Genomic DNA, 65,041 nt, shown 5'->3' with positions numbered 1-65,041 from the left:
TAACCCTAACCCTAACCCTAACCCTAACCCTAACCCTAACCCTAACCCTAACCCTAACCCTAACCCTAACCCTAACCCTAACCCTAACCCTAACCCTAACCCTAACCCTAACCCTAACCCTAACCCTAACCTTTTCCTGCAGTACCGAATTTGACTCTGTTCATCGGGATAGTTCATCGGCTCGTCCTGGAATTTATCCCTGATCAGCATAATCCAATTGGTAACAGTAGGGTCTATGCCATTTTTCAAAATGACGACGTCAGCTCCTTTCCTATTCCCGTCCGTACTGCCACGTATCTGCGGACCCTCTACAGATGGTAGTATTGTAGTTGGTCTACTACAGTTTGCGATTTGTTGCGCTTGCTGGATGATCGTGCGATCTTTCGCATCGATTGTTTCCTTGAGACTGTTGATCATCCGCTCCTGTTCCCGAACTCGCGCATTGTAGTTTTGCAGCTCCGCATCTAACTCCTGCACTTGTTCCTCTAAGTCAGCGATCCTCTGATTCGAATCGATATCCTCCTCCGTCGGGCTCCGCGTTCGTGGTTCGACTTGTGCTTCTGGCTCCTTAGACGTTGCGAGCGGGGGGTTTTTCCTTGGTGCCATCGTTTTGGGGGAGGGGTTTTGTTAGCAAGATCAAGTCCGTCGGTATACTGTCGGGCTTGATTTACGGTCGAGAATAATGTCACGGTGAGCATAATTGAAGAGTCAAAACACTCTAATGCACTGTATTGACTTAACAATTCTCGACAAGGAAAGAAAGAGAAACTAAAACAGGCTGGCTCACATCTGAGGATCTTCAATCCCGCCTTCAGATAGCCAGTGCTCCTACAGGTCCACAGCTAGTGGGTTTTGTGGCATCGTGACACCGGCCGTCACAGGAGAGAGGAGAGAGGGAGAAAAAAAGAAAGAAAGAAAGAAAGAAGGAAAGAGAGAGGGCGAGAAAGAGAAACAAAGATAGAGAGAAAGTAAGAGAGCGAAAGCAATAAGAGAGCACGGGCCCCGTACAACCCTAACCCTCATAACCCTAGGGTAAAACGGCCGATAGGGGGTGTACGCCGTGTCCGGCGTCGTACGTGTTACGAATCTACGATTCTAACCAATGCAACAGGCCCGATGGCAGGCCCAGTGGATACAGGACAAAGAAGGAGGGGAAAGTCACACAGGAGTGGCTAGCTGCAGGAGGTGTGGATCTGAGTGTGGCTTGCCCTAAGCCCCACAAAAGTGGAAATAAAGCCAACGCTGTTACTGCGTTACATAGAAACCTAGACTTATCATCAATCAATCCACGAATCAACAGATCTGACCACACAGCTGACTTGGCACGAATTCAATGAACTTGACATTCGTGACATGAGTCCAGTGCGGTAGATCGACCAGGATACACACAGCATGGAAGCGAAAAATGGTGAGCATTACCAGTGATATCTGTATCTGGTATTTACGTTAATTTGAATCGACCTTTCTACGTCACAGGAAACCAGATTCTCCAATCCATCGAAACGAACGACGTAACTTACGATTTTACCGCTACAACCTTTACCAAGACCTCACGGCTGGCCTTCACGGATAAGCGACTTGATGGCACCGACTTCACATGGTTTAGATCGTGGTAAGAAATGTCTTTCCCCACTCCCCAGAAAAAGAAGTCTGCGTCTTTGCCTGTCAACAATGCCCATCTCGCAGAACTCGTATCATGTTCACATACCTCGATCTTACAGGAATCATGAACGCATTACGAATGAGGCCGAAGCTCTGAAAATAGTTTCACATAATACTACAATCCCCGTGCCACAACTACTGGACTACGGAAGCTACCAGGATGGTCGGCGATACCTAGTCACAGAATTCATCGAGGGCATCCGATTAGACCAAATTCGGCATCGAGGCTGCCTAATGCCAGATGAGCAAAAACATACAGACGACACAACATGCGAACCATGCTCGGCGCAAGCATACTCCAATGCCCTAGAATTTATCCAGAGAACCGTTTTGCCTCAGCTTGCAAACTTGAAGTCCAGATCCCGAGAAATTCTTGGATTTGTCATGCCGCCCTCGTGGATGAGTCCTGACATGGAGCCTCCGTGGAAAGGTAAGGTGAAATGGGAGACCCTTCCCTTGAAAGAGCCGGGATACACATTCCAACATGGTGATCTTGCAGCACATAACATCATAATAGACCGGAAAACCCTTGAAGTCAAAGCCTTGATTGATTGGGAGCATGCCGGATATTTCCCACCAGGAATGGAAAGATGGCCTGGAACGCTGGATAAAGATGCCTATATTAAGCGTGGTAATCATCTCGCCCCTGCAATAGCACAATTTCTTGCTATAGAATATCTGGAATGCTATGAGAAATGGAAGGACAAGGAAGAGTTGAAGGCATTAATAGAGCGTGGCGAACTTCCAGATCCTGATCAAGCAAGGCAGGTTCTGAAGGTTGTCAAAGAAAAATGAGCACTCATTTTCCGGCTGGGGCATGGTTATCCACTGCGAACTTCAAAATCTATCCGAACTATATCATATATATTAATTTCAGTGCTTTTGTTTCCTTTTCGAAAGAATCGTGTCCATGTGTTATATCAACTATGAACGGCGCAAACAAGTCTGCCCAGGCAAACAAATCATTGTGTGAGAGGGCAAAATCTTTGGCTCCGTATCCGCATAAATGCATTCACGAAGCAGGGAAAGCGGCCGCCCATGCTGTTGCGAAATTCTCATTCGAGGATTACTTAAAAATGCTGTGACCAGTACGAAGACGAAGTGCGACGACTGACATCGTTTGTTGATCATCCCGTATGCGCTGTAACAGGCGCTTTGCATAGTTCAACCATAAAATTACTTTTGACAGTCAACTACGAATATTCCCGTCCTCGCTTTTTGTATTGCCGGGAAGCCGATGGTGATGGAGGACTACGTGCAAATTTAGCTGCGCGGGGAGGGGGCGTATGCACGCTTGATAACGGGACACTTGATGCAAAACTGGTTGCAAAGCTTTGCGAGTCCTCAGCTTCGTGTCGGACCTTCAAGGCTACTCCGTCAAGACTGCTAAGTCAAAGGAGAAAAGTAAAGCCGCAAACCATACGAAGTATGGGTCAATATGACCTCTACCCATTGAACCACACAAGTCCTGGCTGTGGGACAGGCATCAGTCATTTCTACCTATATAAGGCCCCTATGGCCGCCCTTCACTTCTCTCAGGACTCTCCAGAGATCATGACACTTTCAATACAAGACAATTTGCCCACAATCCAATAGTTATGAGCCCGGAATAACTGCACCGGCTCTATCTTGACCATCATCTACGGATTGAGCAATTCTGACGCCGCTGCCACTACAGCAGTCAGCCATTTTGAAGCCATCGACAATTATGGCCTTTCAAACCCCCGAAACCACCGTCACGCGCGAAGCGGTGTTTCTGAAGTCCAAGAAGGACTGGCATCTATGGATTCCAATAGCCGAAGTCAAGGCTGGCCGCCAGCTATGGGAAATAATCAACCCATCCAACCCTACGGACATGCCAGAGAAGCCAATCTATCCACATCCGAATACTGTCAACAAGGACTCTACAGCTCTCTCTGACCTCACAGACCTCGAGCGCACTCTGTTGAAGCAGTGCCTATCCAGATATAACGAGGAAATAGCTGAATTCAAAGCCCTTGAAGAGAAAGCCGATAAATTCACCGCCTGGTTGTTCAAAACCATCAGCCCTGAGCGGTACTCTATCTTCCGCACCAGGAAGACGCTGACTGACAAGATGAAGGCCATCCAAGGCTACTTCAAGCCAGGATCTCAAGCCCACAAGATGGACATGGAAGCCGCTTACTTGAGGGCCTGTAGGCCAGCCCAGAAGCAGAATGCAGCCAAATGGGCTGATGCCTGGTGGACAGCCTACATCAACGCCTCCAAGGCGCGCTGCGAGATAGTCCAAGGCCATCATCCTCAATACAGCTTCGTCAGAGGAATAAAACCAGCCGCACCAGAGTTCAGCTCTATGTGGGAGTATCAGCTGATTACCAGAGAAGAGGAGGTACTTACGGCAGACGCTTTACGAATCCCTCCAACGACACTTGGACCTCAACAGATATGATACCAGCAGCGTATCCAGGGCCACTTTTGATGCTACCTTTAGGGACGAAGCGACGCCAGAGGAACTCCAACAGAGAGGAAGTGTGGATTCGAAACCCAAATACCTCTGCGGAAAGAAATACTCGTGGCAGAATTGCTACTATCTTATCCCAATAAAACCGGCTAACTGGACCGCTAGGAAAAGCGTCCAGAAGATTGTGGATGCCAACTACGCCAAGTTGCCACAGAATCTCAAGGCCAAAGTGGATGCTATTCGCGACGGGACCTTCGGTCAAGATAGACCTAACCACCAGAGGTTAGCGTTAGCTGGCGCCTCGACGATCTACAACCCAGCCGCTCTCAACAATACGTTGACCGCCGGCTGTATCTCGGCGGATACGAACTATCCGTTGAAGAATTCGGTCATTTACGACACTGGAGCTAACGTCTATGTAGTCAATAATGACGCAAATCTCACAAATCCGCGGCCGGCTACAGAGTCTGACGTACTACTGGCCGGTGGGACGAAGTTGGATATCGCGCTCTGGGGAGATGCCAGAATTCGAATCCATGGCCCAGATGGCCACAGAGACTTCATACTCTACAACGCCGCGTATGTACCATCTATGCACTCCAATCTGGCCTCAGCCAGTCTATTCAAGAAGGCAGGTGTGTACTACGACATGGAGGGCTCCAGACTGTACTATGGGCCCCAGAAAGAAACGTTAGCCTACCTCTCAGAGCACGAGGGACAGCCAGTACTCGATTTCCGACCTATACAGGATTCGGCCAGTGTGGCCAAGTCTACGGCCCATAAAGCCAAGAGCACGCGCCAACAAGTGGACGGTTCAGCAGTAACCCCACAGGCCGTAGCCAACCTCGTGGAAGTAACCCACTCCATCACGAGCATCTCAGACCAATCTGACGACTCAGACAACGTGGTACAAGAATCCGCTGATACGGACGAATCCGACGAGGAAATCTTCGCATCCGAAGACGAAGATCCAGAACCACAGCGATCGAGCCTGAGGGTCCGGGCTGTAGGTGGATCCAATACCCCCGGAATACTCCACCCTCTTCCTATACGAGGACACTTGACCACGATCGACGAAGAAGTGCGCCAAAGAGGCCGCAAATACGATAATATACACGGTAATGACTCCCGGAAAGTCCACAAGGAACTCGCAGGCGATGCCACCACCTGGCATCGTCGCCTTGGCCACCTAAACGCTAGAGTCCTCGAGAAAGCGGTATCAGCGACTACTGGGGCCAAGATTACCGCACCATAGTCAATCCAATGTAAGGATTGTGCCCTAGCCAAGGGAAGGAAGGTCGTCTCTCGAAGGCCACGATCCAAGAGACATGGACCATTCGAGCACATAGCAGTGGACCTCTTCGAGTACCTCCCTGCCTATGACCAGCGTACTAGAGCCCTGATCGGGACATGTACGCTCTTCGGAGTGAAATTCGCCTACACCTTCCGTCGTAAAAAAGAGGCTATGAACGCTCTGATCAGCCTAATAGGATTCATTGAGACACAACTAGAGGTCAAGGTCAAGGTTATCACATCAGACAACGAGGCCGCTTTTGGGAATAGCCTGAAAGAGCTTGCATTACGCAAGGGAATTATCTGGGAACACACGCCGCCGTACACCAAGGAACCCAATGGGGCTGTAGAAAGAGCTGGAGGCGTCCTGAACGCAAGGGCTAGAGCCATGATCATAGGCGCCGGCCTACCAGCCAGTCTACACCCAGAGGCCGTAGAGACAGCCACGTACTTGTTCAATCGCTCCCCATCAAAAGCCCTAGGATGGAGGACCCCTCTGGAAGCGACGAATCGCTGGCTGGCACAGAGGAAAGGCCGTCAAGAAGAAGACTACAGGCCAGAAATCAGCCACCTGAGGGCATTCGGATGTCTCTGCTACTCCCTTACAAAGCAGTACGCCAAGGGGTCCAATCGGCTCGATAAGATGGCTCCACGGACACAAGTAGGCTACCTTGTGGGTTACGCCGCGTCCAACATCTACAAGGTGTGGGTACCTCACCTAGGCAAGGTCATAATGACCAGAGACGTCAAATTCGACGAGGATGTCTTTTACAAGCCACAGGACGCACTAGTACCGATCACACAGGTGGAGTCCATAGGCCAGGCCATTCAAGGACTCCAGATTCCTGAGCCCGTGACCGGCTTCGCTGAGGGGGTGAGAGAAAGGCCTGGAGAAGAGGATGAAGTCATCCTGGACGAAATCATCGTGGCCACAACTCCAGAGGCCGAAAGTCCACCTCAGCCGGCATCCCAAATATCCAGTCTCTCTAGCAAGGAGGACCAATGGGCCCCAATTACACCAGAACAGACCCCTCAATCGCTAATCACTCCAGCCGACGTACAGATCCCTCATGCTACCGGTCGAGGATCCAGGGACCTGAACGCCTTAGATCCAGGATCGATCCTCCCTGGTACGGGAATTGGATCGAGAGAGCTTCTCAATGCCAGATATTATGCCTACCAGCTATCTTGCCTTTTCTGTCGCCCATCACCATAAGAGTCTACATCGCAGGGACGTCCCCCCTCCCCCAAAGAATTGGGAGGAGATGATGAGACATCCTCTAAGGGTTAACTGTCTGGAAGCGGTCAACACCGAATTCCACAGCGTCAACGAAGTATCCTGGGAAAGAAAACCAATTGCCGAAGCGGCAGGACACTTCATTATCCCTCTGATGTGGGTATTCACGTATAAATTTGATAAGCACGGATACGTAGTACGATACAAGGCTCGCCTAGTTGTAAGAGGTGACTTACAGCCAAGCTCGTCTCTCAGCACATACGCCAGCACACTAGCCGGACGATCTTTCCGTACGCTTATGGCAATCGCAGCTAAATTCGACTTGGATATGCGCCAATTGGACGCAATAAACGCGTTTACGCACGCAGAATTAGACGAGATTGTGTACGTCCGATTCCCTGACGGCTTTAAGCAGCCAGGATACTGCCTACGATTGAAGAGAGCGCTCTACGGCCTACGCCGCTCCCCATTGCTGTGGCAAAGAGACCTGGGAGCAGGACTGACCGATCTGGGGCTCAAGGCCGTGCCGGAGGACGGCTGTATCTACTCTAACGCCTGGCTCATCTTATTCTTCTATGTCGACGACATCTGCCTCCTCTTCCGACCCCAAGATAGGCCCAGGGCCGACGAACTTGTCACCAAGATAAGCGGGCGATTCCGGATGAAGGATTTAGGGGACCTAAAATGGTTCCTTGGCATACAAGTGGCTAGGGACAGGGCCACTCGGCGCCTATGGCTGTCACAGAGGTCGTATATTGACAAATTGGTTCGACAGTACCAAATTCAGACGGTTGGCAACTATCCAGAAGTGCCTAGAAACCCCTACCATGAGCTGAAGCGTTTCGACGGCCAGGCTGACGAAGATACCAAACGACTGTATCAGAGGAAGGTCGGTAGCGTACTGTACGCAGCGATAACCTCACGACCGGACGTCGCAGAGGCCGTCTCCAGACTGGCTCAATACAGCCAGAATCCTGGCCCACATCACCAAGCCGCCATCGACCAAGTCATACAGTACCTATCCGGCACGAAAGATCTAGTACTCGAATACGGATGGTCCTGTGCTACAATTCCAAAGGGCACGGAGGAACAGGATGGCCAGCAGCCCCGTAATCTCGTAGTGTCAAGTGATGCGTCCTTTGGGGACCACACTGACCGAAAGTCCACTATGGGATATGTTATCAAGCTCTTCGGCAGACCGATAGCTTGGCGATCCAGTAAGCAAGATACGGTAGTCACCTCGAGTACGGAGGCCGAGCTCAAGGGGGTGGCAGCCACCGTCAAGGAAGTTATAGCCCTTGAAAGGCAACTACACCAATTGAGCGTCGATCTGGATGAACAGTTAACTATCGAAGTTGACAACAACCAGACGATTTGGCTTATTGTAGAAGAAAACGCCAAATTACAGACGAAGCTAAGGCACATCGATATTCACAACCACTGGCTACGCCAGGAATACCAGAGAGGCACTATGGACTTGACTTACTAGAAGTCAGCCAACGTCGCCGCGGATGGACTTACCAAGGCCTTAAGGCCCCAGCAGCACCAACGATTCCTTCAGAAGCTGAATCTAGTGCCGTCACCACCAGAGATGCGGCTAGAAGGCCAGGATCCAGCCACAACTACGGCTATAGCTACAAGCCTCTGATCACTTGAAGAATAGCAGAGGGACACTATCGCCAAGTCCCTGACATATTCCTTTCCAAATTGTTTGCCCAAATTTCCTTACATTTCATAGATAGACAGTCTCTACTTCAGTGATCAATCTAAGCATCAATCTAACCCATTGGTGAGGCAAACTGCCTTAACGACTCTATTCCCGATTACCCTACTTGAATACTTCAGTTACCCAAAGCACTCTACTCCATACGTCAAACCCCGATATTATTGCTTGAGGACTCCGCAGAGGACTTACTTACTAGCACAAACCCTTACAGACTCTTTAGTGGTTTACGCAGCTAGACTATTAGAGGTTTCTTTACACTTAAGCGAATATGAAATAAGTGGGGTGTGGCACGGGTAGTTAAGATTGCTATATAGCATATGAACCCTGGGTGGTGCAGACGATGTTCCACTCGTAAGCCAATCCATAAATCTCCACACCACAAGTGCTCACGTCAGCAGTAGATCGCCTAGCCGTCGAGGGTTAGACGCGGACAATATCCGGGTGTACTTATCCTTGCATGACAAAGTACTCCACTCTGACGCTTGTATGTACCACCATAGACCTATATAGTCCGTTACTTTCCCTCAGTCCTATGTGCTAATTTCAGTCCCGTGCCGCTACCAGACTTCTATATCTACTACGCCGGATCCTCTACACGGTATATTTACTTTGACTATCGCACAGCCAATGTGGCAGTTATTACACCGAAGATGACGACCCCAAATCTCGATAATTCGTTTGATTACATTATTGTTGGCGGAGGAACGGCAGGTTCAACTGTAGCTTCGCGTCTCAGCGAAGATGCACACGTCCGTGTGTTAGTGGTCGAGGCAGGCCCCGACCACAGCGACGACCCTCTTGTATTGACACCTGGTCTTATGGCAGGTCAATATGGCCGCAAGGAATATGATTGGAATTTCTCGTCGATTCCTCAAGTGAGTTTTCTGATTTCCCTAGACATTTTTAGAATGAGAAACTGATGCTAGCAGCCAACTTTGGACAACCGCCAGGTTAATCAGGCCAGAGGACGCCAACTTGGTGGTTCGTCGGCGCTCAACTTTCTGGTGATGCTCTACCCTTCGCGTGCCAACATTGACGCCTGGGGCAAGCTCGGTAACGCTGGCTGGTCCTACGACATGCTTGCACCGTATTTCAGCAAGGCCAGCACCGTTCACACCCCAAGCGAGTCTGCCAGGCAAATCACCGGCCTGGATCGGTACCATGACCAGACTCTTTCTAGCAACGGACCGCTGCAAATTTCTTTCGGAGATGGTTACACTGCTACTATGAACGGGGCGTGGATGGAAACTTTCTCGAAACTTGGCCTGGAAATGACGACAGACCCGCGAAGTGGTAAGGCTATCGGGGCATTTCAAAATCCGGCCACTATCGACCCAAGTACAAAGACCAGGAGCTTTGCTGCAACGGCCTATCTTGGACCAGTTGTGCGCGAGAGGTCGAACTTGGTTGTGCTGACTGAGGCGGTTGTTAAAAGGATTCTGACGGAGAAGGAGGAAGGCGCAGTTGTCGCGAAAGCCGTCGTTATACAGACTAAGGATGGGGAGAAGACAATATCTGCTCGCTTAGAGGTCATTCTTGCCGCCGGAGCATTCCAGTCTCCACAGATCTTAGAGCTTTCCGGTATTGGCGGTCGAAACTTGCTTGAGAGCCACGGAATCCCCGTCGTCGTCGATAACCCAAATGTCGGGGAGAACCTACAGGACCATCCAATTGTGTGCCAAAGTTTCGAGGTCAACAACGCCGTTCCATCGGGGGATGTGCTTAGAGACGCAAATGTTCTTAATACGCTCATGGAAATGTATAACACGTCGGCAGGTGCTGGACCTCTAGGACAGAGTACCATCAGCGCTGCCTACGTTCCATTATCGGACAACTCGGGTCCTGTTTCCGCCGAAGCCAAGAAAAAGCTTCTGGATACCTGTTTGCAACAGTCAAACCCTCAGTTTGACCTCCTTCGTTCCATACTAGAGGAACCCGACGAGCCCGCCGTGGAGTACCTACTCTTTCCTTCTCAGGTCTCCATATCGGACAAGCCGAAGAGCATGGCTGAAATAATCATCCCAGCCGAGCCGGAAAATTATACAACCCTCATGACGGTCCTGAATCATCCTTTCTCGCGCGGCTCGGTCCACATTACATCCCCCGATGTGAACGTCAAGCCCGTCTGGGACCCGAAGTACAACTCCCACCCCCTTGACATAGAAATCCTGGCCCGCGGTGTCCAGTTTGTGGAGAAAATCGTCAGCACTGAGCCCTTCAAGTCAGCGGTACTGAAGCTTGGTGGCAAGCGGCATCCCAACATCGTCGCTAACGATCTGGAACAAGCTAAAAAGATCGTTCGTCAGCGCCAGATCTCTATGTTCCACGTGGCCGGCAGCTGTGCCATGCTGCCTAAAAACCAGGGTGGCGTTGTGAATCAGCGCTTGGTTGTATACGGAACAAGCAATATTCGTGTTGTTGATGCTAGTATTTTTCCTATCCAGCCGCTGGGAAATATTCAGTCAACGGTATATGCAGTTGCTGAGAAGGCAGCTGAATTGATTAAGGATGACAGGAGAAATTAGGAGCAATGTATACAATACACGCCCTGCAGTAGGTCATACAATAAAGTAGAAAGTAGATAGGAAACATAAATAGCGAGGTTTTCTTTTCACAAGGTCCTAATCTTTTACGCCGCGCTAGGTGCTGTAATTGTTCTTTTACACGTGTATCTGACTAACAAATAGGGCTTCTACTAATTGTTTAATATATCTAGTTATCCTCTATTATAGTCGATTAACTGCTAGTATAATTTTACATAGGAATAGGTAATCGTTCCTCCAGGGTTAGCCATCGATTGAGCGCTCGCCGAGGGGATCGGCGAGCCTTGGCGCCAAGAACGAGCGTATCGCCGAGTGGGTCTGGCATACTCAAGATCTCGACGAGTGATAATGGCTTTGCAAATTCTCGCGGCGAGAGGTCTTGACCTGGATCGCTCGCTAAGTCTCGGCGAGAGTAGGGTGCCCCTGGAAGTTACTAGGGGTCGGGCCCTGTTGACAGGGGTTGAAGCTAAGAAAGTGGAGCTAGAGTGGTATCGTGACCCTATTTTGGTGTTTAGGACCGTTAGAGTCCCCTAACTAATTGCCAATAAAGCCAATGCCTCGCAATCTCCAATTCCGACCGATTTACAGGATGACGTTGACCTGTTCTTCGATGACAATGTTAGCCTGATTAGATCCTCAAGTATGGCCTTACTACCAATGATTGGCGCGTGATCCGGGCTGTTCAGCTCGTATTAAGGGACTTCACAGTTATCTCAAAAAGCCTGCAATCGCGCGCTGTTGTCAACGATGACGAGGAGGGCAAGGCCGGCGGCATGTGGGATTACTTCCCTTCATTCGAGATCTTGCTTGACCATCTCGAGCGCTCTGCCAATGAGGGCGTTGTCTATATAGAAAAGAGGTCTCACAATGGTCAGCTAAATGGTGAAGATATCCCAATCTTTGAAGGTATGGCGCTTAACTTTTCCCTTAACTAGTACTAATACGCGATTTCTTTACAGGACTTGACCTTAAAACGCGCCGCACACTCCAGGTTTTTTTGCGTCTTGGTTGGAAAAAGCTCGACGAGTTCTATACCAAGATGACGGGGCTCGCGTACTATGCTGCCGTAATCTTCCATCCTTGCCGAAAGATGAAGCATCTCGACGACGCCTGGTCGTCGATACCTTGTCGGCAGCAAGATACGTGGAGGGCTGACGTAATGGGCAAGCTAAGGATGGAGTGGGTTAATAACTATAGTACCAAGTAAGTTAGCGTGCTCTTGTGCGATAATGACTAATTAGAGATGTGCCATAGGGACGTAATTACCAGCGAGCGTCCAACTGAGCAGAGCGTGGCCTCGATGAGCTTTGCTCAAAGACGTCTATTCTTTAGGCAACGTAGTAACAACTCCACGATACCCGACCCCGGTACGCAAAGCATACAGAATACCCAGGCGACAAGAAGGACGAAGATATACAAGTCTAGGGCGAAGCGTCCGGCCCAAGTTACCCAACCGCTGCCGCTAATCGAAGATGAGCTCGATCTATACCTCGCCGAGCCAGTCTGCGACATCGCAGTATACAAGGATAACCCAATACGATGGTGGAGGGATGTTGGTCAGCGACGTTTTCCTCGGCTTAGCTATATGGCTATAGATTACCTTACTATACCTCCGTCAACATGCGAGACTGAGCGTCAATTCAACAGCGCAGGGCGTATGTTGAGTCCGTTGAGGAATTGCCTAAGCCGATGGATCGTATCACAGGCCCAGAGCATACGGTCTTGGAGTCTGAATGGCGTGCACACATCACAAATTCCCCTCCATTTGGTGGATAATAATGATTGGCGGCTTGTTGTAAGAGCAGCTGGCCTCTCAGGGCTGGACGACGAGGTTATGTAGTAATACCAAAACACCAAAAACTATCACCATTCTCGCCGAGCTCGCCGATCCTCTCGCTGAGTTCGGCGAGCAGCTTTGAATCCTCTCGCCGAGCGACCCACCTAGCGATACGTCAACGCTCGACGAGCGTCCTTAAGGCCGCTCGCTGGTCAGCGAGCGAGAGTGGGTCAAAATGCCAGCGATACGATCGATGGCTAACCCTGCGTTCCTCCGAGGTAGTGAAACAGGGTTAGGCGGTTAGTAGGGTATACCCACTACCTAACACACTGACAAGATGGATCCAGCACCGAAAAATTCCGTCTGACGTTCTGGTCAGACGAAGATCGTAGTCCTGGTCGTAGAAGCTCCGCTCCTGCAGGTCTTGTGCGCAAATTGGTCGGATATGTCTCTATAATCAACGACGGGACAATTCTCAGAATAGGACGCCTGACTCTGGAAGTCGAATTGAAGCTGTTAATAGCACTGGATTGGTCTTATCAGGACAAGATGAAGCCTCCTGTAGTCGTCAAGGCTAAGACAAGGAAAAAATGATAGATTGTTGAAAGCTACGTCTAAATGTAACGTCACCCACAGGTCAATGCCCCACACGGGTCTTTGCCCAACTTTTCACGACCTCCCAACCTTTCATCTTAGATAGATCAACAACAACCTGTATTCATGCAAGAAATTAATCAGAATTCTTTTCATTATCTGTTTCTACATCTGCCTGACAAGTTCGCGCATTATGCCCAGTTCCTCCACAAATGCCACAGCGCCTAGCACCCGTTGCCCTCCTCCTTGTAGGACGACTACTTTCACCCTCTTCCTCACTTTCCAAACCCGTATCACCCCTAATAGCCCGTAGAAATTGTGCATCTTCTATATTAAGTGGCCCACCATACTGGATTTGCTTGTTTTTGGTTCTGCGACGTTTGCGTAGCACATGGTTAGTCTCACGAAGCTCTTCGTTCTCGCGACGCAAGATAACATTCTCTTGCATCATTGCATGCGTAGCCTTTGCAATCGAGTCAATTGAATGAAGAATATGCGTCGGAGAGCCGTCTTGATGCCTCTGAACGCTATTCTTAATCAACGTTGACTGCGATTCGGCTTCAAGGGTGGTAGTAGGTGTCTTAGAAGTCCAAATAGGGGGTAGGAGTTCTGGGTCGGCAGAGGGTGTACGCGCGACTTCTGCAACATCCAGGGCAGATATAACCCTGTCGGGGTCAAAAGGGACAATCCCAGCTGCTTCGAAACCAGATCTGATGTTTTGTTCAGTAAAAGCAGCGCCAAACGCCTCCAAAAAACCGGCAAGGAAATCCTCCTTCGCAATGTGGGTATGATGCCGTCGCATCAAACCCTCAACACACCGTACGTCCGTTTCAAAACACTAAAAGGCACCAAGTCGAGAGGCTGGAGCTTATGGGACGAATGGGCAGGCATAGGAAGGGTAATGATGCCATGGTCCTTGCAGTATTGTTCGAAATCCATCGAGTGATGGCTTTCGTGACCGTCAAGGATCAGGAGGCGTTTGACACCCTTCGTACGATCGCGTGTGTGCAGATCGAAGTGAGCTGCCCAGCTGAGACCAATATCATTCGTTGTCCATCCGTTGTGGGATAGATCAACGACCCAATTGCCCGGTAATGTGGTGTCGCGATACCACGAAGCGAGGTGAACTTTGGCCGCGAAGATGATGTACGGCGGCACCGCCCAGCCTTGGGAATTGGCCGCCTGAATGACAGTAACCCATTCCCTATTGCCTTGCTGGGCTTGCCTAGGCCTTCCACGTCTTTCGGTACTCGTAACGACCATGCCGGTTGAGATCATGCCCATTAAAAAGCCCGTCTCGTCAAAGTTGTAGATATCCTCCGGCTGGATGCCGTGCTTCGCTATTGTGTCCGCAACACGCTTAAAATAACCGCGATACGCGACAGGATGTTCCCCAGAATGCCCGCTGGTAATCGATTCGACGATTTAAACGCGTCCGGAGGTCTGGTTGTCGCCGTACGAAGCTCGAGGCCCAGTTCTTGCCGACGGGTGACGCGTCGCGGTCGCGTCGGAGGATATTCGCCATTTCTTCAACGTATCGAAGCCGGGGAGGAAAAGTTCGCGAATCTAGCTCAATTACGCGTCGGGTAATCGTATTCTCTTCGGTTTCGGTCATTTTCCGTTTGGACATGTTAGTAATGTGTAATGGTTGTACGCCTTCGTAACGGCGCTTCAATGTCTTATGGTCGACTTTGAAGATTTTACCAAGCTTGTTCCAACTTAGGTGAGGATCGCGTCGTTTAGTTTGGATGACTAATTGAAGATTAGCTTCACTAGATTTGCGTGCCATGTTGTGGAAGGGAAGAATTGTATAAGTAAAGATGGAAAGTCAAAATTTGTTGAAAAGTTGGGCAAAGACCCGTGTGGGGCAATGACCTGTGGGTGACGTTATACATAACGTGAACGTACACCGAGCTGGCCACCCTTACATAACCTCGCATAGAAATTTTACGATAGTAAAACCACAACGCCGTAAATCAGTTGAAACTATTCTGAATCTTCCTCTCCAGAAGATGGCAATGCGATCTTACAAGTTCGCGCATTATGCCCAGTCCCGTTGCAAATACCACAGCGCCTCGGGCGCGTTTCAACACGCTTTGCGCGACCACCATTTCGGCGCTCTTCTTGCTGTATCTGCGTCGCCAACTCCCTAGAGTCCCGTAGGTCCTGTCCTTGTTGGAAAATAAGTGATTCTACTTCCCGTAATTGCATTGTTTTAGTCCTCCGGCGCCGGCTTAGCATCTTATTTGCCTCTCGAAGCTCAGCGCACTCGGCCCGTACGAGGGCGAGCTCGTGCATTATCATTTTTGCTCCCTTCGCAAACTGGTCGACAGCTGAGAAAATATTCGTCGGAGAGCTATTCTGATGCTCGGAGATGCGCTTTTTCAAAAAAGTAGACTGTGCATGAACCTCTATCGGGTTCTGTGGCGTCTTTGATACCCACGGTCGGGTTGCGATTTCTGGGGACCGGCGTATCAATTTCTCTACCATCTGGCCGTACACCCGCTTTAATGGACCGAAACAGGCCACGTCAAGTGGCTGGAGGATGTGAGATGAGTGCGGAGGCATACACAAAGTTACAATTTTGTGTTCTTTGCAATATAGCTCGAAATCGCCGGAAACGTGGCTCTCGTGACCGTCCAACACTAACAATCGATATATCCCGGACTTTCCATCTTTCGTACAATTATCGAAGTGTTTAATAAATTCCATACCGATCTCATTAGTCGTCCATCCTTTTGGACTAGGTCTAATTCTCCAATCTTTCGGAATGTTGTCGTCTTCGTACCAAGAAGAGAGGTGGTATCGGCCCGCAACAACGATACCGTATTTCGCGATAACATTCGCAACAAGCCGAAACCAATCTGCAATAAGCTTTGGATCTTCGCATTGGGCCCTTTGGTAATCGTAAGGACGGTTCCAACGAGTTTTCAACTCTTTGCGACGTGCGACGAACCTCGAGGCCCAGCGCGTTCCAATGGGCCCTGCGTTACGTGTCGCGCGGATAGAATTTGCCATTGCTTCCACATCAGCAATCCGGGGCGGAAACGCTCGTGCATCTAAGTCCAGTATATGCTTGATAATTACCTCCTCTTCTAATTCTATCATAGTTCGTGAATTGGGCAAACTATCGCGTCGGAAAGGTACGCCGTTTTTACGCGTTTGGAGGGTGCTTCGGGGGACTTGGTACGTTTTTGCCGCTTGTCGGAGACTAAGTTTTTGGTCATTTTTGAGAGCTTGAAGGGCTAGCATTAAGTCTGCTTCGTTGTATGACTTTGCCATAATTGGTTGTTGAGAAAATCAAACATTAAGTTGGCCGGTCGCGTTGGCGCATGAAAATGGCCAGCTCGGTGTCATGGCCAGCTCGGTGTACATTCACGTTATTATTTAAGGTTTTAAAAAGTATTTCGCTAGACCGTAGGGGACGTTAAACAGATAAAGATAGTTTTAATTGCCGCTATGCCGCTGTTGCGACGCCCCTGAGACGGCAGAGCACGTAATCCTCTTTGGCGGGCTGTTGGAAGGACCGAGGGAACGATTACGGGCCGCCATCGCACCACGGCCACTATACTCTCGCAGAGACCTCGCAACGGCAACAGGAGGACCAGTAGTTAGTGGGACTATTGTAAGGTGGCTGCTAGGGACGGGTCGGACAGCTTCAAGGCCCAGATAGCATCAATCTTCTCAGGGGGGACTTTGTTGGTAGGTTGAGAACCAACGTAGTATGGTAGTGGACGTAACGCAGTCGCCAATAGGGCGAACCGACGACGCAGCGTATGTATTTAGTCCAGCCATTAGGGCACGGTTTGACATACGGGAGTACTAGTAGAGGTACCGGGGGCTTCGAGCCTACGGCGTATTTAATAATAATAATAATAATAGTTTTAATTCTATAGATTCCTATAGCTTAGGTAGTAGTACCTAGTTATCTAAGCTACAAGATTAACCTACTGGAGACAAACCAACCCCAGGGTCCGATAATAGAATCAGGGTGTTTCCATTCCGGAGCTTTGGCTGCGTATCACAAATGCGATCTTCATGAATACCCTTCAGAGACATACGGGAAGCCTTGGAGGAGATGGGAAGGTACGGCCAAGTACAGGGCTACAAAACCCCGCCTCAAACCAGAAGTAACCATCATAGAAAAAGAAAAGGAAACATCCTTTTTTGGCCTTCATATAAATCTGGAGGTAGCCTTGAACTAGTAGTTGAAATGGTACATCGCCACCGGTCTGAGCACATGCGTGCTAGTCATATTGACTAGTCCTTAAGTAAAGTCATTCTCACATCCATAGGCACAGTTTCCCACTTCCGGTGCCACCTGCAACCCAGTTATGCGTGGGGTGAAATTCCGCAACGGCCGGCACAGCTGTAATGCCTTGTCCATCCAGCTGTGCAAGCTGTTTCCCGTTGCTATCGTACACATCCACAAACCGATTCATATTCGCGATGGCGAACTTTTCAATTCCATCGGTCGGATTCGCCTGCCACTTTGGTTTCAATATGGTCACCCATCGGCCGGTTTGGTTGTTATGGCGAATAGAGTGCGTGGGCCCCATATCATCTTCAACGATGCCGTGGCCGGGTTTCCACTTCATTGCCTCGGAAAAGTCGTAGATCTTGATGGTGTCGTCATAGGATGACGTGGCGATATGACCACCACGACTCCACGAAGCGTGCGAGACGGACAGGCGCGAGGTATGTTCGCCCAAGAGGGATGGATGGCGCATGTCGCCTTCGCCCTTGAACATGCGCAGGTCCCAGAGTTTGAGGGTCCGGTCGAGGGAAGCAGTGGCAAAGAGGTGGGGTATGAGAGGATGCAGGGCAAATCCTCCAATCTTGTTGTCGGTCAAACTCCATATCTCGGCTTTGTCTTTGGCTCGTCGGTCGAACCGCCCGACGGAGCCATTCATGGTGGAGAAGACAAAGACATCCTTTTGCTCGGGAGACACATCGACACATGTGATGGGTAGTTCTTCGCTGTCGTCATCGGGTGCCCAGAGCTGAGTGCTGACTTGTGTGGAAAGATCCAGACAGCGGATGGACGAGTCATATGAGGACGTGATGATGGAGTTTTGGTCATATTGGGGCGTGATGATGGCTGAGATGGTCCTGGAGTGCATCTGAAATGCCGAGACGATGGGGATGGGAATATCTGCATCGTCGACGTAGTTTGGCTTTTCCTGGGAGGCATCAAATACTCCCAGAATGCCATTTTTGTCGCCGGCTATGACAACAGGCTTGTCCTTAATAGGGTGAAAGGCCAGCGCATAAACTCGCTCGGGTGTGAGCTTGATATCTGCGTTGGGTTTGGTCAGCCAACAATGCCCAAAGCATATTTGATGTAGCATCGCGGTGAAGACTGACCGTTGACTTGCCACCCGTCGTAGAGCTCGAGCTCGCTCATGCCTTTCCTGACATCCTTTAACTTTTCATCTGACATGTCCTTGACATCTTCCTCTGTAAACGTCCTTACTCCCGGCTGAGCTCCTTGCGCAAAACTAGCCAAAGCCTCAGTGCCATTAGCCCATCGCGCATCAAGCACCAGTCCTGACAGGTTCATATCACCTCCCTTGCGGATGCGTTTGGTAGGAGCCTCAGCGGCCTTCACTTCATACTCTGATTTAATGGACTCAAATTGAGTGTCTGTGGCACCAGAGACACGCGCACTCCGACGTGTAGGCATGACCCGCGTGGGAACAGCTGGCTCCAGTGCCTTCCTCTTGCGCGGTGCTGCGGGCCTTGGAGCTGGTCTCGCAGCCTTTGCCATTTTGGCACCCGTCTCGTTAGTTTCCTTGAGTAGTTTGGCATTGTTGGCCAAGTTGGCTCGCCTTCGTGCCTCAAAGGCACTGACGGCTTCGGGAGCCATGGCTGAATATGGGAAGATCCGAGACCTAAAGCAGCTCGAGGTGAGGGTTGCTGGGGAAGGGATTGTTGGGTATGATTGGTTATGATTGATCGTCGCAAAGATAACTTGTAATACAATAGACAACCATTGCAATGCACCCTGAATGACTAAGGAGATTGAGATGAGAATCTATCAGCCTGGCGTTACGAGTACGTACAAATTTTGAGTGCGTGGGTAAAATGATCTTCAAATTAGAAATATTAGAAATGCAAAGTGAAGCTGGATCTAAATGATGCGATGAAGGCAAATTAAATTAAAGATACGCGACACGGAGTCAGTAGGCAGCGCGTCAGGGTAGACACACTAACGACACCAAATCTGACGCTAGACCCGTAGTTTCATAGCACTTCTTGGCAGTACACTATTCTCCCTTGGAGCTTTTATCGATAAGGAGCACGCATGTAACTGTTACTGTTAGAATTGCAATTGTTGAACTTTGCTATGAAGGCGCAAACTTCGCTCAAGTGCAAAAAGCAACAATATGTCTACAACACTTTTACCATTCCTATACCAAACCCGGACAATGCTCCGTCCTCGTCAAGTGCCAGTCGCGGCCCTCCGACGTTCATTTCATTCAGCCCGACCCTGCCTTGCTCCAAAAAAACGCAAAGACCCGGGCACCGACATCCCCTTCGCCGACGACAACCTGCGAGAATATATCCCAGTCGAAAATGTCGATGGGGAGGAGACTCCATTGCGCGGCACCATCACTCCCACCGAGCGCGGCATCTTCGATCGCATCTTCGCCGATATTGCCGCCCGTGGCCTCCGTCCCCGGCAACAACACCAAAATCCACCTTCCCAACCGCCCACCGCCAAAGCCCAGCGATCTATCAACATGATTCTCGAGTCCGCCGCTGCCGACATCGACTTTTCCAAACGACCTAGCTCCATCGTCTCGCCTGCTGTCGAGGCCGGCGCTGCCAAGGATCGCATCAAGGCCCTTCAACGTTTCCCGCCTTCTCTACGCGCCGCTGCCCGCAAGTCCCTCGACCTCATGGAGCCAATGCAATCTGGCGCCCGCATGCCTGGTGCCCCCTCCGTATACTCCTTAGCAGAAGGCGGGGGAAACGGCACCCATGCCGCGGAATGGATGATTAAGGACAAGATGCGTCAGGCCGAGCTCGACGCCCAAAGGGAGCCCGAGCGGAGAAGGGTCGAGGATTTGATGTACGCGGCGAAGTCCGACTTTGAGCTTTGGCAAATTATGGAGAGGGAGGTTTTTACCCTCCCCGAGAAGCTCGGCATTCGAAGCCCCCAGCCCGATGCTCGCTCGACCGGTGACAATCGTACTAAGGCTTCCAAAATCAGCAACAAGGAGCAGAAGCAACAACAGCAGGGACTGAAAGAAGACGAGGAAATTTCATGGAAACGGTCGGCTGAGGCAGTGGATGGTACCGAGCATAGGCTCAACCTCTACGTCTACGGTCCGCTGTATCCCCAATTCCTCCTCCTCGGCCTTCGACTCCTCGACACCTCTTTTACCGCATCGTCGCCCCTCGCCCTTTCCGTCCTGCCGCGCATTAAGGAGCTCGGCCTCGAGTCTTTCATCTTAGGCGTCTCAACCCCCTTCTACAACGAACTCCTCGAGATTTTCTACGGGCGTCATGGGGACCTGTCGAAGATGCTGGATCTGATGGAGGAGATGCGCCATGCTGGTCTGTACTTCGACCAGGGCACTCTGTCCATTCTCAATCGCGTGCAGGAGCAGACGAGCATGCTGGCCCGGGGCGCCTTTGGCACGCTGGCCAAGGCCGTCATGACCATGCCCGAGTACGAGAAGTCGGTCCGCGATCGCATGTCGTACTGGCATGCTCATGTGGATGAATCCGTGAAACAACGGGAAATCGATCTGGACCATAGTAAACTCGCTACCAGTGGAATTGCTGTGGATATTTAGTCACATTTCGGTATTGAATCAAAGCTCGGTCTACTCGTACATGATCCCTGGACTTGTTGAATTATATATGCCAGTCCAATGGGATGAAAAGAGCGGTGGCATGGGCTGCACACGCGGTATTCGTCAAATTAAGCATGCAATATCCTCGCAGAGCATCAAAATCTTCGCGATGTGGGGAGTCTTTGGTGTTGAATCTCATATCCTCTACGTATGGCACTTGCATCGAGCGCCGGAAAGCGTGGGCGCATGGGTTACAACACCTTTTATGGGAAGCCCACATTCTTTGCCGTTGCTCGCCGTAGTAATTAAAATATTAGGTTTTAGCGGGAGCATAAATGAATCACTAAATGAATCACTATCATGGGATGCGCTCAGTTCCTGGCGCAGAAATTTCTCCTGAAGTTAGAACATTGAGGTCTCCTTGGGCAGATATACCTGCAGTCCTAGAGTAATTCACCCGATGATGCGGGACTACTGTTATTTATCGAGGGAGGATTCGCCCATTGGCCGTCCGGCCGCCTGGCCGCCTCGCTGCGCATTGTGTGACATAACACAGCTTCACGACGTAGCTATAATGGCTTAGCAGCCAGCCAGGGCACACATGTAAAACCATCTCTAAAAGATGGATTCCTCCATAGTGAATTCATTCTATCCCATTGACTGCAAGGGGTTGATGGGATCGCCCCAACCCTAAAGTCATGAGTAAAATACTTCATTGTTCTTCCACGGTATAAATACTTTGTTCTAGGCTCTGGCACCATGATGAAACCCTTCGATCGCATATACACCAACCATGTCCAACTCTCTCATTGTTTTCAGCACCGCCGATGATATTTATTGGGCCGATGTCGGCACTGAAAAAAAAAGGCAAAGGGAGATCAAATCCGACTAAGATGGAAAGAGGCAAGAGGCGCTTTTAGACCACAGCTTCAATCCCCAAAAAGCGGTAGTGCCGCCGCCACAAAAGTCAGCGATTAAGCTCTTGCCTTACGAGAAGCTCAGACGGAAGGGTCAACTGAAGGACCTTGCCCACATCAACACTGTGAAAGGTGATTAGATCAGGAAGCCTTGGTAATGTCGTCTATGGTTCATATAACGTATTTCACCCCCATTCCGACGCCCTATAAAACAAAACACCACGAATAACACTGCAATTTCAAACAACCACCACAAATTCAATTCTGAACAACTATACAATCGCTTTCGACAGTAGATACATTAGATATTTCTGAACCCGAATCATCAACAAGAGCTTCATTAGATACTTCTCTCATCCGCCGTACGTCCTCAATCCTTGCGAATTTCGCGTTTGGACTTATTTGCACCTTCTTTTTTTTCCGTGGCTTCATAAGCTCCAATCGCTGTTTCAAGCCCTCAATTTGTAATTCTGCGCTTACTAATAGATAATCCTTCTCATCAAACCCTTTTTTCATCTTTCTAAATAGCTGGCGTTGTGTAGTCATGTTAGTTTGTTGAAGTCGATTGAACTCCCTAAACTGGCGCTCTATATCTACGCTCTTCTTTGGCGTTGACCATACAACATTGCCCTCTGAAGGCGTCTGGAGCGTTTTCTGGACTTGCTGGGTTGTAATAAGAATATCTGGACCTTCGTGACGTGTGCGGTTGCTATTTTCAAGCAGAAGAGGGCTAGTAAGGGGCCTAGCGACATTTAGGGGCCATAGACCACTTGTACGCCAACCAGACTTGATATTTTGAGCCGTTAGGGCCCTCTGGCGTGCTCTGGCGTGACAGCGCATAAAATTCCGCTTGCCAAAAGGTGCTGAATCAGTTAATAGGGTTAAAAACCCGACCTCCTTGCGATATACTGTTTTCATAGCTGAGAACACCCCAACATCGAGGGGCTGAAGGACATGAGATGAGTGTGGGGGTAAAAATAATAAGTATATGTTGTTTTGATAGCAAAGAGACATAAAAGTACCAGTTGTGTGACTACCGTGACCATCCAAAATAAGTAAACGAGTGTCTGAAGGGTCCTGAGGAAGCGCAAGGGGTATAAAAACGTCTTCAAGCCATTTGATAGCTATCGTATCGTCTGTCCAGCCCTTGGGGGATGCCTTGAAGCGTCAGTCCTTGAAGTCCTGAAGATTTTTATCAGGGAACCACTGCTCTTGGATGTCCTTGCCCTTGAAAATAACCAGGGGGGGGGTAAGGTATTGCCGAGGGCATCCACACATTCCAAAATTGACGTCCACGCCCTCGAACCAGGCTGTTTCTGGTGTATTGCGCGTAAGGTAGCGCTCCCGACAACTAGCCCAGAGCCCCCTTGACCCTCCATAAGGCCATGCTAATCCATACTATACCTCCATTGCGGCTTAATCGCTTGAATTGCACGAATACGTAATTTTGAAGCAAACCAGGCTTGGATTACCTCGGTAGACGCGCCATTGATACGCTGAGAGTCGATACGGCGTTGCTTTTTAGTCTTTAGTGCTGGGTGACGCTTTAGAAAGGCTTCCAGCCAATTCTTGCCGAGTGGTTGGTGGTCACCTTTGAGGGCTAGGACGCGCTGCGCGAGCTCCTTGATTTGCGCGTGCGTTGGGGCTAGTCCAAGGGCTTCCTGGACCAAAACCCAGTCTGCTAAGTGTTTTTCTTGCACTGGAGATAGCCTCTGCTGGCTAACAGAGGCCTCGCGACTTGATTCAGCGCCTTGAAGTCTGTCGATAAGTGTAGTCCTTGGTATACCCCAATCCAGGCCAGCGCGTCGCACAGATTTACCATTTGCGACGTCTAGAACGGCGGCAGCGAGGTCTTCTTCCGTATATGAAGGCATTGATAGCAGATCAGATCGAATACTTGGAATAAAGTCAATTGAAGCAAAAGTAGTTGAGAAATAAAAGGATAATGTAAATAGCGGTGTAGTTATTGTTGGGGTTTACAGGGGTGTCGGAATGGGGGTGAAATACGTTATAGTCTACCTGTATGCGTCCCCCGCACCTGTAAGTGCTACCATCAGCTATTTTGAGCCATATAGGAACCAGAAGAACTCTGGGGCTGGATGCAGATTTAATTGCCACGGGGACAAAGACGCGCATGCCAAGGCAATGAGAGAATCAAACTGGTGCAATTGTTTTGGAGCAAAAGAGTCATTTCACATGACCTTGGGGTTATGAAAAGTTACCTTTTTTTCCGAGCTCGATATCACTCTGGTTGAGTCGCAGACATGCAGGACACCTAAATGTAACTATGGCTTTGTGAATCAAGGTCAGGGTCACACTTCTCCTTTCAATCAGATAATCAGATCTCTAGTGTTTCAGACTTCTTCACTGAGACTTTCCTTCACCACCTCCTGGGTGGTCATAATGTGCTGCGATGTCTATTTATCTTGCTCCGGGGCAATCTGAACGTACCATCGAGGCAGTACTAATGTAAGTTCTCTGTTCTCTTGTTATGATCCAAACACCTCCGTCCATATTTGTTTGATTCCCCGAGCCTTCCCATCTGCCAAGTCTAGGTCTCGATGAAGTCATCAGGCGGGGCAGTATATGCGCCGAATAGAAATTAGATTCCCATGGCAAGACTCATTTGATCACAATTTGGGCGCTGCAGTTCTTAAGTACAGACAGAAGCCCGTTGGGCTTGAAGTAACCCTGCAGGCTTATAGCTTTCTGAGGTCCATAGCCATTTCTGTGTCAACGTTGTTTTTATCACCGATTCGCATTTGTAGAAGCTGTGTAGTTGTGACACAGCAGTGAAGCTAGTCCCTATATTGTGTAAGCGCACTCAGATGAGTAACAGCGTCACACATATATATATGCACAGCAGCTGATGCATTATAATATGATTTTACAAAGTTCTCTCATTGAGGACACACTATGCGGGAAGGTATGTCGCGATCTCACCTATGGTTAGATGATGGCGTCATTGCTCATTGAGGTATACTTCAAGCGCAACACACACATACAGTAACCACAGCTTTGCCACAGACTCTTAAATCTGCCGGCCTCAAGCTAGAATAGATGAATTTCTGTGCAGTCCAGAATAAAGCGAAGGTCTTTTAGTGCTCTGCATCACCCAGCATCGAACATTATGCCAAGGAGTCAAGGACAAGTTCTCCACGGCCAAGATCCGTATCTAGCTTTAAACAGATGCTTTCCAGCTCGGAACGAGAAATGCTGTGTGGCACGTATGGTTCGGTCTCTGCTCAGAGCAAGACACTCCAATTGGACAGCTTGACAGCACGGTAATCTGGGTAGTTCGGTGACAAGCGAGCCGTGATATATTGATCCCGGACACGGAGTTGCGGCTCCGACTTCCCCGCCTACTTGATAACTTATTATAATGATAAGACCGTGGTTCAAGTCTTACCTTTTAACAGGCAGTCTTTCTAGCGGTTTATCTTTATTAGGCTATTTGTATTAAGCCATCGGAGCCGCCTCAAAGCCAGAGATAGAAACTATTGAATCCAACCATAATAAACGGCAGATGTCGACATCAGACGAGATGGTTCTAATATATACCTAAGTTGTTGCATAGGGCCACATGTAGACAGTGTAGCCAGGTAGTGCCAGAAGCAATACCTTTCTCCATTTAACAACTTTTGAAAACATTAGTACAAAAATTCCAACGCAATGAGAGTTTCAGGGGTCGTCGTCCTCGGCTTCGGGTCTCTTACGGTTGGCCAAGAAGTAGCGTCAACTCCATCAGCTTGCGCTCCAGTTGCGACCAATGCAGCCTACCCGTCGAACTCCAAGCTGCCAGACCCTTTTCTTCAGTCGAGTGGCACGCGCCTGGGAACCAACGATGCATGGGCATGCAAGCGAGCTGAGATCCGCGCCGAGATCCAGCAGTACGAGCTGGGACCCAAACCTCCCAATCCGACGGTCACGGCTACGTATTCGGGTGGAAACATTGCCATCACCTGCTCCGAAGGCGGCAAGTCGGTCTCCTTCTCGGTCTCGGTCGAGCTGCCAACGAGCGGCAAGGGACCATTCCCAGCCATCATTGGTCTGGGCGCGCCATCCATCCCCGTTCCTGCGGGTGTCGCTGTCATCAACTACAACAATCAAGACATTGCTGCCGACCTGCCACGAGCCTCAGGAAAATTCTACACACTATATGGCTCTTCACACAGAGCTGGGGGCCTTATCGCCTGGGCTTGGGGAGTAAGCCGCCTCATTGATGCGCTAGAAGCGCTCGGGTCAGCCGCCACTTCCATCGACACGTCCCGTCTGGCTGTGACGGGATGCTCGCGCAACGGCAAGGGAGCTCTCATATCCGGGGCCTTTGACGACCGCATCGCCCTGACCATCCCCCAAGAAGGCGGCTCGGGTGGGCCAGGATGTTGGCGCATCGCGGCGGATATGAAGAAGAACGGTACAAAGGTCGAGGATGCGCCGCAGATAGTGACGGGTGATGGCTGGTTTGCCACCTCCTTTTCCGACTACGTGAATAAGGTTGATACGCTTCCCTACGATCATCACATGCTCGAGGCGCTCGTGGCACCGCGCGCTCTCCTCGTAATTGAAAATTCGGGAATTGACTACCTGGGTCCCATCAGTACATACGGATGTTCGGTAGCAGGGAGTATGGTCTTTGACGCCCTGGGAGTGAAAGACCACATGGGGTTTTCACAGGCATCCCACGGGACTTCGCATTGTCAAATGCCCAGTTCGCAAAATCCCGAGGTGGCCGCTTTCTTCAACCGCTTTCTGCTTAACCAAACCTCGACGGCTACTGATGTGTTGAAGACAGATGGCAAGTTCAACTTTGTTGCTGGGCAGTGGATTGATTGGACGGCGGCGGCGCTAACTTGATGCTATAACAGTTGTTATTTCTTCAACTTCAACAATCACATTCTGTGTACACAGTCTTTGTAAAATAAAGTGCCAGCTTCGTATTGACTTTTGAGTTTTCGCAAGGTACGTACTCTCGAAATGGTAATGTGGCAAATGTACAACTCATCTATACCAACCTGTCTGTGTAACTTCTCTACTCCTGATATCCTCCTTCTAAGGCCGACACTTAATTGACATTATGAAGTCGTGCGACTCAAGCAGTGGTAAAAGTGCGGCGCTGTAACCATTTTGCAGTGCATGATACTATTGAAGTCTGTGTCGGCCTTCAAGGCTACTCCGTCAAGACTGCTAAGTCAAAGGAGAAAAGTAAAGCCGTAAACCGTACAAGGTATGGGTCAATATGACCTCTACCCATTGAACCACACAAGTCCTGGCTGTGGGGCAGGCATCAGTCATTTCTACCTATATAAGGCCTCTATGGCCGCCCTTCACTTCTCTCAGGACTCTCCAGAGATCATGACACTTTCAATACAAGACCATTTGCCCACAATCCAATAGTCTGGCTTAACTGGGCAGCAGCAGCTTACCACGGCCCAGCCTACTTGTCGTGTCTCAGTTTCTCCTGGCATGGCCTTTCTAATCGCGGAGGTCAAATGTGCGAATATTGCATCATCCGGACGATCCCCATCCAACTCCGAGGTTGTGTCACACACCATGAATTAGTGGTGAAACCTTGAGGACCTGGGAGTCGAGTAGAAATAGAGCTAATTTGTGGATGTTGGCACGTGTTACCCGTCTTTCTCTTCTTTTAAACTCATTGCCTCAGGTGTGAATTCAACTCTTCAGCTCGGAGTTCCGTTCGAGCGATTCCTAGTTCTAACGCACATCATCGTGATAGCAGCTCTGGATAGGAAATGTCAAAGCCATTGCGAGTCATCGTCATCGGCGCAGGTACGTCTTTAGAAGGCATCCTTATCGCCATTCTTAGTGAACTTCGGCTCATTCTGAAGGTCTGTCCGGCCTTGCCATCGCACAGGGGCTGAAAAAGGTGGGATCCCACTCCAGCGAGTAACACACCAACTGATTAAACCAGAATGACATTGATTGCGTCGTAGTCGATAAAGAATCCACACCCCGTGACAGAAACTGGGGCGTCACCATCGCATGGAGCCATCCATTCCTCCAGAAACTTTTGCCCGAAAACCTGTGGAATCGCCTCCACGAATGCCAGCCAGACCCTGCGTTGGACTCAAGGGAAGCTGGGTGCGAAAGTGTCATCATTCGCGATGGGCAGTCCGGCCAGACAATGGTTGAACCACCATTTCCCGGCGTAAGGAGACTGAACATACAGAAAACCCGAAGATCTTGGGGCGAGTGTGTGCACGTCAAATTTGGCAAGACCATCACAGGCATCACTCTCGAGGCTGATTCAGTCACTGCGCATTTTCAGGATGGCACCTCAGAAACTGGCAGCGTACTCATTGGCTCTGATGGGGGTGGGTCCTGGGTGCGTCGCTTCCTTTTAGAAGACGCAGCAGATGCCCAAGTTTTGCCATACATGTTCCTCAACTTCCCAATTCGGTATCCTGCTGAACAAGCCCGGAAGATGGAAAGGATGATGCACCCCATCGTCGACGTGGGTATCCATCCCAAGTCCATGTACATCGGCATATTCCTGCTCGACAAGCCCGACCTTTCGAGACCCGAGACATGGATCTTTTACATCTTAGCCACATGGCCCAAGGGCGAAAATGATGTCGTCGAGGATAGGAATTACGTGGATGAACTGAGGCAGAGAATGAATGGATGGGCCGACCCGTACAAGTCTGCGGTCGAATGGGTTACGACGGATATTCAAGCAAAGCCAGTGCCTCTCAAGATATGGGGCACCAAGCAGTGGGATAACCGTGGTGGCAGGGTGACTTTGAGTGGCGATGCAGCGCACAGCATGACATTTCGTAAGTCGATAAACCCGTTTCCGGCGAATCGAACACTAATGCCGATATGATGTAGATCGGGGCCAAGGAGCCAACAACGCGATCTGTGACAGTGAACGGTTTGTTTCGGCCATGGTTTCCGTCAAAAATGCAGACAGAAGTATCAAGGATGCTTTGGATGCCTATGATGCCGACGTACTTAGGAGAGGGGCTCAGGAGGTGGAGGTCTCGAGGGTTCAGACGGATGCACTGCATGATTACGCTAACTTTTTCAATAGCCCTATTATGCAGCACGGCATAAAACCAACTATTGACATCAACGCCAACGATGCTGATAAGGTGTAGTGGAATAGGGTAGAGTCATGAGACGATGCGCACCTCCCAATATGGTTGTGTACCATTCCAAATATGATTTAATTGTCCAAACATTACACGCCGGTTTCGAAGCGAGACTGTTACTCCACGTGAATACGCTTTTGGGTCAGTCCAACCAAAGTAGATACCAACCGAGCGGTTAGCTGCATTCATGCATCCTATAGGCCTGAGAGACCCTGATCTACACCGAAGTTATAGGCGGGCCAATATATACGAGATGTGCCTATATTCACAGTGCTTTTGCCGACAATTTCGCACTCGAGTATCAGGCATCATTCGTGTACTCTAGAACGGCGTATGATGGCGAACTTGCTCAAATATCTGACGTGGGGTCTCGGCTCGCAAATTGGACCAACTCTCTTTAGAATAAAATAAAAAAAAAGACAAGGAATGGTTTTGTGTATCCTGGTCGATCTACCGCACTGGACTCATGTCACGAATGTCAAGTTCATTGAATTCGTGCCAAGTCAGCTGTGTGGTCAGATCTGTTGATTCGTGGATCGATTGATGATAAGTCTAGGTTTCTATGTAACGCGGTAACAGCGTTGGCTTTATTTCCACATTTGTGGGGCCTAGGGCCACACTCGGATCCACAGTTTTATGCCAGTCACCATATCGCGGTTCTTATTCTCTAATATAATTGGCCAGTTTCTGTGGAATTGGTGGCCTAGGGTCACGTGGGATACGGCAAAGATACTTAAGTGCCTTTGTACGGCTTGGACCCCTTCCCCCCCCACCTGTACTTCCCTTCTTCACCTTCGTGTGTAGCCGGAATGCCAGTACCAGTACGATCCCACAGTTTCCACCTTCCATCGTTCTGTAATAAGTCGAAACCACAGCAACTGAAGTACTCCACCTCAAGAGTAATGTGGTAACGCAGCAACTGAAATCACCATTTCATGTGATGCCTGACGTTCAAGTTCTCTCCGGGTCTCAACTCCACAGCAAGCGAGAACCATGACGCTACCAAGCTACTTGTGCCAAATCCCGGCGCAATGTCCCTCTTTCGCGCAAACGTTGCTTCGGGCCGGTATGTCCAAGTATTGCAGGTCGCATTAGCTAATCCCAATCTTGATTGCGTACCCGCATAACTAGCCATATCTCGCCGTGAAGCACTGGGGTTCGAGCCGGATCGCGCTACTTCGGCACCACACCGCCTTCTCCGCACCGGCATCCATCCCCGAAACGGCATCGTCCCTCGCCTACCCTGTTTTCCGTATCATGTATTGCATTGCTTCTGTTCATATCTTCGAATCGCCTACTGCTCTATGTCCCAAGATATATGTGGTGGCCATGGCGCTCCTGCACCCTCTTCCTCATTTGACTCGCTCGAAGATCGCCGCCAGTCAATCTGCAGTCTATCATAATGTGGAACAGGCTGTCCATTCCAGCCCTCGCGGCACTGGCCCAAATATGCACAGCGTCCTACGTGACGTTGATGCCGCCAAAAGCCCAAGGCCTTCTCAATGAGACCATGGCATGGCTCGACACCTGGTACGACCCCTCGGCCGGCTATCTTTACGATTGCGCCGGCTCCGTGGCACTACGACATGAGACGCGCAGCTCAGCCTGGTATGCATTGGGTCTACTGGCGCGTAACAATGGCAGCGATGCAGTCGAGGCTGAGAGGATTGTTCGTAACATAATCCAGGCGCAGTTCAAGAACGAGCAGGACCAGTGGTATGGTGACTACGAAATGTACCCAGGACAACCCCAAGTCGGGAGTTCGGTGTACCCGGCCGTCATCTACAACTCGTGGGATCCAAATTGGCGCGGTTTTGTCGGCACGACTTTTATCATGATCTTGGAAGAGTTCGGTGAATTATTGAGTGACGACACCCAGGAAATGGTGCTGGAGTCGTTGTACAATACTACAAAAGGAGGTCGGTTGTCACTATTGATTGACTACTTGGACACCGTCTCACTGATCTATTCTCAGATACGTATAGAGTCGGCGGTGTCGATGACGATAACTTGTACCCCTCATACAGCAACCCAGTGAGCATCTGTTTTTCTTAAAGACTGGATACTCGATGTTGCAGTGGATGCTAATCCATTGTTTCAGGCCATTATGCGAGCCTTCGTATCAGGATGGACCGGCAGGCGACTCACCGACAGCAACATGACGGCTTCGGGTGAGATGTATGCTCAGGAGATAATCGACCTATTTACTATGTACGACACCCTCTCGGAGTTCAACAGCGGAACCTACACAGGCGTCTCGCTTTTCGGCCTTCTACTATGGTCCAAGTACCTTCCCAATGACTCCGTTATGACCGAATATGGCCCCAAGATGTTGCAAGACACCTGGAAGGCCGTTGAGCAACTCTGGCATCCAGGGTTCAAGGTATGTTGAGGTTACGGGCTCTTTGCGACAGCAATTTACGTGCTGACTTGCAACGAAAGAACATGGTCGGCCCCTGGGATCGGGCATATGGATTCGACATGAACCGCTACGTCTCTCTGATGGGACTGTGGTTCTGGGCCTTGATCGGCAAAGACAAGTCTTCCATAATCGAGCATCCGCAAGACATGTCGCATTCTCCCGACTGGGCGTGGGGTCCTCCAATGGCTGTATTGGCCGGTTTTCATGAGACGCTCATCCCGAACGACACTCTTACTAAATTGGAAACGTTCAGTGGAGAGCATATCTTCACGGCTTCGGCGTACTATCCGCCGTATGACCTGAAGCCGCGGAATATCACCACGTGGTTGTCGGAAAACCTAACTATCGGCGGCGAGTCATACACCGAGAATGTGTTAGGTGGCCCCTCGGAGAGTCAGGTAAGTAAAGATACACAATGGCACGCCCGCTCGGGGGGGACTAATAAGTGCATTTAGGGCTCATTTAACCCCGCCATCATCCACTGGAATACCGGCGACGAAATCAACTTCTTATCCGTGAGTACACCCAATGCAAAATATTAGAAATGCACGCAAACTCACGTACAACAGTGGTATGCCACCGAAATGGCGCTCGAGGCCGACGTCTCGCCGGGGAAACTCAACTTGACATACCCTCAGGGCAACGCTTCTTCCACCTTCACCTTCGTGGTTGGCACATTCAAAAAGGTCAACATGATCTTGAGTTGGGAGGACCTCCAGGGGTTGAATGTGACCCTCTCAGGTAATGTCAATGCATCCTACAGTCTGTCCTTCGCAGGCCAACTCGGAGGTTCGGGTGATCTGGTCCGGGATTTCGAGTTCTGGAATTTCACCTATACGATGCCGAGTGGGTTTGAAGGGATTCCGAATATATGCCTGGAGTTGAAGCTTAGCGAATGATGCGGGCAAGGTAAAAAAGGAGTGTTCATGACCTAAGATTACCACGGTACTTTGTTAACTTGCCTTTTACCGCGTCTTCCACATAATTAACTGGCAGAGCTTCGTCTCTATCACGCGATCAATGCATCTTTCTTGTCCGAGATATAATTGTCATTTTTCAGTCTACCCCGATCATTCGTGCAATGTATCACATTGTAATCAGGACTTCGTGAAACAAACTAAGAAGTCGTTACTACGCCTAGTCAGAATCATTCCATTTTTCAACATGATTAATCTATGACTACAGGCTACTATACTAATGGAACCACGAGTTGGCATGAAATGTTTCAACGTCCTAATGTTATCTCGGGTTTCCTCTTCGTTTCTGCGTAAAACAATGACACATCCATGCCCATTGCCCCAGCGCCAGATGCAAGGCGAGCGAGAGGCCCCAGGGTTGAGACCCAGATTGATGGGGCTCAGACACAGCTGTGTCATATATAGTTTGATCAAACGTGCTTATCCAGCTTCACAAAACTACCGAGTATTAACGATGCTAAATAATACTCGTTTGGGGTTGTACCAGATTTTAGTAGAGAGAAACACTGTAATCGACTCGCTTGTTGGGGCACAGATAGAGCTTGAAACCGCATCGCCATGAGATGATGCGCCCGGAGCGTCCTAGGAATGCCTACGTTTCGTCCTAATAAGTAGTTAAGACGCAGCACCAAGAAAATATTCCAATCACATAAAACCGTCTGATAAATGCATCATTTCGACCCTGCACCGTCCCTCGTGTTTGCAGATCGATACATGACTGATGACGGTGATATGGCCGATCTCGAAGATCGCTCGTCGCCGATGCAGAGCCTCAGTGCCAAACGTATCCAAATAACCTGACTCTAGATGCATCCGGAATTAGAGATGCCGAGACTCAGCATGTTTCGACCGGTTTACTGGGAAAACGGGCATTACCGTGCGACGCGTACTTAAAAAGACCGTCTATCTTCTCACCACAACGTTGATGACTTACGTTGGTGACAAGCTGGCTCTGTCATCATTCAGGTTTTTATTTTTTTCCATCTCTGGTCTAGAGCAGCGCTCAGTATCTTGTCCTTTCTCTTAATTAGTACTCACTCTCTTCATCGTCTCTCACAGTCCTCGAAACGACTACAAACATCAAAATGCGTTCCGCCGCCGTTATCCTTGCCTTCGCAGCCCTCTCTATGGGTCTCACCATCAAAACAGAGCGCCGCCAGGATGATGTGAATTCTATCTTGGCCGCACTCGAGCAGGAATCTCCTGATGATGCGGCTGCCGCGAGGGGTGCAATCAAGCGTCAAGAAGATATGGAGTCGATCCTCGCTGCTCTAGCTGCCAACAACCCTGACGATGCTGCCGCTGCCGCTGCTGCCTTCGGGGGTGGTGCTTCCACTCAGAAGAGAAGCGAGGAGACCCCCGAGGAGCTTGCTGAAGATATGGAGTATGGTGAAGATATTGCGAAAAGAGCTCAGGAGACGTCTGAGGAAATTGCGGAGGACGAAGCGTATGGGGAAGATGTCGCGAAAAGAGTTGAGGAGACGCCTGAGGAAATTGCGGAGGACGAAGCGTATGGGGAAGATGTCGCGAAAAGAGTTGAGGAGACGCCTGAGGAAATTGCGGAGGACGAAGCGTATGGAGAGGATATCGCGAAAAGAGCTCAGGAGACGCCTGAGGAAATGGTGGAGGACGAAGCGTATGGTGAAGATGTTGATAAGCGACAGGACGACGTTGCTTCAATTCTGGCCGCTCTCCAGCAGGAGAGCCCTGATGATGCTGCTGCTGCTGCTAGCGTTTTCGGCAGGCGCCAAATTGAAGAGGAAGAGGAGGAAGAGGAAGACGAATAATTGGTTTACATTACTACGGGACACCCTGTTCGTGCGTATTCTCTTGCGCAATGACATACTTAAGTCATCATCTGTGGCCGAAATTATGACCAATGTACATATTTTCCAATCGAGATGGCGATGGTGGATGATTCAGCTCACTCTCTTCAGACTGTCTGTTTAGTACCTCTCTATATGACTTACACTGTCTGTTGAATAAGCATCAACCCCGACCTGAACGATGAGAAATTCGTTTGGATAGTTTTTCGTTTCACTTCAAATAAGATGTACATGCCATCTCGTTCTGTCTCTGCGATAATATCGTTTTAATTCTTGTTTATTATACTATACTATGCGAGCTTACGGCTTATGAAGACGGGTCTAATGAACCGAAGTGTAGTGGGTAAATCACCCTGTTATACAAACAAGTGTAACACGACGCTGCGAATTTGTATATTTCTGTATTCAATTTTTCTCCTCGCACGAGAAGCTTACTGAATCAAAACGAAGGATGGCATCGGTATACCGCTGTGGATTCTAGTAAGATGCCGAAATCTACTAAACTTTCCCCCATCACTTTCGTGGTGGACATGCGTGGCCACCATAACAACATCAGCCTGGTTGCAGCGGCTTATACACCAGCCAAGCAAAAGGAGCATTGATAGATGGGCAACATCCTTAACCGTGTCTCCATAACACAAACAAAACCAAATTATAACCGTCATTTTGACAGCCTGCCCAGATGAGATTAATCTCCACTTAGACCGCAAAATATCTGTTGAAGATGCTGGACCCATGAACTTGGCCTACACCCTCGACTTACTGTGAAGTTAGCGGTTTTAGAGGGGGGCTATAGAGTATGGTAGCCGCAAATAAGTTAGTTGTCTTAGTAGGTAGGTAGACTAGGTACGATAATAGGGAGCTTTGGTAACTTAACTAGCACTATCTATTCTATAGGTAGACCAATCACATACGCTTAGATTGTTGTTAATAATTTTCTCGGACTGCTTCTACAGTTGTGGGTCTCTTGTACAACTTATCACAACCTGGTCTACTATTCCGTGAGTGAAAATATAATTCACGCGTAGGTACTACATGAATCCATACGTGTATCGCGGTGTAGTGCGCAGCCTGCCAAAGGCTAAAACCTCGCATTGATAGGCCTCTATATCACAGCCATGTGTATCTGCAAGGCCTGTTTGCTCTCCCACCGCAAGTTTACCCCAGGCGCTACATAGAATATGTAACCTTTCTTCATCTCAAATTCCTCTCCCTGTGCCTTCATAATTCCTTCCCCGTTCGTTACAATCAACACGCCTGGACCCTCGTTGGCCGTCAACTCTTCCGTCTCTCCCTTTCCCAAATCAGCCTTGAGCATGTCAAACTCGCTCATGGGTGGCTTGTACACGACCGTCTTTCCGTTCTTGCTCTTGTCGTACGTCTGGCTGGGGAGGTACACGTCATCCCTGCTGTGGGTCTTGAAGGTGAGTACGTTGGCGAAGAGGTCGATGCTGTTTCGGTCGGCGGGTGGGCAGAATCCCGTGTTCAGGACATTGTTGGACCGCGCCATACACTCGACGATGTCGCCCGACAGGTAGGCGTGGATGCCGTCGGCGGGAATGTAGATGGCGTCACCGGCCTGGAAGACCATGTAGTTCATGCATAACAGGGTGACGAGGCTGCCGGCATCTTCAGGTCCGTACTGATCTTGGAGTCGTGGCAGGAGGTTCAAGATATATCCCGCTTCGGATGGGAGATCTGATCTGGAAAGCTGGGACAGCTGCGTCTGCACCTCCTTGACTGTCGAAAACTCTGCCTTCATCAGCTCTCTCGTGACATTGCGCAGTGTCTCGTCATCCCATTTCCCCGGACTGGGATCAAACCGTTTCAGAGGCTGCAGCGCAAACAGCGACTGAATCTCGCCCAGCGGTTTGAACCCGGCAAACACTTCAAATTTGCCCAGTGCCACCGCGATCTCGGGCTTGTGATTGGGATCCGTGAAATTTCCAGGATCTTCCTCGTGCAACTTAGTGGCGAGTGCCTTGTTGGGGTGCAGCTGCAGTGGTAGGGCTTTGGAGATGGACAGGATTTTGGGCAGGAATGGGAGCTGCCCATCATAGTACTGCAGCACCTTCTTGCCTAGAAGCTGCTCCTTGTCGGTTTTCAGCACGTCGGAGAGCAGCTCGCCACTCGAGAGCACACGCGCAGGGAAGTCGGGGTAATCGCCGAACCACATTTCCGAGTAGACGGCCGACTCGTCCAGCTTGAAGTCGGTGCCAGGAGTTTGGGCGCACAATTGGGCGGCCAGGGATGCCTTGCCCTGTTTGCCCCAGGGGTAGTTATTGCAGGTGCCACTGAGCTGGAAAACAGACGGCGCCATGTTTGCGGAGGTCTGATGAATTTGCTGAATTTCCATAAGGAGTCCGAGGGTTGACGACTCTTGGCAGAACTCGTTTGAGAGAGCTGATGATTCAATGGTCAGATGTATGAACTAAAGAGATGAACGTCTTTAAAAGCTTGACGCTTCGGATGTCGTTTTGTATCGCCCAAAACGTACGTCATAGACCATATCATCATTATGATCAACTCACGCTGTAGAATGAGTGGGTTTAGGTGGGGGTTGTGACATGGATCCAGAGGTCCTGCAGGTGCTGCTGTAAGTGCAGCAGCTGACATTATTAAGACGGCGTCGTTTTAAACACTCTCTTGTTACCACACCAATGCACCATCTCCATATGAAATGGAACTGGCTCAAATGAACCCAATCATTTTGTGCAAAGCATCTGGTCTCCAGTACCCAACTCGGATAGTGCTCAAGTAGGCTCGACGGGCACACCCTGGGACTTGAGAAACATCGAAAACCAGGAGATAATATTATTAAATACGCCGTAGGCTCGGAGCCCCCGGTACCTCTACTAGTACTCCCGTATGTCAAACCGTGCCCTAATGGCTGGACTAAATACATAATTACAATAATTTGGTCTTCAAGATCACATTTGTAGTCTATTCGAATGTAGATCGTCCCTTCGTAGTATCAATACAGCAAGCAGTCAGTCATTATTCCAATTCTAACAGTTAGTCGGGTCGGGCGTCGGGCATTGCTGTCGAAGTGTCACTTCACCACTACCTCAACTTATGAAATACAATATGACCGTGGTTCTTCCAAAAGTCGCCAGTTTGGGCATGACTCTCAAGGCATAGCACTGAGCATCCGATCCCAGGCTATCGCTTACGTCTGCGAGCTTACCAGGTCCTGAACTCCTGATTTCGCTGCACTTTTCTTTTGTGTTGAATTACACTCGGGTGGTTTAGATACGGTACGGGATTTAAATTTGAAGACTTTACCAGGATGCCTGTTGCGATGGGCTTCGTGAGTTTTGATGCTTATAAACGTCGGTAGAGCAAGTTTGCAGTTGTCATTTGGTCTGAGTAGATTCTCACCGTCATTGCGCCCTGTTGTCCCTTCCAAACTATGGAGGCAAGCCACACTTTCACGGTCACTTGTAGCCACAACGATGCCGCTCTGGCCAATCTGATGGCTCCCTTTGTCATCGGGGCCCACCTAAATTGCCGAACCTCTCAAATGATGACCTAAAAGCTGTTTTAGTTCGCCATCTCGCCCTCCAAATCCGATAACGACGATCTGCCTGCTCCCTCCTACCAGCCCAATTGTACTCCAGCATGCAGGGGCTCATGAAACCGACGACCACCGCCACCATGTTGTCGCGCCAACTCATGCGCCGACAGCAGCACCCTCGCACATCACCAGCAACAGCGGCAGCGGTTGCCCGAATAGTCGCGCAACGCAACTATGCCACACCTTCAGGCCCGCCACCTGCTGGCTTCCGCCAAAAGCGACCGACGCCCTGGGACGAAGACCAGGAGAGCCTCATGGACAAGAATGGACGCTATTTCCTGATGACGGAGATGTTCCGCGGCATGTATGTCGCGATGGAGCAGTACTTCCGACCACCGTACGTTTCGGCCCTGGTTGGCATTGGCAGCATCACGTTCATATCAGAGGCTTAACGAAGAATCTTAACAGCTACACAATATACTACCCCTTCGAGAAGGGTCCTATCTCGCCGCGTTTCCGTGGTGAACACGCACTTCGACGATATCCCTCGGGCGAGGAACGCTGCATTGCCTGCAAATTATGCGAAGCCGTATGTCATATATATCTAACCTGAAGCACTCGAACGTAATGTACTGAACATGATCCAAATGCAGATCTGCCCCGCGCAAGCCATCACCATCGAAGCTGAGGAGCGAGCCGATGGCTCCCGACGAACCACGCGGTACGACATCGACATGACCAAGTGCATCTACTGCGGGTTCTGCCAGGAGTCTTGTCCCGTCGATGCTATCGTCGAATCTCCCAATGCCGAGTATGCGACAGAAACAAGAGAGGAGCTGCTGTATAATAAGGAAAAGCTGCTGGCGAATGGAGACAAGTGGGAGCCTGAGTTGGCGGCTGTCATCCGGGCGGATTCGCCCTACAGATAAAAGGGGGGGTCCTAATGATGATACGAGAGGTGTCAGATGTACATTTTAGTAGAGCAAAGGCAGCATATATCATTTGTCCTAGGGCAATGGCTTGGAGTTCGTTTCCAGTTGAGGTCATTCCATGTAGAGGATGCAGAATGAACATGCTCCCGGTCCAAATCCTCATTATGTCATTTTTGTCCATACTTGAACAATGCTCTATGCTCCTGACCACTTGAATATTCAGCTTCATGAACAAGCCGTTGCTGATTTGATTGATATATTTCTTGCAGCTTTCTTCAGGGCCACTAAAAAACGTGACGGCTACTGGAAATAGGCGCATCATCATTGGCCAACAAAATTGGCAGCTGCAAATCACCGCGGACTTGAGTTCGGACGGCGGATCACGTGACAGCTTACTGCCGGAGTTAAGCTCTGAGCAGGCCGATTAGGCGCTAGTTTTGAGAAGCTCGAGACACTCTTGATCCGACAAGAAATTTAATCTTCAAGCTCTTGGAATTTCGACGAACGTAACCACTTTGCACCTTCAGTCAATACAAATCAAACCGCCGTCCACCACTAGACCCGCTTCATTCACCCGTTCTTCTCGGGAATAAGGTCAATTGATTCTCTCCGGGAAAAAACAAACATCACAATGTTCCGCACGGCATTACTCCGCACCGCCGTTGCGGCATCCCGAATCGCCGTACGACCCGTCGCCCGTGTCCCTATTTCGAGAGCTGTTCTTTCCACACCTGCCATGCGACCCGTCGCTGCCATGTCGATGCGCATGTACTCTGCCGCTGCAGGGTTGAAGAAGGAGGAAGTTGAAGGCCGCATCATGGGCATCCTCCAGGGCTTTGATAAGGTCAACGATTCTACCAATGTACGTACGATCTACGATTGTCGGATGGGGAGGATCGGGAAAGACAGGCCGTGGTTTCTAGACGACAGACCCTCGAGCGTGCTAACTCGGTGCGAATATAGATCAAGCCCACTGCTCACTTCTCCAACGACCTGGGGCTGGATAGCTTGGATACCGTTGAGGTGGTCATGGCGATAGAGGAAGAGTTCAGTATTGAGATCCCGGATAAGGAGGCCGATGCCATCCACAGCGGTAAGCTTCCCTTTGCTCAACATCTGAGCACCCCCCCTGTCCACGGGCGACCATGGCCATCCACCTTGAACTGAGCTGTTCATTAACAAAATGCTACAGTGGACAAGGCAGTGGAATACATCCTAAGCCAGCCCGACGCCAACTAAATCCCCATCAACCTGTACATTTATTTAACGCCACTCCGAGATTTTTAAGGGGTAGGGTATGGGGGCGGCAATCGTGTATGCAAGGAGGAAGTCACGGTGCCCTGGACAACGTCTGGTGGCGGGTGGCGATGAGACGGCCATGAAACGCGACTTGCCGGACACCCCACGGGAACCGTCCTCGCGTCAGTGTACTACTGTATTGATCTTTTCTCCGTTCGTCGGCGCCTCAGTGATAGTCTTGCTTCGCATGTGACTGGTGGCGGAAATTTGATATATTGGAGTGCCGTTAAGAGGAAGGCTTTGTTGCACGTTGCCCGAATCTTCTGGCTCTCAACATCACTGGCCTGTTTCCTCTCCGGGAATGATTAAGTACAGCCAAGACATGGAGGAGCATACACAACAGGCGCCCGGCCCAACCAAGATCTGTGTGACCCAACCAAACATGGCATCACACGACAAGGTGGCATTCAACTTCAAAGACATACACATTTTGATCTACAAGCCCTAGTGGCCTCTTGGAAAACTAGAGGGCATGAATCTCAACGTCACCGTACATTACAGCGCATTCAAATTTCTTGACCAGCTATCGGACCTGCAGGTTTTGGGGGCCAACTCTTCTCACTAGAAAATGAGCATAGCTAGATATTGAGACAGTCTACATGTTGAAATCGCATGTCCAGTTCTTGGACTAGACGGACAGGTTCCGAATTCGGCTTGGAAGATTTGTCCAACAGAAGGCGAGGACCATTGACCAGCAGAAGCAAGCAAGATAATTCCGAGGGGAAGTATCAACCAGATCCAGAAACTTGGACAACTTCAACCAGGAGAACTTGCTCTATCTCAGAATTTGTCTGCCGCGAAGCGTGTTTGTCCTCGCAGACATCTTCAGTTGGAGACCACCTTTGACATATTGAAGATATGAACATATAGTTATGTAAGTGGATCAATGGCCTATACTAGGCCTATGTTTGTAGGTACTCTTGATCCAACAATAACATCTCTATAGTAAAGGATTCGATCCTTCCTGAATACTCTGGGTTCTCAACGGCATGATTGCGCCTTAGTCTTTCAAGGTTGATCGTACTTGCGAAACCTCCAACTCGACCAAAGTCAATCTTCGCAGTGCAGTTACGCTGTTCGGGCGCGCAGGCCTCCATATCTTGTCTAATCCTCCGGATTGTGCCGGCTTATTATACAACATACGGTGTCGGATCGCACTGGTACTGGCTTTCGGGCTACATAACAAGGTAAAGAAGGGAATTACAGGTTGGGGTGGGGGAGGGGTGCGTGGTGGGGTTATGGGGTCCAAGCCGCACCAGGGCTCTTTCACCCAGCTAACATTCTACCTAGAACTGTACGCCCGTACATAGACTCCCGTCTACATTCAGATTAGCACCACTCACGAAACTAGCTCTCTGACTCGCAATCCACACTACCGCATCCGCAACCTCCTCCGGTTTAGCCATCCTCCCCATAACGTTCTTCTCCAACTGGCTCTTGAACAGATCCTCGTTCCCTTTCTCGATCCCACCCTACACCCCATCCTCCACATATGTGTTTCCCGGGCTGATACTATTTGCCCTGACCCCCTTGGGTGCCAGTGTGTGCGCCAGCTGTGTCGTGTAGTGAATCAACGCCGCCTTGATGGCTCCGTACGGGCTAGGCGCGCTGAAATCGACATCTCTCCCTGAGACTGAACCAATGGTAACAATAGCGCCCTTGGTTCTCTCCAGATGAGGCAGAGCAGATTGGATAAAATGGTAAGTACCCATTACATCCACGTCAAAGGTCTTCTGCCATGACTCGGCCGTGTCGGGAATGGAGATGGCCGAGACGTTGGCCACGATGACATCTATCTTCCCCTCAACAGATGCGCAGGACGAAACCCAGTTGCCAAGCTGGCTAGAGCTGGAGACATCCACGACCTCGCCAACGGCTTTGGCGGACGGGAAGTCGACTTGCAACTGCGAGTTGGCCGCATTGATGTCTGAAGCGGTGCGGGAGCAGAAGTATACAGTTGCGCCTTCGGCGAGGAAGCCGTGGACAATTGCGCGGCCAATGGCTTTCGTGCCCCCTGGAGTTCTAGTTAGTCAAGTATCAAGTGTTTTTGTGGGTTTGGAGTCGGTTGGGGGTCTAATTACCGGTCACCAGAACGACTTTCTTTTCCAGGTCCAGATGCATAGTGTCAGTGATTTGTAGTTTGGTACTCTGGTATGGTATAGCTAGTTGGCTTCCGGGGTTTCAGGTTCAAAATTTACGGTAGGATATAAAAACAAGTGCGTTCGCTATCGTGTGGACGGACACTTTTATCAGTGGTCCGCAACCGAGGTCATGTGGGGTGCTCCTTACATACAACGATGTTCTACCGAGTTGTATCGACCTCTCGCAAACCCTGATAATATGGGTCAGTTGGATATCGTATTACCAGAGGCTCTGGACGCCATAACCCCTGATTACCGTTGTGTTACGGGAAGACGCTCGAGTCGACTTCACGGGTCGACTTCCTGTGCCCACCACAACCAGACAATAATTCCACATTGCTGTCTTCCGTGAATCCAGATAAAATCTCGGACAACTGGTATGAACGGGCCGGGGTTTTAAAGTAACCGGGAAAGAAGAACAGCAGCGGTTGGCGAAGCAGTGGCAGATAGGTTCATGCAGTACCTGCATTCGTCTTAACGAGCGTCATTTCGGACTGTGGCATCAAGTTGCCAGCTACGCCAGCCCTATCTTTAGTCGACGTAGAAGGATTTCAATCGAACTCAAAAGTAGAGCTAGCAAGGAAGATGACCCTGCATGTCCTGCAACGCAAACACTGTACAAGAACACCTAAAGTCAGCAGCCTTACCAGTAGCCTGCGTGAAGCTTGGGGTAGTAACTACATTTAAATAGAGCCGAAAAGCAACACGAACAGGAGCCCCAAACTTTCTTTCTTTCCCCGTTGGAGTCGAAGTATCTGTCGTATGGATGGGTAAATAGTATGTCATTCGATATGTCCATCAGCCTGTATTGGTAGCAGGGGGCATCTTCATGGTATTGTTTCGAGCATCTTCGAGGGGAATTGCACGAGTGAACTATGGCTACAAGGGAGCCGACGCACCAACCTACAACAATGGCCAGACAGTCAAAGCAATATATGTGGAAGGGGGGGCCATTCGTAAATAAAGGGGCTTCAGCAATATTAGGGTGAATATAGTGATGAGCTTATTGAATATACCAGACAAAAAGAACTAATTGGATAGTGTAGGCAACATGATCGCACTCACTATGTCTCTTTAGGACAGGAGTGCCGATGTTATCTTCATAGTTTCTCCGAGTTGCGGCGAGGGGGGAGGGGGGGGAGGGGACGTTTGCTTAATCCCGTCTCCATAAAATACGAAATTATCTATATAGGTTGGCAGATAGTAAGCGAATAAAATTGAAACTAGGTTTGCTATACCGTGCGTCTTGAACCGCACTAAAACTCGGAATTGCTGTGAAGAAAATACAATACCAAAACCGGTATAGATAGTCGATACTGTAAATATTATTATTAAATACGCCGTAGGCTCGAAGCCCCCGGTACCTCTACTAGTACTCCCGTATGTGAAACCGTGCCCTAATGGCTGGACCAAATACATACGCTGCGTCGTCGGTTCGCCCTATTGGCGACTGCGTTGCGTTCACTGCCATACTACGTTGGTTCTCAACCTACCAACAAAGTCCCCCCTGAGAAGATCGATGCTATCTGGGCCTTGAAGCTGTCCGACCCGTCCCTAGCAGCCACCTTACAATAGTCCCACTAACTACTGGTTCTCCTGTTGCCGTTGCGAGGTCTCTGCGAGAGTATAGTGGCCGTGGTGCGATAGCGGCCCGTAATCGTTCCCTCGGTCCTTCCAACAGCCCGCAAAAGAGGATTACGTGCTCTGCCGTCTCAGGGGCGTCGCCACAGCGGCATAGCGGCGAGTACACGCCAAAAGCCCCTGTCTTGAATAAGAAGGCTGCTAGTCCTATTTTTTCCGTCCTGATCTGGCACAGCGTAGACGCTTCCAGTCGGTTCAGGCCGAAATACTTGCCCCCTTTCGGTATCTGCATCGAAGGGCCCTCCGGTTCCTCAGCGATAGCGCGTCGCTGGCGATCGTGATGCTCTGCTCCGGTGAGCCATCTCTTCCTCCAGTGGCCGAGGAGGGCAGCCGGGACCTCATTTTCCTCACTCATCCACTCGGAGCCCCGGGCCTCCTTCTCCATAGTGTACCCTGCCGGTCGGAGTAGCTGCGACGCCTGCTTCCTCTTCGCCGGCCTATCCTACCGGAGTATATGTGACGCTTTAGCGCTCGCGCTGCGAAGCAGATTTCTCTTCCCGCTAAGCCGTAGCCGTTCTTCAAACTTAGCAGCCCGGGCACTAAGATAGAGGTCTAGTGGCGGGATTGCTGCTTCTGCTTCCAGGTGGCGAACCGGCGTCGCTTTGTGGGCGCCACAGACTACCCGGAGGCACTCGTTCTGTATCCCCATCAGGCTCTTAGCTGGCCCTGCCGGTTCCTCACTTATAGTATGCCACGCAGTCGCCCCGAAGGCGATCGCGCTACGGATAACCACCGTATATAACAGCCTCGCCCGTATAAGATCGCAGCCCCACGACATATTGACTAGCTTTATCAGGGCTAGCTTTTGAGTTGCCATTTTTGTTTTAACACGCTCAACATGGGCGTGCCACGTCAGTTTGCGGTCGAACCAGACTCCTAGGAACCTCGCTGAGACTACCGGCGACACTGTGGCGTCCCCAAGGCGAATACTTTGCGGCAAGGGCTCTCGGGCCCTAGTAAAGTGCATTAGCTCACTCTTGTCAGGAGCGAACTTCATCCCGTGCCTCACTGCCCACCGCTGACACGTAGCCCATGCGCTCTCCAACCGACGGCAGGTCGTGTCTGGATCGGTGCCGACGCTTAGCAGGTTCGTGTCGTCCGCGAACCTGACTACTAAAAGTAGTGGGTGCTGCTCCGCTAGTACAGCGTTGAAATGTATAATATAAACAGTATCGGGGATAGCGGTGACCCCTGGGGGACGCCAGCTCGTAGGGGGATTGGCTCTGACTCCTTGCCATCGAACCGGAGGCGTACCGTCCTATCCTCCACGAAGCTGCGTACCCACTCCTGAACCCACTCCGGGTAGCCTTTCCGGGCTAATATGGAAATCAGCCGTCTGTAATTGACCGTATCGAATGCCCCCTTGATGTCTAGCTGTAGCAGCGAGGCGATGCCCCCGCGTCTCCACGCCGTATAGACCACGTCCTCAACTATACGTATTGCCAGTTCGGTGGACCTCCCAGCGCGGTTACCCATTTGGCCGTTTGGTAGTAGGCCGGCCGCCTCAGCTACTTTGGTGATACGCTGGCTCATCGCCGTCTCTATTACCTTCCCTACCGTGCTAAGCAGGGCAATGGGGCTACTGTAAATAATTTCTATCTACTATTATGTACTTCGCCTTGGGAAAATCCCGGGCCGTATGAAATGGTCGGCCAAGACAGAAAGCGGCGAAGACCGAAAAGAGCAACAAGGTTGTTACATTGCTCCCGAGGCGCCGTCTCGATGCACTTTGATAGCAAAGTCTAAGTCGATCAAGAACGAGGGCCAGGAAGGGTTTGCCTCGTCTTCGTTGATCATAAGATTGTGAATTGAGATATCTCGGTGGAGAAACCGAACTCATGAAGGGACTTTTGTCCTTCAATACAGCCCCGTAGCGCGTCGAGCAGAGCTACACGGAAGCTTTCCTGATAGAAGGACTTTCCATAGTCACGACTAATGATACGCCGACGTATCCGATTTGGGAACTTGTTACGGCTAAACTCAGGCAACGTGTTCTCCTTCCCGATCAACAACGCCGAGATTGTTGCAACCAACTGGTATAATGTCACGAGTACCCTCCGCTAACACTGAATGAATTAATTCTCCCAATATCACCTTTGTAGCCATCCTTGCAGCCATGAAGCTAGTCTCTGAACCCCCCGGAAGTTCAGTAACGTACTCCCAAACGACATTCCAAGCCACTGTCGAAAACAAATCAATCTTTACCACGGGCGAATTCATCTCACATCCTTCTTAGAGAAACCTCGCCCCTATACTCTACCTTTCAATTCACAACGACCGCACATTTGGCTTCTACCATATAAAGTCAATTTGCTCGCCGAAGCCGACTGGACCGCCTTCAAGCTCGTGCTGTCGTGTCCGTTTCTTGGGGTGTCTTGCAGTGAATATACTTGTGTCGCCCTTTGCCGTCTTGTCCAATCTGGCCCACCAGAAAATGCATGGTTCGGAAATATTGCAGTTGGTTTGGGGGTCATCCTGCTTGGATAATGCATGTGAAGGTCCCGATCTGGACATGTGTGGGAACCCGGTCAATACCCCATGGGGAATATGATATGTCTCCTGTGGGGTTACTAAAGCCAGGGATAGCGGGGGTGACGGATATGCACAAGAGAAGGGCATGCTGTTCTCCGGTGGCCTACATTGCTGGAACTGTATGACTCCTTCAGACTCGACCATCATATTAGCATATGTCTGGTTAACACTGGTTTGGCCATAAAACGTATTCCTTCCTAGTTGCTCCACACTTCATAGACCATAATAACCCCCCATGGACTCCAAAGACACCGAGGCACAGAGGTTCGACACCATCGCGGGTACGCAACATGTGGAAAATCCTGACAATGACACGCCCAAGTACCACAAGTTTCAAATTTCCAGCCATGGCGGCGGTGATACCGCGTTGCATTGCTCAACAATCCAGACGAGATTCATGTGCCCATCGATACGGCATTGGAGAGGAAGTTGATGAGGAAGATCGACTTCATGATCTTGCCGTACCTCGCCGTTTGCTATGCATTCTTCTATGTGAGCGTGTTTGGACCCGAAATTCATTTAGTCAGCGATCCCATTAAAAGAAAGACTAACACTGCTCAAACAGATCGACAAGACGACTCTCTCCTACGCCGCTATCTTCGGCATTCGAACGGACCTCAACCTGAGCGGCACTGAATATAGTTGGCTGTCTGGCATTTTTTACGTTGGGTACCTCATCTGGGCCCTACCGACCAATTTCTTGCTGCAGCGATTCCCCATGGCTAAATATTTGGGAATCAACATTTTCGCCTGGAGTGTACTTCTCATGCTGCAAGCCGTCTCGACCCATTTTGCTACCCTGGCTGCCCTACGAGCCCTCAGCGGAGCAGCCGAGGCGTGTGCTGACCCTGCATTCATGCTCATCACAAGGTATGGCCTCTTTCCCAGGGTCAACATAGAAATGCCGGATTTGCTAATCGGAGCGAAGCATGTGGTATACTCGCCGCGAATAACCCATCAAAATCGGCCTCTGGTACACGGCCAATGGCCTGGGCATCGCACTGGGCGGGCTACTCGGCTACGCCATTGGGAGCATTAAGGGCGCGCTTCCGAGCTGGAAGTATGAGTTCATCATCATTGGTACCTTGTGCTGCATCCGGGGCATCATGATCTTCTTTATGCTTCCAAGCAGTCCTGTGACGACCAAGCATCTCACTGCGGATCAGAAGGAGTTGGTGGTCGAAAGGCTCAGGGAGAACCAGACGGGTATCGAGAACAAGACGCTCAAGCCGTACCAGGTCCGGGAGGCATTTGCCGACTACAAGCTGTGTTTCTTGTTTGCGATTGCGCTGATGCAGAGTATTGTGAACGGGGGGGGGGGGTGTCGAATTTTGGGACGTTGATTGTGAAAGGGTTCAACTATTCAACTTGTGAGTTTCTTTCATGGGCTGACTGTACGAACTTTAGTTCATGCGTTTGCTGACTCTACAAGTGGCCACTGCGCTCCTGCAGATTCCGTACGGTGCGTTGATCTTTGTGGCCGTGTTGGGGTGCGTCTATATCAACGACCGCATGCCGCCTAGTAATCGCTGCTACATGATCGTCATCTTCCTTCTGCCCAACATTGCCGGGGCTGTTGGTATGCGCTTCCTGCCCCAGGATAACAGCATCGGTAGATTAATCTGCTACTATGTAAGTCAACACCCCGCCCATTTCGCCACTTGGACTATTGCTAAATCGTGGCTTGTCAGTTGACCGGTTCAATCAATGCCTCTTTTGTGCTTCTCCTCTCCCTGCAAACCGCCAATACGGCGGGTCACACCAAAAAGGTTGTCACGTCCGCCTGCCTTTTCTTCGGCTACTGCACTGGCAACATCGCCGGGCCCTTCTTCTACAAAACGGAACAGGCGCCCCGGTATACCCTGGGCATTTGGAGCATGATTATCGCACACCTGCTCGAGGTTGTCATCGTCGTAGTATTGCGGTTCCTTCTCAAGTGGGAGAATGACAAGCGGGATCGACTGCAGGGGATTGGGGGTCATGTTCGGGTGGAGATGTCTGAGGCGACCAGGGCACAACGCGAAGCGGACTTGAATGTGAGTGCGTTTGGGGATTTGACTGACTGGGAGAATCTGAATTTCCCGATATATATACTAAACAGAACTCAAGGTTTACGGTAGTTTTGTATATGGTAGATACATGAGATCTGCTGCCATTTACACAGCGAAGTTAGTACAGCCTATGCTGCACTTGTAGGTGACGTCCCGAAAAAGTGACATCACGATACAGGGGGATGCGCCATAACCCCACCCCTCCATAACTGCATATCCGATCGGCGTAGGGCGCGGCCGGGTTGCCACAGGTCACCCAACCCCGCTCAATCGCATCACTGTACAGGTAGACTAGCTCCAGAGACTCGGTACAACGCCGCCCGGCCAGGCGTTGCCGCATCGGACTTGTTGCCGATTGGGCTTGAAGGGTCCAAGCAGGCATGGAAACAGCATTCTTCTCCTACTTCAAAAGACTTGAGCATACCGCAGGAAACGGACAGTTCTCATATGTACATGCCGACATACTTGCAACCATGCCACCACGCCCACCTTTCTCCTCACTACCCCTCGACCCCAACGGCCCGCCCGGCAATGCTTGGGGTCTGTACGGCAACTCGGACAAGCTCGGGGCTCTCAATCTGCTCACACCAAACGTGGTGGCCGAAGCAGCCTCGGAGATTCGAACTGGAGAACGTATATCCTTGGACTGGCCATTGAACAAACCGTCGTATCCGAAGTTTCGATCGAGATCCGTTTGAGTGGAAGTTGTGTAACAGAGGCGGTCGGTCTGTTAATGATGACCATGTCAACTTCAACACGCAGTGTAGTAGTCAATGGGATGGATTCCGGCATTACGGTACGCATGGGAAAACCTGGCGAGCGAGTTCGTTTCCAAAGACACTCACAAGCTCCAGGATACCAGAAAGCAATAAGGTTTTATAACAACACATCTCAAGCTGATCTAGAGAAGCCGGAGAACATTGGCATAGACGGTGAGCCCTCACGGTAGATACGTCCAACGATATGCCGTGCGTTGACAATCCCTAGCCTGGGTAGAAAAGGGCGGCGTGGTAGGTCGAGGCGTACTTCTGGACTACTTATCTTACTGTCATAAGCGTTCTATCCCCTTGTCCGCCATGTCGAGCGTCGCTATTCCCTTGTCACACTTGAAAGAGCTCGTTCAAGAGCATAACATTATTTTTCGGCCCGGTGACATTCTCTTCCTCCGCTCCGGCTTCACCTTGGCCTACGAGTCGCTGTCCCTAACCGAGCAAAAGGCGCTCGCATGCCGCTCTTCGCCCGACTTCATCGGCTTGGAAGCTACGAAAGAAGTGCTGCAGTGGATCTGGGAGTCTGGATTTGCAGCGGTGGCGTCCGACACGCCCAGTTTTGAGAGGGCGCCAATCGCCGGACCCCACACAGCCAAAGGGGGCCAGTGGGAGGGTGAGGAGTGGGAGGATGAGATTATTGGCGGTGGGTTGCTCCACCAATGGTTGCTGGCAGGATGGGGACTGCCGATTGGGGAGATGTTTGATCTCGAGAACCTGAGCCGGAAATGCGAAGAGTTGAAAAGGTGGACATTTTTCGTGAGCAGCGTGCCACTGAAAGTATGACTGCACTAGTTTGATGGCCAAGCAGATGATTACTGACGATGACAGGTTCCTGGGGGCGTGGCAAGTCCACCGAATGCGATTGCGATATTTTAGGTCCTGGAAACATCACCAACTGGTAGCGGATTTAGGGATGAAGCAAGGAGAGCCTGGGGAAATTGGGCCCTCATTCTTGTGGTAGGCATTATTTGTGCTGGAAAAATGGAGATGATAGACCGTCATTCACTGACAATGAACAAAGATTTGATCTATAACTGGCATGTCACCCCCACCAGGTAGCATATTGGCTAGTATCCATGCTGTTGCATTAGCTGCAGTCTTTACAGCTCCGAGTTTGAAAAAAGCCGCTCTGTCTCACGAAAGATCGTCTCACCCAAAGAGTATTGCAACCGTGGGATACAAAGTGGTCGAGGGCACCTGAAATTGGAAGCGCAGCCTATGGATCCGTTTGCTTTATTGATATACCCTGGCGTCATCTTTACTTTGGTCTTAACTGGGATCATGTAACGGGTCGATCGGGCAGTTACGGCGACAGTGTCATCATTATTGTTCGACGTCCTCAACCCTAGCGTCTATGGGAAAGAAAAACAAACATCTGGTACTCATAAACCAAAACTTTACTGGGCATCTTTCAGTTGCAACTAGAGACAGTATCATCACTGTTACTCGATTCACAGAGCTACATTCCCGTCTTACAGTCGCGGGCGGGGGATATTCTATTTTTAATTCAAGTTCCAAGCTGTGGCCATCCAACCTTCAAATGTTCCAATGCCTCATCTTCACTGACCACATCCGCATACTTGGCGTTCAAGTCAAACAAATTCGCTCTTTGGATCTCCTCACTGCGGTCTCCACAGGCGGTCCCCACAACCTGACTATTAGTTGGCCAGTTTATATAGCGTGGTTATGTCGAGGTCACCACTCACCATGGGTCTGAATCCATTTTGCATGGCATCCAACGTACTCGCCCTCACACAGCCACTCGTGCTCACTCCACAAATGACAACCGTATCTGCGCCCAGCAATCTCAAATCTGTAGCCAGACTCGTGCCGAAAAAAGCACTCGCATACTTCTTCTTGACTACCATCTCGCCCCTTTCGGGTACCAATCCGTCTACCCAGCCGTTGTACCCACGCGTGTCCCCCACGTTCCACACATCGAGGGACTTGGATTTTAGCCAGAAAAGGCCCGCATCTCGCATATCCAGGTCGGTGTATTCGACAGTTGTCCATATGACGGGGATTGCCGAGGAGCGGGCCTCTGCGAGTAGATGCCGCATGGCTTCAGGTGCCTTAGTCGCTGGCTCGTAGCCAGAGCAGTTTAAGGGCGAGCCTTCGGTCCAGTAGGCTTTACAGACATCAATCAGGACAAGTGCGGGCTTACTGCCCCAGCCCATCCGGTTGCCAAAGTCGGATTGTTGGTGCGAGGCGGCTTGGGAGTGGGCATCGAGTGCAGAAGTCATGTTTGAGTGGAATCAGTGAAGGTGGTTGCCTAGAACTGTTGTAATTCAGGCGTCGGTGTAACGGACTGGGAAGGTTTTCTTTTTCTTCTTCTTTTTTTATCCTACATGCTGTCGATATCTGCGATAGTCTATAGAATGGATTCTTATCACAGATTTCGGTGCTCTCCGTGAATTGTCGCCTTTGTTCGGCTACCGCTTCCGAAATGAATCCAGACACGTCAGAACCACTCCGACCTCGGCAGATCGGCACACTACAAGAATACGGCAAGTTCTGAAATACCCTACTACCTTCGTACACACTTGGAATCTCTATGAACTAGAATATGTCACATGTTATGGGGATTCCTATCATGGATATTTCCCCACTATGTCCCAAGTCAATCGTGTACTTAACCCAATATGTAGACCACGAATCACACTTAGATAGCTCGTAGGCATCCGGTCGCCCAAGTATGCGCAGAAAACCACACCAATCCTGTCACAGGAATGTACAGGTTAGGTGCATTGATCTCGTAACTTCCCCACGCAGTGCCCCATATGATCCACCACAACTAAGACCTCGACCGGTTACAGCAGTTGATCTGAGGTTTCCCCGTGTCCCCGAGGGGTTCCCTCAGCCTGTGTACCTCCGGATGTTCCCGTAGAGAATCCGGGTCTAATATACGTTCGAATTCTGTACATCATTATCCAAGTCACAGATAGAGACACTCTCTGCCAAATACGTAGTACGCCATATGCTCCGATTATCATGTTGCCACCAAAATAATCGAGTTAGGTATCGTGTAATGTCGTATAGCTGATAAGTAACTGCTTTGGGCCAATTATACCGCCCACATTCTAGCACTAGTCGGTTCAGTCAGAGACACAAACAAGTGGCATAATTTCAAAGGGAAAACAACCTTACCAAGCCTCCCACTTCTGGCCCCCCATGGCAATGAGGCGGTTGAATAACTCGTCCCTCAGGGGCAGTGCTGTCACCTCCCATACAACACCCATCCTATCTGTGATCTCCAGACCGTCGGCAATTTCGCGGCCCAGGGACCATCCCACAGCGATCTTGGCCTTCCACCCGTAGCCACCAATCTTCTTGAGCTCCTTGATGTCGCTGACAGCGATGCTCCAGCCGGGATGCAGGTCTTCTCGGTCTACAGTTCCAACTTTCTCGATGGTGACGTCGGTGCTAAAAGCCACGGCGGGGATGGTGGCCTTGGTGCTGATGTAGACGTGTCCCTTGTGGCCCTTGTATCTAGCTTTGAATTCAATCGGTCCCGATGTCAGGTTGTCATTGGCTGTCATCACAGCGCCCAGGCGTGCCTTTGCAGGTTTAGAGCCTGCCTTGGCACGCATCGCGTCTGCTCTGATGGCCGATTTGACGAGCCCCTTAGTAGTACTTTTGAAAAAGCCGAGGATTCTGCTCCCCTTCCTACCCTGCTTTGAATTCTTTGTGGCATCAATGTCATCGTCACCGTTTTCATGGGAGATGTCGGTATCACACTGCATTGCAAGCTCAAGTTCGGCTTCGGTGGCATTGAGGGGCGGCTCTGCTCCCGTTGCGCGCAGGTCCGCGTCAGTCACGACTACCGGCTGTTCCGGAGGGGCTTCAGAGAGACGCGGTGGCGGAGGCAATGGCGCCTTATTGGCTTCGCCAACACGAAGAAGCGTAAGGGTCAGTTGGGCGTTGGTTGGCACGCCCTTTAGGACGGTATTGCGAAGCTCCAGCAGTTTCTGCCAATGGGGAAAGTTCCTGTCGAGCAGCTTAATGCCTCGAGTAAAAATGGGACCGCCGAAGAAAACCAATCCAGCGCCCAGCGTCATGCCTTTCATGAACATGTACGACGTAACAAACATGGAGATGGCCAGAAGAGGCACGACCAGAGTCGCAAGCCTCATACGTGCAACGTCGCGGGGGAAGGGGGTCGTTGGTGAAAGGGCATTAGCGAACCTCTCCCACGTGTCGGAAATATCTGCGATTCCATGCATGACGGATCGCATTTGAGTCCACATCAAGTTTTCGATTGGAACTTTGGTCTTGTCAAACTGTTTGCTTAGTGTGCCGCCAGCCGCCACGTCTTTGGCATCGGCAGCACCCATGGCAATACCAGCGGGGTCGGGAACGGCATTCCCTGGACCGTTTTCGTCTGTGTGCGGATCGGACTGGGGATGTTTTCCTGTTGCGCCGGTGATACAGATGGAACTGATGGCGTTGAAGAAGTTGCTAGCCTCCTGTTCGACGGCTTCGCCCTTGTGGTTCTCGGGAGCGCCCGTGGCACTGTTGACACTGCCCAGCACTCCGGCTATGGGTTTCTGGACACCACCAGAGCTGCTGTTGACGAGAGAAATTGGAGCTGGAGGAAAGAGGTAAGCTCTTACAGGGGGGTAGATAATCAACGCAATAACCGTGGCAGCCAAAAGTGGGGTGATGAAATCGAACGTCCATGCAACAAAATATGCCTACAGAGGGTGTGTCAGCTATCGCGTCTTCATCGATATATAACATCAGAATGCATTTAATTTTAACCTACCGTACAGAATGCTGTCGTCCTCCTGGTTTCCCGCCAAGACCGTAGACGGGCTAGGTGCTTGACTACGCTGATGAGACCGATGACGACAGTCATGTATAGACGTTCGATGGTGGCTCGCAACTTGTCTGGCGAGAACTCCTCCTCGTAGGCGATGTTTAGGTCCAAATTCCCAGGTACGACATGGGATACTTCCCGGACATGGTACATTTGCTGTTATGGTGTCAGCTACAACTCACCGCCACGATGTCAAAAGGCACTTCTAGTAATGTCGAAACCAACCTTATTAAATCGTCGGATGAGCAGCCAGAGATCTTCATTCTCCAAATTTCCGATAAGGGGATTAACGATATGGTCCTTTGTTTCGTTCCACCCCAGATTGGCCACATCCTCCTCGGCATGGTCCTGCTGCGAGGCACCCTTTTCCTCGTGGTCGTCCATTGCGAGAGCATGCGATAGCGTGGGCTCGTCGGCAAGAGCAGTTGAGACATCTTGCTTGCCGGGGTTTGTGACTAGTTCTGTTGAGTGAGGAACGGGCAGGAAATCTGACAGCGCGGTTCCAGCATTGGCAGGGCTTTCTGGCTTTGAGTTTAGGTCGTTGGGTAAAGCCATTTTGAGCCGATGATCTGGAAAGCAAAACAGAAGGATGGAGAGTACCTAGACCTTGAAATGCGGCTGGAAAGAGCAAGAACAAAGGGGAGAATCTCAAGCTGAGGGATCAGACCGCAGCTGATGCTTATGAAGTGCTTAGCTACGTATTGCAACTTCTGTAGAGGATGTCATCACTGATCTGGTGCTCACCAGACCTGGGAGTGTTGGCAGTGACTGCATGCCAACAAACGGCTTTGACATTCCAGAAACATATGACGTAGATGGCTCTTTCCTCAAGAGCTGAAAGCTGAGCCAGTCGCCCAGCGCGGGCATTTGGGCAGACGCGAGAAGGGGAAAGTTGAAGCGCTAACATTGCACTATCGATGAATATTCCGGAGACTGATGTGCTGAAGGGAGCAAATCTGGGTGACGCTGCAGCAATTCACCTGCCCATGACGCTCAAGTGTCGTTGTACAAAAGAAAAACCCGTCACTCCAAACATAGAAGTTGGCCGGGTTTGAAACTCGGTTTACTCACTAGCGTCAAGCCGGGGACATCAAGGCGCGACATTGTCTTTCAGCAGTTTTTCTTTAGCGACCCGCAGCAGCAAGCCTCGCGTCTTATTCATTTTCAGGTTCGGACAACTACGACTTCTAGGACCATATCAACCTCGGTCTACCTGGCGAGAGCATAGTTTGGTATAGGAGGCTGATGAGCGATTTCAATGACATGGACAAGCGTTCTTATCAACTCATCTGCGGTCTTGCCCCTGGTTTTAACCCGCTTCGGACTGATTCGTCATTAATGACAAGAGCAGGCATGCCTTGTCAGCGACAGGGTGGACGGGAGTCAATTGACCTCGCTTATAAGATCGTGGAGGATCTGCCTTGGCCCTTGGGTTCCCCGAGACGCAGTACCAGATATTTCAACCGGCAGTAACTAGGGTTAATATTGTCACTTTCGGCACTCATCCAATCGCATCAAGCTGATCTTATCAGGAATGCGGATTGAGTAAGTCGTGATGCATAACTGCCGAATAGCGTGCTAGCACTAGACGTTTCAACTCCACTGGGCCGCGTACGCCTGCGGATCGCAAAAAGATTTTTTTAGGAGCCAACATAGCGACTTTGCGACATTTGTTAGATCTTCTTATTTCCCCCATGACTACCACAACTAGTGGAACTCTACTGTACTCTACTATGTTCACACTGCATTAAATCTAATGCAGCGTAAAGGTCTTTAGTACAGTAATAATTGTTGTTACCAAAACAACCGTATATATTATAAAAGCCTACGAAGTATTCTTTCTTATAAATCCATTCCTATGAACTTATCGAACTGCTTTATATTATTTTTTCAATCATCTTTCAGTGTTTATTAGAACATTACTTTTGAATTAGCCGACTACCTGATTTTAGGACAGATATAGAGTAAGTGTATGGTAGGATACTACAAAATCTTAGAAAGTTTTATACGGTAAACTACGATAACGTAGTCCACAAGCGAACGGGTCACGCCCATAGCAAAAAATAGAACTAAACTGCCTAACTTTACCACGCAACTAATTCTCGATGGATTCTGCTCAAAAAGAATCTCAATTACTCCTTGCAACTCAGGCTATCAGAAATGACTTAACACTTAGTATCCGACGTGCTGCAACAATCTACAAAGTCTCGAATACTACTCTCCAGGCGCGTCTTCAAAAACGTCAATCACGTCGCAATATCGAAGCTAACGGTCGGAATTTAACAAAACTAGAAGAAAATACGATTATTCAAAGGATAATTGAGCTAGATTCGCAAGCATTTCCTCCCCGGCTAAGTGCTGTTGAAGATATGGCAAACCGACTGCTACGCGACCGCGACGCGTTACGCGTCGGCAAGAACTGGGCCTCCAACTTCGTTAAGCGACAACCACAGCTCAAGACGGTATTTAGCCGTAAATACGACTATTCTCGGGCCTTATGCGAAGATCCAGAGCTTATTCAAGTCTGGTTTGACCTTGTGCGCAATACAATTGCGAAATATGGGATCGCCGATACCGACATCTACAATTTCGACGAGACCGGCTTTATGATAGGTCAGATTACCGCATCGATGGCTGTTACGAGCTCTGAAAGGAAAGGTAAGCCTAAGCTAGCCCAGCCTAGCAATCTAGAATAGGCTACGGTGATCCAGGGCGTCAATTCCCAAGGCTGGACGGTCCCGCCATACATCATTGTCAAGGGCCAATACCACCTCTCTTCCTGGTACGAAAACGACGCGTTGCCGAAGGACTGGAGGATCGCCGTGAGCCCAAATGGTTGGACTACAAATGAATTGACCGCAGATTAGCTAAAACACTTTGACAAATACACCAAAGGCTGGAAATCGGGTGTATATCGCCTTCTTATCCTGGACGGCCACGAAAGCCACCATTCCGACGCCTTTGAGCAATATTGCAAAGAGAACAAGATTATTACACTTTGTATGCCTGCCCACTCTTCTCATATCCTCCAGCCACTAGATGTGGCATGTTTTGCGCCGTTATAAAAGGCCTACGGCTCGCAAATTGAGAAGCTCGTCCGAGCCCGGATTTCGCATATAACAAAGGAGGACTTTCTTCCGGCATTTTGCGACGCGTTCAAGAAGAGCCTGACCGAAAGCAATATTCTTGCAGGCTTTCAAGGGGCTGGGCTTGTGCCTTTAAGCCCAGATATTGTTATTGAGAAGCTGGATGTGAAATTACAGACTCCAACGTCCTCCCGGCCCCCTACGCGGGAAACCCTTCCTTGGGCTTCTCGGACGCCAAACAACCCAACCGAGGCTACTTCGCAATCCGAATTTATTAAATCTCGAATTTCCAGGCATCAAAATAGCTCCCCGACGTCAATTTACGATACTATCGATCAGTTTTCGAAAGGAGCGCGGAGTATTATGCATAAGATGGCTTTACTCCAAGCTGAGGTCGCCGAACTTCGAGAGGCAAATACTCTAATTAGCAAGCGGCGCAGGGCCAAAAAAACACGAGTACGGCTTGGAGGATCACTTAATTGTACAAGATCTTCAAGATCAAAAGGACGTTGCACAGCAAGTACAGCAGGAAATGCGTGGAAATAGCGCTGGATCAAATCGTGGCCAGCCACGGCAACGGCGCTGTGGCGTATGCGGGAAGACCGGGCATAATGCGCGAACCTGTCAGGTAGAGATAGAATCATCTGGGCAAGAGTATTCTGAGTAGTTTTAATTGATTTACGGCGTTGTGGTTGCGAAATCGTGTTGAATTCCATGTTTTGCTAGTTGGCGTGACCCGTTCGCTTGTGGACTAACGTGAATGTACACCGAGCTGGCCATGACACCGAGCTGGCCATTTTCATGCGCCAACGCGACCGGCCAACTTAATGTTTGATTTTCTCAACAACCAATTATGGCAAAGTCATACAACGAAGCAGACTTAATGCTAGCCCTTCAAGCTCTCAAAAATGACCAAAAACTTAGTCTCCGACAAGCGGCAAAAACGTACCAAGTCCCCCGAAGCACCCTCCAAACGCGTAAAAACGGCGTACCTTTCCGACGCGATAGTTTGCCCAATTCACGAACTATGATAGAATTAGAAGAGGAGGTAATTATCAAGCATATACTGGACTTAGATGCACGAGCGTTTCCGCCCCGGATTGCTGATGTGGAAGCAATGGCAAATTCTATCCGCGCGACACGTAACGCAGGGCCCATTGGAACGCGCTGGGCCTCGAGGTTCGTCGCACGTCGCAAAGAGTTGAAAACTCGTTGGAACCGTCCTTACGATTACCAAAGGGCCCAATGCGAAGATCCAAAGCTTATTGCAGATTGGTTTCGGCTTGTTGCGAATGTTATCGCGAAATACGGTATCGTTGTTGCGGGCCGATACCACCTCTCTTCTTGGTACGAAGACGACAACATTCCGAAAGATTGGAGAATTAGACCTAGTCCAAAAGGATGGACGACTAATGAGATCGGTATGGAATTTATTAAACACTTCGATAATTGTACGAAAGATGGAAAGTCCGGGATATATCGATTGTTAGTGTTGGACGGTCACGAGAGCCACGTTTCCGGCGATTTCGAGCTATATTGCAAAGAACACAAAATTGTAACTTTGTGTATGCCTCCGCACTCATCTCACATCCTCCAGCCACTTGACGTGGCCTGTTTCGGTCCATTAAAGCGGGTGTACGGCCAGATGGTAGAGAAATTGATACGCCGGTCCCCAGAAATCGCAACCCGACCGTGGGTATCAAAGACGCCACAGAACCCGATAGAGGTTCATGCACAGTCTACTTTTTTGAAAAAGCGCATCTCCGAGCATCAGAATAGCTCTCCGACGAATATTTTCTCAGCTGTCGACCAGTTTGCGAAGGGAGCAAAAATGATAATGCACGAGCTCGCCCTCGTACGGGCCGAGTGCGCTGAGCTTCGAGAGGCAAATAAGATGCTAAGCCGGCGCCGGAGGACTAAAACAATGCAATTACGGGAAGTAGAATCACTTATTTTCCAACAAGGACAGGACCTACGGGACTCTAGGGAGTTGGCGACGCAGATACAGCAAGAAGAGCGCCGAAATGGTGGTCGCGCAAAGCGTGTTGAAACGCGCCCGAGGCGCTGTGGTATTTGCAACGGGACTGGGCATAATGCGCGAACTTGTAAGATCGCATTGCCATCTTCTGGAGAGGAAGATTCAGAATAGTTTCAACTGATTTACGGCGTTGTGGTTTTACTATCGTAAAATTTCTATGCGAGGTTATGTAAGGGTGGCCAGCTCGGTGTACATTCACGTTATAATGACAAGTATTTTAAAAAAGGCAGGATTAATCTAAGAAATTTAAGGAATGAGGGTTTTGAGATTCATCGATAACTTCATCGAACAGCGTTAAATTATCAAATAGATTACGGCAATCGATTCTTCATAGGCGCTTACATCGGACAGTGACCTCGCATCGCTTGCGAATCGAGGGCGCAAAGCCATGGAGACGCCGATGGTCATTGACGGGGGACGGGCGGGACTTCAACAAAGTTTTCACCACCCCCAAGCGAACGAAAGCGCCCACGCGCCGAGCGTGGAGCATAGTGGCGGCGAAAACGTAACGAAGAAGCAAATCGACAGCGAATGGGCGAGCGTCGAACAGAAGATTACCGACTTAGTACCTCCCGAGAAGATCGAGGTTATGGGAGGCTTAATGGAACGCTGGCATGAGCTAAAGCTAGCCGGCAAGGCGCTGGAACAGGGCGAAGACCGATCCGCTACACTGTAACGAAACCTCTAATAGTCTAGCTGCGTAAACCACTAAAGAGTCTGTAAGGGTTTGTGCTAGTAAGTAATTCCTGCTGCGGAGTCCTTTAGCAATAATATCGGGGTCTGACGTATGGAGTATAGTGCTTTGGGGTAACTGAAGTATTCAAGTAGGGTAACTGGGAATAGAGTCGTCAAGGCAGTTTGCCTCACCAATGGGTTAGATTGATGCTTAGATTGATCACTGAAGTAGAGACTGTCTATCTATGAAATGCCTGGGAGTCCTGTCCCTTATATAGCCAACCTCTCCTTCACTGATTCCTTGGATCACTTCCGGCTCACAGCTCAGAAGGTGATCCATTGGTGATCCTTTGGTGAGCCCAACTTATGGCTCACTGATCTGGTGGTGATCCAGGTCACGTGACCGTTCCTGTCTTTCTGGTAATAGTTCTTCCTTCTCGTGTCGGGGTTCCTGCGGCCTGTCATCGGGCCTGGTTGGTTTAGTGGGTTAGGAACCAACGGTTCGTAACATATATCATCTATAGCCCCTTAAGGGAGTACTTGTAGTGGTACCGAGGGTTAACACCTACGGCGTATTTAATATTATTTTTATATTAAAAATATATTTATAGTAGATGCAAGATTGTAGGACGCGAAACTTGGGAGATAGTTTTTTTCCAGCTCTTGAACTTGAATATAATTTGTATATTTAGTCGTCCGGAACGTTGTTTCGAAGGGAGTACTCTTAGTAAAATTATTATTATTATTAATAATATTAAATACGCCGTAGGTGTTAACCCTCGGTACCTCTACAAGTACTCCCTTAAGGGGCTATAGATGATATAGCGGGCCCTTAAGCCGCGTCGGGCGGTTATACAGGTAAACTTGTAGCCAAACGACTACTAAACCTCCTGTCCCTCCCTAAGTCTGTGCTACAACCCCTGCCTGAACTACCGATAAGCGTGGTAATGTGGCACTTAAATTCGTCCTCAGGGGTGGGATGCTGCTGATGTGCAGAAGATGCTCGACTATTTTTTTGTCGCGACAAGTCGTAGTATCTGCTAATTGGGGTTCTCGTCGAGCGTATACATCTCAACCATACGCTCAAGTGGATAGACCGTAACGTGGTCTAGACGCTCGCAAGAATCGCGGCGAGGGGGCGTGCTGCGCGCCTTCTATCGTGAGGGGACGGGTTCGCCGACGAGCGTTATCGGATAGGCGAGGTCCGATAAGGGGTCGGATTAACGATTCGAATTCTGGACCGGCTGTCGAGTTATATTCCGCCGACGTAGTGCTTGACGGTCGACTGGCTAGGATGCTCGTAATCCTAAACTGCACCAATCTCCCTATTATCGCTAGGTAGGCGAAGTCAACAAGGTGGGCAGCGCGCCGTAAGGGTTGACTAAACCCCCTTGTGTGTCAGCTGCGGGATTCGAACCCGCGACTCGTCACCAACCCAAGTGGGCGAGGCTCAAATCGGGACTTATCTACCAGCGAAGTGACCAACTACACCAGCCGACTTATTATTATTATTATTATTAAATACGCCGTAGGCTCGAAGCCCCCGGTACCTCTGCTAGTACTCCCGTATGTCAAACCGTGCCCTAATGGCTGGACTAAATACATACGCTGCGTCGTCGGTTCGCCCTATTGGCGACTGCGTTGCGTCCACTACCATACTACGTTGGTTCTCAACCTACCAACAAAGTCCCCCCTGAGAAGATCGATGCTATCTGGGCCTTGAAGCTATCCGACCCGTCCCTAGCAGCCACCTTACAATAGTCCCACTAACTACTGGTTCTCCTGTTGCCGTTGCGAGGTCTCTGCGAGAGTATAGTGGCCGTGGTGCGATAGCGGCCCGTAATCGTTCCCTCGGTCCTTCCAACAGCCCGCAAAAGACGATTACGTGCTCTGCCGTCTCAGGGGCGTCGCCACAGCGGCATAGCGGCGAGTACACGCCAAAAGCCCCTGTCTTGAATAAGAAGGCTGCTAGTCCTATTTTTTCCGTCCTGATCTGGCACAGCGTAGACGCCTCCAGTCGGTTCAGGCCGAAATACCTGCCCCCTTTCGGTATCTGCATCAAAGGGCCCTCCGGTTCCTCAGCGATAGCGCGTCGCTGGCGATCGTGATGCTCTGCTCCGGTGAGCCATCTCTTCCTCCAGTGGCCGAGGAGGGCAGCCGGGACCTTCTTTTCCTCACTCATCCACTCGGAGCCCCGGGCCTCCTTCTCCATAGTGTACCCTGCCGGTCGGAGTAGCTGCGACGCCTGCTTCCTCTTCGCCGGCCTATCCTGCCGGAGTATATGTGACGCTTTAGCGCTCGCGCTGCGAAGCAGATTTCTCTTCCCGCTAAGCCGTAGCCGTTCTTCAAACTTAGCAGCCCGGGCACTAAGATAGAGGTCTAGTGGCGGGATTGCTGCTTCTGCTTCCAGGTGGCGAACCGGCGTCGCTTTGTGGGCGCAACAGACTACCCGGATAGTAAAATTAGGAACACATGTGTCATGTGTTCTACAGTTTTGGGGTCGGGGAAATCTGGGGGGGTCCCATAGGCACACGGGTACCCGTGTGATTACCTAAATAGGTAAAGCCCCTCCGTTGTCGGATACTATCACGTGTCGCGTTGAAATTGGATAATTGAAGCAATTCATGTTCGTAGTCAAGTAGTCAAAGCACATATTATTAGCCAGAAATTACTACAGTAGACTGTCTGCTCTCTAATCGTTGCCAAGCGATGACTTCGTTATAAACAGTGAATCCGAGCTATGCAAAGCCGGTAATAACGCTTCAAGAGATAAAACAACGGTATGAAGGGCTCTGTCAGCTCTGTTCGTATTACATGATTGCAGTGTATGAAATAAAGTACTGAATAACTGTCTGAAGTGAATGTCTGTTGTGTAATGCAAGGGAATTGTTTTTGTGCTGTTATGATGATGGTTGATGTGAGGTGATCGTGGCCATGTTTCTGCTTGCTTGCCTGTTGCTTGAGTGTGTTCGTGCTTGTTAACGTGTGTGTTGACGTTGTTTTCCCGTGCGTGCCTGTTGCTTGTTCGAGTGCTTCCGTGTGTGTTCCTCCTACTATTCAGAATGTGCTGCTATTTATGCACCCAGAGAAGAAGAGAATAACCCCTGTCCTTGCCCTTGTCCCCACTTTCACTGGCGTAGTGCAGAAGATGGAAAGCAAGTAGAAACCGCATCCATACACGCAATACAGCGGTCTGTTAAGATAACAGAGGGAAGCCGAGTATTACAGATCTCGTAAAGCGACTTTAATCGGTCCAAGGCCCAGAAGTAGTCCTGCTTGGACTCGCCGCTTAGGAATTGTCAGAGAACAGAATGCCATAGGCACCCGTGGGTGTCAGGACACTGAACGCAGGACACCGGCGGGCCGCCGGAGGGGTGTTTCGGACAAAAGACTCCCGAATCATGATTACAATCTATGTGAAGCTTTGGGATGACGAGAGTCAAGATCCTTGGCATCGCCGACCCTGCTGTTATGCCGGGTCCAAGCGGCGGCCTAGCTATCTATATAAGGACCATCTCGAAGTAGGATAGGGAAGGAGTTGTCAGAGCCACAAGTGTCATCCGAGGCGGGCCGGCTTCCACCAGGTAGGAAGTCGTTTGTGGCGAATGAGGAACCGGGAAGCCGTTTGTGGCGGCTAGAGAGCCGCTTGGGGCGAATGAGAGCCGTTGAAGCCGTTTGCAGCGGATAGGGAATCGCTTGGTTGCAGATAAGGAGCCGCTGTCCAAGATATTGGCCGAAGTCGGAGGAACACAGACATACGGAAGCAAACATCCAGAATCCAAGAGAGAACCTCGGCTGGCTATAAGTAAGGAGTCGAGACGGAGGAAGATAGAGAGGGCAGAGATCAATGCATCACCGTGGGCACCCCTACCTGAGACCGCCAGTGACCACCCGGTGCTACGTAGGAGGGACGCCCGTTACTCCCCATCACTCTGTACTATTGCCTTCGGCCTAGCCGTACCCTGACAGGAATGCAAATGCAATACAGAAAGATCGCTGGCAGGCGTCGACTCCGATCATATCGAGAAGAGGCATTCCATACTTGTTCGTCTTATATGTACAGTCCAATATTAGAGTATCTGGGTAGGCGTGGAGGTACGCTAGGGAGTCTGGATGAGCGAACAGGACAGCGGTTACCCGGTTATCTGTACCTAATTGCATTCGGTTCCAAAACCCTTCCCGATCTAGCTGGTTCGCAAGTGCGTTGATCGTATTCTGTCCTTCGCATGTGTCTCGCCTAGTATCTGCAATACGATTGTAGATATCTTGCTGGGTCGCTATAGCCGTGGTATTCTGGCGCATGTACGTTCTGATGTCTTTAGGAGCTATGCCAGCATTCGAAAGGCCTCTTAGCTGAGATATATCTTCATCGGAAAGCTTCCGGTGTGTTGGATGGGCAGATAGGTGTTGGCTAGGCTCGTGGTTATGTATGGCGAACCGTTTATCGGGACGATGTCGCAAGGTCCAAGTGCTTTTATCAAGTGACTCTTTTGCTAGTACTGAGAACGGACAGCTAGTTACTCGTGTAGTTGTCTTCTGCTGGCGCTCTTTCGAACTAGTAGGAGGGCGGCAAAATCGATCACATGTATATGTAATCGTCTGTCTGCCGGTTTTTTCTTTGGTTGACCGCCCAGTTACAAACGCGTAGCCTCTTGTTGACGCCCACGCGTTAATCGCCTTAGATAGAGCATCTCGGGATTCGTATTCGCCTTCAGGAGGGAGACAATCAGCTGGAAATGTAGCTAGTCTTGGGATTGGACTTGATTTCATCTTAATTATAGTAAATACTGCTACTCTAGTAGGTATATTCATGCGTAACTGGGGAAAATAATCCTTTGAGGTTTAATTACAACGCGACGCGTGATAGTATCCGACAACGGAGGGGCTTTACCTATTTAGGTAATCACACGGGTACCCGTGTGCCTATGGGGCCCCAAATCTGGGGCCCCCAGTAATCCCCGCACATGAGTCATGTCTAATCAATTACTGCCGAGGATGGTTACCGATTATTTGTCTCCTACTACTCTCCGACAACACCACGAGCTGAACATATCAGGGCCGATTAGGCGGCAGGGTATATTGTTTAACAGGGGAAAGCCCATTAATTAGGAGCAATTAGGAGCATAGAACTCGAATAAACAACGTCATGAACTGAGGAGCAACGACTGACTACGCGACTGGACGGCAAAACATCGGATTCCCC

At 50.1% G+C, this 65,041-nt stretch overlaps 17 protein-coding genes and 1 non-coding gene across 18 annotated transcripts; 11 read left to right on the top strand and 7 right to left on the bottom strand.

Moving 5' to 3' along the window:
• Positions 1-130: 130 nt before the first annotated feature.
• On the bottom strand, positions 131-606 carry BCR38DRAFT_412136 (uncharacterized protein; the record flags this gene model as incomplete). Its single annotated transcript, XM_040858653.1, has 1 exon — positions 131-606. A coding segment is annotated over one exon (476 nt), but the record flags the coding sequence as incomplete, so codon positions are not given.
• A 649-nt stretch (positions 607-1,255) lies between these two features.
• On the top strand, positions 1,256-2,513 carry BCR38DRAFT_443331 (uncharacterized protein). The gene is made up of 3 exons (XM_040860869.1): positions 1,256-1,408; positions 1,477-1,612; positions 1,722-2,513. Exons 1-3 carry the CDS (start codon positions 1,393-1,395, stop codon positions 2,455-2,457), a joined length of 888 nt encoding a protein of 295 aa, XP_040713268.1. The 5' UTR covers positions 1,256-1,392; the 3' UTR covers positions 2,458-2,513.
• Positions 2,514-8,913: 6,400 nt separating this feature from the next.
• Positions 8,914-10,977, top strand: BCR38DRAFT_526529 (uncharacterized protein). Its single transcript, XM_040865359.1, has 2 exons — positions 8,914-9,233; positions 9,288-10,977. The coding sequence occupies exons 1-2, from the start codon at positions 9,009-9,011 to the stop codon at positions 10,881-10,883; spliced, it is 1,821 nt and encodes a 606-aa protein (XP_040713267.1). The 5' UTR covers positions 8,914-9,008; the 3' UTR covers positions 10,884-10,977.
• Positions 10,978-17,380: 6,403 nt separating this feature from the next.
• BCR38DRAFT_443291 (WD40-repeat-containing domain protein) lies at positions 17,381-19,401 on the bottom strand. The gene is made up of 2 exons (XM_040860868.1): positions 18,640-19,401; positions 17,381-18,571 (listed from the first exon to the last, which is right to left on the bottom strand). Exons 1-2 carry the CDS (start codon positions 19,139-19,141, stop codon positions 17,556-17,558), a joined length of 1,518 nt encoding a protein of 505 aa, XP_040713266.1. The 5' UTR covers positions 19,142-19,401; the 3' UTR covers positions 17,381-17,555.
• A 226-nt stretch (positions 19,402-19,627) lies between these two features.
• Positions 19,628-21,411, top strand: BCR38DRAFT_443289 (uncharacterized protein). Its single transcript, XM_040860867.1, has one exon. The coding sequence runs from the start codon at positions 19,662-19,664 to the stop codon at positions 21,078-21,080; it is 1,419 nt and encodes a 472-aa protein (XP_040713265.1). The 5' UTR covers positions 19,628-19,661; the 3' UTR covers positions 21,081-21,411.
• Positions 21,412-25,669: 4,258 nt separating this feature from the next.
• BCR38DRAFT_412131 (uncharacterized protein) lies at positions 25,670-26,854 on the top strand (the record flags this gene model as incomplete). The annotated part of the gene is made up of 1 exon (XM_040858652.1): positions 25,670-26,854. One exon carries the CDS (start codon positions 25,670-25,672, stop codon positions 26,852-26,854), a length of 1,185 nt encoding a protein of 394 aa, XP_040713264.1.
• Positions 26,855-27,440: 586 nt separating this feature from the next.
• Positions 27,441-29,118, top strand: BCR38DRAFT_397907 (monooxygenase; the record flags this gene model as incomplete). Its single annotated transcript, XM_040857675.1, has 4 exons — positions 27,441-27,787; positions 27,847-27,884; positions 27,930-28,794; positions 28,850-29,118. Exons 1-4 carry the CDS (start codon positions 27,751-27,753, stop codon positions 29,116-29,118), a joined length of 1,209 nt encoding a protein of 402 aa, XP_040713263.1. The 5' UTR covers positions 27,441-27,750.
• A 1,468-nt stretch (positions 29,119-30,586) lies between these two features.
• On the top strand, positions 30,587-32,433 carry BCR38DRAFT_459944 (uncharacterized protein; the record flags this gene model as incomplete). The annotated part of the gene is made up of 6 exons (XM_040862351.1): positions 30,587-31,031; positions 31,088-31,146; positions 31,214-31,495; positions 31,555-31,932; positions 31,990-32,049; positions 32,104-32,433. The coding sequence occupies 6 exons, from the start codon at positions 30,587-30,589 to the stop codon at positions 32,431-32,433; spliced, it is 1,554 nt and encodes a 517-aa protein (XP_040713262.1).
• Positions 32,434-33,596: 1,163 nt separating this feature from the next.
• Positions 33,597-34,298, top strand: BCR38DRAFT_488093 (uncharacterized protein; the record flags this gene model as incomplete). The annotated part of the gene is made up of 1 exon (XM_040864231.1): positions 33,597-34,298. One exon carries the CDS (start codon positions 33,597-33,599, stop codon positions 34,296-34,298), a length of 702 nt encoding a protein of 233 aa, XP_040713261.1.
• Positions 34,299-35,277: 979 nt separating this feature from the next.
• On the bottom strand, positions 35,278-36,986 carry BCR38DRAFT_443279 (RmlC-like cupin domain-containing protein). Its single transcript, XM_040860866.1, has one exon. It carries the CDS (start codon positions 36,691-36,693, stop codon positions 35,443-35,445), a length of 1,251 nt encoding a protein of 416 aa, XP_040713260.1. The 5' UTR covers positions 36,694-36,986; the 3' UTR covers positions 35,278-35,442.
• Positions 36,987-38,012: 1,026 nt separating this feature from the next.
• Positions 38,013-38,783, top strand: BCR38DRAFT_349031 (NADH-ubiquinone oxidoreductase 23 kDa subunit mitochondrial precursor; the record flags this gene model as incomplete). The annotated part of the gene is made up of 3 exons (XM_040856460.1): positions 38,013-38,251; positions 38,323-38,443; positions 38,508-38,783. 3 exons carry the CDS (start codon positions 38,013-38,015, stop codon positions 38,781-38,783), a joined length of 636 nt encoding a protein of 211 aa, XP_040713259.1.
• A 634-nt stretch (positions 38,784-39,417) lies between these two features.
• BCR38DRAFT_488090 (putative acyl carrier protein) lies at positions 39,418-40,025 on the top strand (the record flags this gene model as incomplete). Its single annotated transcript, XM_040864230.1, has 3 exons — positions 39,418-39,648; positions 39,750-39,879; positions 39,979-40,025. The coding sequence occupies 3 exons, from the start codon at positions 39,418-39,420 to the stop codon at positions 40,023-40,025; spliced, it is 408 nt and encodes a 135-aa protein (XP_040713258.1).
• Positions 40,026-41,316: 1,291 nt separating this feature from the next.
• BCR38DRAFT_443272 (uncharacterized protein) lies at positions 41,317-42,278 on the bottom strand. The gene is made up of 2 exons (XM_040860865.1): positions 42,167-42,278; positions 41,317-42,099 (listed from the first exon to the last, which is right to left on the bottom strand). The coding sequence occupies exons 1-2, from the start codon at positions 42,204-42,206 to the stop codon at positions 41,558-41,560; spliced, it is 582 nt and encodes a 193-aa protein (XP_040713257.1). The 5' UTR covers positions 42,207-42,278; the 3' UTR covers positions 41,317-41,557.
• A 4,356-nt stretch (positions 42,279-46,634) lies between these two features.
• Positions 46,635-48,519, top strand: BCR38DRAFT_459939 (major facilitator superfamily domain-containing protein; the record flags this gene model as incomplete). Its single annotated transcript, XM_040862350.1, has 7 exons — positions 46,635-46,680; positions 46,788-46,891; positions 46,965-47,269; positions 47,433-47,722; positions 47,752-47,769; positions 47,832-48,031; positions 48,091-48,519. The coding sequence occupies 7 exons, from the start codon at positions 46,635-46,637 to the stop codon at positions 48,517-48,519; spliced, it is 1,392 nt and encodes a 463-aa protein (XP_040713256.1).
• Positions 48,520-48,923: 404 nt separating this feature from the next.
• On the top strand, positions 48,924-50,096 carry BCR38DRAFT_459938 (uncharacterized protein; the record flags this gene model as incomplete). The annotated part of the gene is made up of 5 exons (XM_040862349.1): positions 48,924-49,083; positions 49,139-49,246; positions 49,305-49,382; positions 49,438-49,997; positions 50,049-50,096. The coding sequence occupies 5 exons, from the start codon at positions 48,924-48,926 to the stop codon at positions 50,094-50,096; spliced, it is 954 nt and encodes a 317-aa protein (XP_040713255.1).
• A 600-nt stretch (positions 50,097-50,696) lies between these two features.
• On the bottom strand, positions 50,697-51,636 carry BCR38DRAFT_374818 (putative N-carbamoylsarcosine amidase). Its single transcript, XM_040857328.1, has 2 exons — positions 50,927-51,636; positions 50,697-50,871 (listed from the first exon to the last, which is right to left on the bottom strand). Exons 1-2 carry the CDS (start codon positions 51,461-51,463, stop codon positions 50,728-50,730), a joined length of 681 nt encoding a protein of 226 aa, XP_040713254.1. The 5' UTR covers positions 51,464-51,636; the 3' UTR covers positions 50,697-50,727.
• Positions 51,637-51,815: 179 nt separating this feature from the next.
• On the bottom strand, positions 51,816-54,594 carry BCR38DRAFT_526516 (uncharacterized protein; the record flags this gene model as incomplete). Its single annotated transcript, XM_040865358.1, has 4 exons — positions 51,816-52,306; positions 52,368-53,914; positions 53,986-54,195; positions 54,265-54,594. The coding sequence occupies 4 exons, from the start codon at positions 54,592-54,594 to the stop codon at positions 52,285-52,287; spliced, it is 2,109 nt and encodes a 702-aa protein (XP_040713253.1). The 3' UTR covers positions 51,816-52,284.
• Positions 54,595-61,234: 6,640 nt separating this feature from the next.
• On the bottom strand, positions 61,235-61,337 carry BCR38DRAFT_t261. Its single transcript has one exon. It is a non-coding gene; the product is annotated as a tRNA-Thr (tRNA).
• Positions 61,338-65,041: the final 3,704 nt, after the last annotated feature.

The sequence above is a fragment of the Pseudomassariella vexata genome, assembly GCF_002105095.1.
Source record: "Pseudomassariella vexata strain CBS 129021 chromosome Unknown BCR38scaffold_11, whole genome shotgun sequence".
Taxonomy (NCBI): domain Eukaryota; kingdom Fungi; phylum Ascomycota; class Sordariomycetes; order Amphisphaeriales; family Pseudomassariaceae; genus Pseudomassariella; species Pseudomassariella vexata.
This window is presented reverse-complemented; position numbering and strand designations above follow the sequence as displayed.

Excerpts from the sequence above, each read along its gene's own strand:
- BCR38DRAFT_443331 (XM_040860869.1), top strand. Across the intron at positions 1,613-1,721 it reads TTCACATGGTTTAGATCGTG|GAATCATGAACGCATTACGA; the intron begins GTAAGAAATGTC and ends TCGATCTTACAG.
- BCR38DRAFT_526529 (XM_040865359.1), top strand. The coding sequence starts at position 9,009 with ATGACGACCCCAAATCTCGATAATTCGTTTGATTACATTATTGTTGGC. Across the intron at positions 9,234-9,287 it reads ATTTCTCGTCGATTCCTCAA|CCAACTTTGGACAACCGCCA; the intron begins GTGAGTTTTCTG and ends TGATGCTAGCAG.
- BCR38DRAFT_443291 (XM_040860868.1), bottom strand. The coding sequence starts at position 19,141 with ATGGCTCCCGAAGCCGTCAGTGCCTTTGAGGCACGAAGGCGAGCCAAC. Across the intron at positions 18,572-18,639 it reads CGACGGGTGGCAAGTCAACG|ATATCAAGCTCACACCCGAG; the intron begins GTCAGTCTTCAC and ends AACCCAACGCAG.
- BCR38DRAFT_443289 (XM_040860867.1), top strand. The coding sequence starts at position 19,662 with ATGTCTACAACACTTTTACCATTCCTATACCAAACCCGGACAATGCTC.
- BCR38DRAFT_443279 (XM_040860866.1), bottom strand. The coding sequence starts at position 36,693 with ATGGAAATTCAGCAAATTCATCAGACCTCCGCAAACATGGCGCCGTCT.
- BCR38DRAFT_443272 (XM_040860865.1), bottom strand. The coding sequence starts at position 42,206 with ATGCATCTGGACCTGGAAAAGAAAGTCGTTCTGGTGACCG. Across the intron at positions 42,100-42,166 it reads GAAAGTCGTTCTGGTGACCG|GGGGCACGAAAGCCATTGGC; the intron begins GTAATTAGACCC and ends CTAGAACTCCAG.
- BCR38DRAFT_374818 (XM_040857328.1), bottom strand. The coding sequence starts at position 51,463 with ATGACTTCTGCACTCGATGCCCACTCCCAAGCCGCCTCGCACCAACAA. Across the intron at positions 50,872-50,926 it reads AAAATGGATTCAGACCCATG|GTTGTGGGGACCGCCTGTGG; the intron begins GTGAGTGGTGAC and ends ACTAATAGTCAG.